General features: G+C 43.8%; 5 protein-coding genes across 57 annotated transcripts in view; 2 read left to right on the top strand and 3 right to left on the bottom strand.

Moving 5' to 3' along the window:
• The window catches only part of LOC124005220 (bromodomain and WD repeat-containing protein 3-like), a 14,877-nt gene extending 8,713 nt beyond the window's left edge, over positions 1 to 6,164 (bottom strand). Inside the window, exons 1-19 of one of the 3 annotated variants that reach the window (XM_046314258.1) lie at positions 5,841 to 6,164; positions 5,683 to 5,741; positions 5,545 to 5,574; positions 5,266 to 5,325; positions 4,258 to 4,405; positions 4,033 to 4,131; positions 3,718 to 3,878; positions 3,393 to 3,614; positions 2,965 to 3,065; positions 2,804 to 2,874; positions 2,492 to 2,592; positions 2,270 to 2,310; positions 2,071 to 2,172; positions 1,828 to 1,981; positions 1,368 to 1,502; positions 1,148 to 1,276; positions 832 to 1,057; positions 423 to 590; positions 1 to 162 (exon numbers count right to left, since the gene is read on the bottom strand). The exon at positions 1 to 162 is cut by the window's left edge and continues 28 nt beyond it. In XM_046314258.1, the coding sequence (XP_046170214.1) occupies positions 1 to 162; positions 423 to 590; positions 832 to 1,057; positions 1,148 to 1,276; positions 1,368 to 1,502; positions 1,828 to 1,981; positions 2,071 to 2,172; positions 2,270 to 2,310; positions 2,492 to 2,592; positions 2,804 to 2,874; positions 2,965 to 3,065; positions 3,393 to 3,614; positions 3,718 to 3,878; positions 4,033 to 4,131; positions 4,258 to 4,405; positions 5,266 to 5,325; positions 5,545 to 5,574; positions 5,683 to 5,741; positions 5,841 to 5,877 (2,206 nt within the window). In that variant the 5' untranslated portion in view covers positions 5,878 to 6,164. Of the gene's footprint in view, positions 163 to 422; positions 591 to 831; positions 1,058 to 1,147; positions 1,277 to 1,367; positions 1,503 to 1,827; positions 1,982 to 2,070; positions 2,173 to 2,269; positions 2,311 to 2,491; positions 2,593 to 2,803; positions 2,875 to 2,964; positions 3,066 to 3,392; positions 3,615 to 3,717; positions 3,879 to 4,032; positions 4,132 to 4,257; positions 4,848 to 5,265; positions 5,326 to 5,544; positions 5,575 to 5,682; positions 5,742 to 5,840 lie in introns of those variants that run through there. The other 2 variants (XM_046314257.1, XM_046314260.1) reach the window with 2 other exon arrangements.
• A 6,353-nt stretch (positions 6,165 to 12,517) lies between these two features.
• Positions 12,518 to 15,865, bottom strand: LOC124006064 (high mobility group nucleosome-binding domain-containing protein 3-like). Its single transcript, XM_046315782.1, has 6 exons — positions 15,664 to 15,865; positions 14,289 to 14,312; positions 14,173 to 14,202; positions 14,015 to 14,053; positions 13,768 to 13,899; positions 12,518 to 13,554 (listed from the first exon to the last, which is right to left on the bottom strand). Exons 1-6 carry the CDS (start codon positions 15,679 to 15,681, stop codon positions 13,489 to 13,491), a joined length of 309 nt encoding a protein of 102 aa, XP_046171738.1. The 5' UTR covers positions 15,682 to 15,865; the 3' UTR covers positions 12,518 to 13,488.
• A 457-nt stretch (positions 15,866 to 16,322) lies between these two features.
• Positions 16,323 to 23,603, top strand: LOC124006063 (guided entry of tail-anchored proteins factor 1-like). 2 transcript variants are annotated; one of them, XM_046315781.1, is made up of 5 exons: positions 16,323 to 16,464; positions 18,149 to 18,314; positions 22,386 to 22,453; positions 22,605 to 22,719; positions 23,026 to 23,603. In XM_046315781.1, exons 1-5 carry the CDS (start codon positions 16,375 to 16,377, stop codon positions 23,097 to 23,099), a joined length of 513 nt encoding a protein of 170 aa, XP_046171737.1. In that variant the 5' UTR covers positions 16,323 to 16,374; the 3' UTR covers positions 23,100 to 23,603. The 2 variants fall into 2 exon arrangements, with proteins under 2 accessions (XP_046171737.1, XP_046171736.1); XM_046315780.1 differs by lacking the exon at positions 16,323 to 16,464 and adding an exon at positions 17,347 to 17,721.
• Positions 23,427 to 29,589, bottom strand: LOC124006058 (lebercilin-like protein). The gene is made up of 9 exons (XM_046315725.1): positions 29,382 to 29,589; positions 28,954 to 29,270; positions 27,006 to 27,283; positions 26,571 to 26,813; positions 26,207 to 26,344; positions 25,373 to 25,442; positions 25,140 to 25,273; positions 24,874 to 24,964; positions 23,427 to 24,581 (listed from the first exon to the last, which is right to left on the bottom strand). Exons 2-9 carry the CDS (start codon positions 29,243 to 29,245, stop codon positions 23,968 to 23,970), a joined length of 1,860 nt encoding a protein of 619 aa, XP_046171681.1. The 5' UTR covers positions 29,246 to 29,270; positions 29,382 to 29,589; the 3' UTR covers positions 23,427 to 23,967.
• A 692-nt stretch (positions 29,590 to 30,281) lies between these two features.
• LOC124006059 (SH3 domain-binding glutamic acid-rich-like protein) lies at positions 30,282 to 47,857 on the top strand. Of its 50 annotated transcripts, none has more exons than XM_046315729.1 (14): positions 30,282 to 30,438; positions 33,666 to 33,851; positions 34,004 to 34,084; positions 34,464 to 34,589; positions 36,485 to 36,640; positions 37,775 to 37,804; positions 37,901 to 37,927; positions 38,880 to 38,906; positions 41,681 to 41,704; positions 42,067 to 42,093; positions 44,260 to 44,277; positions 45,495 to 45,527; positions 45,899 to 45,959; positions 46,858 to 47,857. In XM_046315729.1, exons 1-13 carry the CDS (start codon positions 30,394 to 30,396, stop codon positions 45,914 to 45,916), a joined length of 798 nt encoding a protein of 265 aa, XP_046171685.1. In that variant the 5' UTR covers positions 30,282 to 30,393; the 3' UTR covers positions 45,917 to 45,959; positions 46,858 to 47,857. The 50 variants fall into 50 exon arrangements, with proteins under 50 accessions (XP_046171685.1, XP_046171683.1, XP_046171684.1 ...); XM_046315727.1 differs by having other exon boundaries at positions 45,896 to 45,959; XM_046315728.1 differs by having other exon boundaries at positions 44,260 to 44,284.
• The last annotated feature ends 21,728 nt before the right edge of the window (positions 47,858 to 69,585 follow it).

Raw genomic sequence — 69,585 nt, 5'->3', positions numbered from 1 at the left:
CCACCACCCTGCGTCTCCAGGCCTGCAGGTCCCTCTCAGTAGCCATCTGGCTGCGAGGGGCATTTTGGTGCATCTGTCTCACCCCCTCCACCTGCCCACTGCGCCGCAGACCCACGTTAGGGGACGACTGCACCTCAGCTGCACCTCGCTCATTCACAGATGCTGGGAACAGAGTGGGAGAGAAGGGAACACAACATCACTGCTTGTCCAGGACCCAATCATTCATTCAACCATAATGGATGAGAAATGATTTTCCATTTCCAATAGAGTCCTCGACCATTAACATGTAGGAATACAAAGTTTTTGAGCATGCCCCAGAGCAATGGTAGCTTATAGAAAGTAAAAGAGCTAGGAATATGTTATGTTGCATGCCACCACACAATACTGCTAGGAGAACTGACAGTATGGGTGTGTTCCGGTACCTCTGCGTGGGGTGCTGGGGGCTGGGGCCAGTGTCCCTGGTCTGGTCTGCCTGTCCTGCTGCTCCTGCAGCTGCCTGATGGTGTCGTCCAGAATGCTGCGTCTGGCCGTTGCCTCCTCGTGGTCTGTGGTCAGCTGACTGATCACCTGCTCCATCACCTCGCCATCACCTGAGGGGGACAACATGGACAGTCTTAAGTAACAGGGTCTTAAGTAACAACCACTTTCTCAAACAGATTAACACATCCACCCACTCACAAACTCTCAGAGAAACAGATGGTAGCTGCACTGGTCAAACAAAATCCACCCATCCACACGTGCCCAACTGCTATTTTAGTGTGGTTGTACTGGTCCAATAAACAAAAGGATCATATTGCCTTACAACTGTCTCGTAAATGTTAGTTTACATACTTGTGGCAACATATCCCAGCTGAGGCACCAGGTGTTTGTCTGCAATGTTCTCCCTCCCAGGGACCAGCCGCTGGTATCTAGGGGGGTGGGGGTTCCCATCCACATCCACCAGGAAGGGAGGGGGCATGAGGTGGGGTGCCTGCTGGGTCTGCTCATCCAAAACAAAGCCGTTGGCGTCCCGGATCAGTGGCCGATAGTCGGTGTGGAAAAACACCTGATCTGGAAGCTGGACAAAGACAGACAGGCAGTCAACCTCAAACCATTGAATAAAAGGACTATTTCCTATGCATAGATATAGTATGAGCTCCAGCCTTACCTTCTCGTATGGCTTGGAGCTCCCAAAGCCGAAAATGACCAGATGACCGTGGGAGTCTGTGCAGGCAAAGCGCTGGCCGTCGGGAGTGAATTTGCAGTCAAAGACAGCACCATGACCCTGGCCCTCAATCTGTAGGGCAGACAAAGCAACCAAAATGGAGTCAGTCATAGTTGGAGAGAATGGATGTTACTGTCTTCTGTGGTGCGTGGCTCCTCCTCACCATGTTGAAGTAGTGCTGTGTCTTTGTGCCCCGGACGATGTCCCAGATGAAGACGTTTCCGTCGTGGCCAGCAGAAAGCATGATCCTGGGATCTGAGGGGTGTGGCTCCAGGACAAACACCTCAGCCTCATGGCCCTGCACAGAGCATCACACAGCTGTCAGGTCAAATCACTGTCTGATGCCATTTTGCCAAGTCACTGGACAAAATGTTTTGAGGAAATACTCCTGAAAAGCATGCTTACAGTGACAAGCAGTTGCAAGGGGAAAAACAGTAGAACTATAATGTTCTCCTGACTAAAGAATCTAGGACTATCCCTCAACAGTTATTTATATACAAATAGTTGAAGGATGGAAATTAATCTACACTGCTAGTAGTCATAGATACAACATGTCCTCAGCTATCTTTGTGAGACAGCACTGTTCATGAAAATAGAATGTAAGACAATGCAGTTGCTCCTACTTTAAGGATATGTAGCAGCTGGCCTGTATAGGAGTTCCACACTTTGAGGATATGGTTGTTGACCGCTGTGATTACTGAGTTGTCATGGCGATCCCACGCTACCATGGTGACCTTGGGCTTGAAAAAGCTTTCCTCACAGGTCGCGTGTTCTGAGCTGTGGAGAAAGTTGATATGAAAGGATAAAAACAGATACAAGCATGTGTAGGTGTATGTAATGGTGCCGGCAAGCTGTTCATTCCTTACCCTGGTAGAGTGGCATTCATGTTGAGAAGAAGGCTCCTCCACTGCTGACGCTGAGTCAGCCTCCAGATGCGTGCTGTGCCATCTCGACTGCCACTCGCAAACCTACGAGACAAGAAAAACCAAGACAATGGATTCTAGGCAATCCTCATGAAAACGGTTGGGCTTAGGTGAGTGCTTCAACTAATCACATTGATCATACCTTTCTCCTGAGTGGCAAAATTGGATGCTGTCGACCTTGTCCTAAAAATTAGAACATATATTGACAACAATGATGATTAGAATATTACATCAACATTGTTTGTATTCGTTGTAAATTAAAGCTTCAATGGATTTAATGATCATTTGTTTTAGGAACTCATTTTCTTGTGTTCAGCTTAATGCTGCTATGTGATGGTTTATCTGCTCTTCAAAAGGATCTTACCGTGTGTTCATGAAGCTCTGATATTTTTTCAGGGTTCCCACCTCCCAGGTAATATATTCTGATGACATCGTCAGTACTTCCCGTCGCTAAGAACATACCACCTAAAATGTTTTATAAAACAAAAAAACTACTATCAATTTATCCCAGTTTGGTTAAGCCTTTATATACCCATGTTAGAATAACTTGTAACAGTTGGTGAGGTAAAAAGTTGAATCAATACTTTGTTAAAATCGTATCAGCTATGGTTAGTGTAATAGTATGATCAATTTGTAGAATTGATTTTACACAAAACTGCTATCTTGACATCGTTACCTGGACTGAATGATGAGCACACCATCTGAACTCCCGGCCTGGGTCGCTCTGTAAACTTCTGCGGGCGATCACTTTATAAACAGAGTTTAAATGTTTCAGATTTATGTAATTTTCAGGATGCAATTACTATCTAAATCAAATTACCAGTAGTTGAAACTCACCTGAAATTGATGTTATTGACATCCCACTGCCAAAAGCAGATTGTTGCATCAGTTCCAGTGGACACCAGGTATCTCTTTGAGCCCTTGGCAAACGGTGAGAACTGAGACAGATGTAATTCAAAGTTAAATGCTGTTCCAGATATACTTATGTAGTTATATACTTATGTAGACATCCCCTATACTGCGGGATGTCTACGGTACAGACAGCAAATCACACTAGAAGTCCAATGTGAGCTGCTGAAGCAATCAGGTTTAGTATGTACATTATGAGTTAAAATGTGCTGTGTGCAGTTAACGCATTGCACTTTTGCATGGTGTCCTACATTTGCAAAACTGTGGACAGCATTAGCTTACATACTATTTGCCCGGCTAACATTACAGTCGATCGAAACATAATAAGGGTGTTGGAGGAATATGGAAGCTCCTACCTGTAGGGAGGTAATGGATCCACTGTGCCCCTGTAGGACAGCCATAGGGGCACAGGTACGAAGGCACCACACTCGGATGGTTTTGTCACAGCTGCCAGCTGCCATCAAGGTATTCTCAAAGCTGACAGCCAGGTCTGAGATCTCAGCAGAATGTCCTCGCAGGGTGGAGTGAAGCCTCCCGTCAAACGAAGACCATATCTTCACCAAGCAGTCGTCCGAGCCCTTGAAAGTAGGGTTTGATAAGGTAGATAAAGTGATGAGCCTCGGGTATACCACCTAACATGATTTCCCCCAAGAACTTGATCTTTATGATGACAAAACTCACGGTGAAAATCCTGAGACCGGTCCGATCAAAAGCAATGCAGTAGACTGCAGACAGATGACCCAGAATCCTCCTGTGCATCCGCATGTGCTGATAATTGCTCACAGGGTTCACATTGCTGAACCGTTGAGTACCTGTTAGTTCCCTTCCTCTGTACACCTCCACTGTGAAGGACAAAACACTGATTCAGAGTCCAAACATGATAACAGAATAATTTTAACAGAAAACAACACAGAATGCGTTAAGTTGAATTTACAGCACCGGCATGAATAGAAAATAATTTGTGAACGTGTCAATCCTGTGTCAGGGAATACCCACCTAGATTTGGAGGATCCTTGCAGGTCAAAGGCATCTCTGGTGGTCTCCCTCTGTGCAGGGCAGCAAATGATGAGCCTTTCCTCCGAACATTGCCGTAACCTGGAAGAGATGGAAAGAAATAAGTAATTGAATCATTTCATTTTACAATTCAATTTCAGAACAAATAGTTGCTGATGTATACATTTAGAATGCACGGTCAATCAAGATGCATGTAAAGCTTTGTACCTTTTGAAGTTCTGAGTAAGGACTGCATCCCAGTTCCCAGTAGGGAATGTACACCTGGAACACATGGCACTTCTTTGTCCAGAATCGGCCCAATCTTCTTACAGATCTGCAGCAAATGATCAGGTGCAATGTGTCCGTTGGCTGCAACCTATGGGATCAGAAATAGTGTTGATGATGAGCAGAATGACTAATCCAGCTTTCATTGTTAAACCATTATGCATGCTTTGTTCTTTCTTCAATCAAGCCATCACAACATTTGTATATTTATATTTGGGTAGCTGTTAAGTGCGTTGGGCCAGTAACCGAAATGGTCGCTGTTTCAAATCCACGAGCCGAATAGGTTAAGTCGTTCTGGAGCGTCTGCTAAATGAAAAAATACAAATACAAATGACACCAGGAATCGTGAAACTACAGTACTGCAACCACACTGTCTATATATTATTATTTAGATCTTCATAGTCTTTCTGTCTAATAGACTGTCAGCCAGTGGTACTGTAAGAAAATTGAATTTATTTTTCTAGGGGGTAAAAAAAGAATCACTGACATAACTTGGGTTCTTCATGTACATCGGATCTCATTCCACCAGTGTGCTGTATTTGTGGGCAGAACGTTTTATGTAAAACACATTCATCAACCGACGAATCACAACACAGGTCACAAGGAAAATAACGCAACTACAGCCTTTCTAGGACGTGGATTGGTCAACAGTGGTGTCCTGACGTAGCCAGAACCCAAAGAGTCCCCACCCTATCTGCAGTACAACAGATATAGAAACACATTTAAATGTGTTAAATGTACTACAGTGTTAAGCTTTCGAAACATACAAAAATAAGTGATCCTTACATACCGGTAAAAGTTTAAATCAGGTTATTATGTAACAAGAATGTAACAACGAATAAAGCTGAATAGAACAAAGAGTAAATGGCCTATGCATGGACACAACGTGGCTGTCATTCAACAATAACATATATTCGACATTTAATTTACATCTATAGATTATAGACTTACCAAATCTTCGTAAGATCTTGGATGTTCATTTCCTTGCCAGTCTAATCTGCAAGGCAAAAGCTATCCAAAAAGGTGCCTGTTAGTGTAAATCACAACACTCAAGATGCTAGAAATACTGCCAGAAATTAAGTTAGTAAAAACATGTGATGTCAAACGAGTGAGGCGGTCAGAGAAGCATTAAAACTCGTGAGTGAGACAAGTTCTACGTTCCAGTCCAATCGGGATAGCTTGTAGCTACATACACCGACGGCAGAACGCCGCTGCTACCGGAATACACACCTGATATTCTTCTAGTTCGCTCGCTAGAACCTGCAATAGATACAAAAATAGGTTTTTCGAATGTGTTGCTTTCATGAACTTTTCGCCAACAATTTTGAATAGTAAGAAAAATGATGTCAATAAGGCACGCCAATTTACCTCAGCCGCGCTCTGACATGGACCCGTTGTTAGAAAACGTGAAATTAGGTAATATAGCTCTGTAAGTGAATATAAAATAGTGAGCACACATGGATATCAATTAAATCAAGATTTACATATAATTTAAGCAATGAATTAGGCAACTATATTCGCCTTACCTGATTCAAGGAGCGAAATATTCCGACTTTTGGCCATTGAATCGGCCGTGATTTGGTGGGTCTACAATTTTAAACTAACTTTATGACTAGTGAGAGTATGATATATTTATTTAATTTCGGTAACACTGCTCTGACCCCCTCCACAGTTGCTCCCGCTTTTTAATCAGCCTGTTTTCAGTCGCCATTGGAAGGATGAGGCCTCAGCAATACGAGTTACTTCCGCCACAGCAGAGGAAATAGGGGGTGGGGAACAACTCTTTATTTTTTGTTCGACTACAACAAAGACAAAGCGAAGCTCGCCCTCTAAATGAACTGATATTCTATTTGAAGACATTAGAAAGCTTTGGGTCAATGTAACGAAATAAAGCTATTTATATATGCGAAACTATAGTATAAAGACGCATTGTTGTTGTCTTCGACAAGGTCGAGTGTCTTGTTGATGACGTCATATGTGATGGCAAAACAAAAATGTCAATCTGTCACATTTTATTTTACCCGATGCAATTTGTCTTTGATACACTCACTTAGCTACACTATTTAGGCTTTGTTTCAATAACTCAACTAAATAAAGACAAATATCCATGCATCCATTTGTATAGACAAGTAGGCTATGCAATGCTGATGAGAACAATGCAGTATTATCCTGTGCAGTGCACGATAGGCTTCAATTGCGTTGGCGAAATATTAGTGCTATGACAATAATAGGAATATTATATTTTTATTTTTAGACATTTGTCTGGAGTTTGTCTATCATGGCATGATAGACCCACATTTCTTACATCAAACATCTCAATCTGAAATCATGGGCATTAATATGGAGTTGGTCCCCCCTTTGTTGCTGTAACAGCCTCCACTCTTCTGGGAAGGCTTTCCACTAGGTTTTGGAACATTGCTGTGTGCTTCCATTCAGCCACTAGGGCATTAGTGAGGTCGGGCTCTGATGTTCGCAGTCAGGGTTCCAATTCATCCCAGAGGTGTTTGTTGGGTTTGAGGTCAGTGCTCTGTGCAGGCCAGTCAAGTTCTTCCACACCGATCTCAACAAACCATTTCTGTATGTGCCTCGCTTTGTGCACGGGGGAATTGTCACGCTGAAACATAAACGGGCCTTCCCCAAACTGTTGCCACAAAGTTGGAAGCACAGAATCGTCTAGAATGTCATTGTATGCTGTAGCGTTACGATTTCGCTTCACTGGAAATAAGGGTCTAGCCTGAACCATGAAAAACAGCCACAGACCATTATTACTCCTCCACCAAACGTTACAGTTGGCACTATGCATTCTGTCAGGAAGCGTTCTCCTAGGCTTCAATTTAATTGACAAGTAGGCAAAATATTAGTGCTATGACAATTTCAGGAATACTTATTTTTAAACATTTGTCTGGAGACATGACATGATATACCCACATTTCTTACATCATGTAAATACTGTATATTGTTTTCTAGTCTCCATGTGGTGTCTATCCTGCACTTGCATTTGAGTGATCTTGACTAGATGGGATATGCAGCTAATGTCAGAAGTGACTTTTCGTAGCAGGTCAGGAGAATTTACGCTCAGGTTTGGAGAATTATGTTGAAGGTGTCACTTCCTGACCATAGAGAGCTTTTATTCTCTATGTTGGTTAGGTTGGGTGTGATTTAAGGGTGGGTTATCTAGGTTAATTATATTTCTATGTTGGCCTAGTATGGTTCCCAATCACAGGCAGCTGTTTATCAATGTCTCTGATTGGGGATCATATTTAGGTAGCCTGTCACGTGGGTGAGGAAGGAGTTCCACTGGGAAAAAAGTGCTCTTTAATAAGGCACACAAAATTAGACAAGCCCAACAACACAGGGCGTAGACAGTAAAAGTGACTACCCAAGACACAGGGTGCCAAGTCCAGAAAATACACACCTATACCTAAAACGCACACACGTAACATAAAGACAATCTCGCACAAAACAAGGGCGGGTACACATACTTTAAATAAGGAAGCTCATTAAGCACATACAGAACACAGGTGAAACTAATAAGACAAAACAAACAGACAAATGAAAAAGGGATCAGTGGCGGCTAGTAGGCCGGTGATGACCGCCGAGTGTAACGGGTGTGAAACGGCTAGCTTAGTTAGCGGTGGTGCGCGCTAAATAGCGTTTCAATCGGTGACGTCACTTGCTCTTGTGGAGCGATGGGTAACGATGCTTCGTGGGTGTCAGTTGTTGATGTGTGCAGAGGGTCCCTGGTTCGCACCCGGGTATGGGCGAGGGGACGGTCTAAAGTTATACTATTACACGAGCACCGCCAGCCGAAGTCGTGACAGCCATTTTCCCATTGTGCTTTGTGGGATCTTGATTTTGTATAGTTACTGTTTAGCGTGCAGAACGTTACAGTCATTCATAGTTTGTTGTTTTTTGGGTGTTCATCAAATAAAGAAAGATGTATATCATCAAATAAAGAAAGACGTGTTGTGCCAGCTCTACGCTCCAGACCTCCAGTGCGCCTCCAACGCCCAGTATAATCTGCGCAGGCCATACCTACTGTGTCTCTAGTGCGCCTCCACAGTCCAGTACGTCCTGTGCCTCCTCACCACACTCAAATCAAATGTATTTATGTAATGTATTTATATAGCCCTTCATACATCAGCTGATATCTCAAAGTGCTGTACAGAAACCCAGCCTAAAACAGCAAGCAATGCAGAAGCACGGTGGCTGGGTGTTAATGCAATTTCATAATTGCAATATGTTTTCATTAATTGAATTAACTTAGTCTATTTTATGAGAATATGTAAGATTCTTATTTGCATAAAATAGACAGAGACCAGTCTTATCAAAATTAGATAATAGTATTTATTTTCAGAGCGCGCTCCAATTTAACAACGAACAACAGTTTATATACAAAATATGATGTCATAGGTTATAAAATGTTCTTCCTCCTATCAACCAGGACCCAACAAAAGTTTAAAGTTTATTCCCACCCCTTCGCTCTCTCACTCCAGACACACAGTTAAATCAAGATAAAACTTCTGAAGTTTTCATCCATCACCATACAGCATACAGTTCCAGCTAATGGAAAACCTAAGAAAACACACACTGCCTTAACTAAACATCCCAGAGTTAAGTTGAGTCGATTCAACCATAGGTTAACGACCCTTTCTGCTTACTTAAAACCCACAATTCCAGTCTTCTCCAACCTGGCTGGAATGGTATTTATTTTGTTTAATTACCCCGTCTCATGCTCCACAATCCCTCCCTTATGAATTAATATTATTAATCAACTATAATAAAACAGAGTATAAGTTTCATTAGTTATAGTTCTATTTAAAATGTAGATATTGTTTAGTCATTATTCATAAAATTCCTAACACTGGGAAAAATTCCCCAGAAAGGCCAAAACCTAGGAAGAAACCTAGAGAGGAACCAGGCTATGAGGGGTGGCCAGTCCTCTTCTGGCTGTGCCAGGTGGGGATTATAACAGAACATGGCCAAGATGTTCAAATGTTCATAAATGACCAGCATGGTCAAATAATAATAATCACATTAGTTGTCGAGGGTGCAGCAAGTCAGCACCTCAGGAGTAAATGTCAGTTGGCTTTTCATAGCCAATCATTAGGAGTATCACTACCGCTCCTGCTGTCTCTAGAGAGTTGAAAACAGCAGGTCTGGGACAGGTTCACGTCGGGTGAACAGGTCAGGGTTCCATAGCCGCAGGCAGAACAGTTGAAACTGGAGCAGCAGCACGGCCAGGTGGACTGGGGACAGCAAGGAGTCATCATGCCAGCTAGTCCTGAGGCATGGTCCTATAGCTCAGGTCCTCCAAGAGAGAGAAAGAAAGAGAGAATTAGAGAGAGCATACTTACATTCACACAGGACACCAGATAAGACAGGATAAGTACTCCAGATATAACAAACTGACCCTAGCCCCCCAACACATCAACTACTGTACTGCAGCCTAAATACTGGAGGCTGAGACAGGAGGGGTCAGGAGAAACTGTGGCCCCATCCGATGATACCCCCGGACAGGGCCAAAAAGGAAGGATATAACCCCACCCACTTTGCCAAAGCACAGCCCCCACACCACTAGAGGGATATCTCCAAGCACCAACTTACCATCCTGAGACAAGGCTGAGTATAGCCCACAAAGATCTCCGCCATGGTACAACCAAAGGGGGGACGTCAATCCAGACAGGAAGATCACGTCAGTGACTCAACCCACTCAAGTGACGCACCCCTCCTAGGGATTGCATGAAAGAGCACCAGTAAGCCAGTGACTCATTCCCTGTAATAGGGTTAGAGGCAGAGAATCCCAGTGGAGAGGGGGGAACCGGCCAGGCAGAGACAACAAGGACAGTTCGTTGCTCCAGAGCCTTTCCGTTCACCTTCACACTCCTGGGCCAGACTACACTCAATCATATGACCCACTGAAGAGATGAGTCTTCAGTAAAGACTTAAAGGTTGAGACCGAGTCTGCGTCTCTCACATGGGTAGGCAGACCATTCCATAAAAATGGAGCTTTATAGGAGAAAGCCCTGCCTCCAGCTGTTTGCTTCGAAATTCTAGGGACAATTAGGAGGCCTGCATCTTGTGACCGTAGCGTACGTATAGGTATGTACGTCAGGACTAAATCAGAGAGATAGGTAGAAACAAGCCCATGTAATGCTTTGTAGGTTAGCAGTAAAATCTTTTGAAAAATCAGCCCTTGCCTTAACAGGAAGCCAGTGTAGGGAGGCTAGCACTGGAGTAATATGATCAACATTTTTGGTTCTAGTCAGGATTCTAGCAGCCGTCTTTAGCACTAACTGAAGTTTATTTAGTGCTTTATCCAGATAGCCGGAAAGCAAAGCATTGCGGTCGTCTAACCTAGAAGTAACAAAAGCATGGATTAATTTTTCTGCATCATCTTTGGACAGAAAGTTTCAGATTTTTGCAATGTTACGTAGATTGAAAAAAGCTGTCCTTGAAACAGTCTTGATATGTTCGTCAAAAGAGAGATTATTAAGGTCCAGAGTAATGCCGAGGTCCTTCACAGTTTTACAGTGGGGCAAAAAAGTATTTAGTCAACCACCAATTGTCTGTCAAAGTTGAAGTGTACCTATGATGAAAATTACATCCCTCTCTCATCTTTTTAAGTGGGAGAACTTGCACAATTGGTGGCTGACTAAATACTTTCTTGTCCCACTGTATTTGAGACCACTTCACAGAGACAAGATAAGATCTAAACCAGGCCAGAACTTGTCCGTGTAGACCAATTTGGGTTTCCAAAATTCGCCCTGAAGTGCGTGTCATCAGCCCGGTGCCACCTGTACCGGTCCCACGCATCAGGCCTCCAGTGCGCCTCCACAGTCCAGAGCTTCCAGCGACATGTCCCAGTCCAGAGCTTCCAGCGACGTTTCACAGTCCGGAACCTCTGACGACAGTCGTCGGCGGTCCGGAGCCTCTGGCGACGGTCGGCGGTCTGGAGCATCTGGCGACGGTCGGCGGTCTGGAGCATCTGGCGACGGTCGGCGGTCTGGAGCCTCTGGCGGCAGTCCGGAGCCTCCTGCAGCGACCCGCGGCCCGGTTCCTCCGGCGACGACCCACGGTCCGGTTCCTCCGGCGATGTCCCGTGGTCCGGTACTCCCAGCGACGTGTCCACTAGCGGAGTGGGTACTTCGCCCCGCACCGGAGCCGCCCCCGATGGTAGATACCCATTCGGACCATCCCCTATTGAGTCAGGTTTTGCGGCCGGAGTCCGCACCTTTGGGAAAGCTTTTATTCTCTATGTTGGTTAGGTCGGGGTGTGATTTAAGGGTGGGTTATCTAGGTGAATTATATTTCTATGTTGGCCTGTTATGGTTCCCAATCAGAGGCAGCTCTTTATCGTTGTCTCTGATTGGGGATTATATTTAGGTAGCCATTTCCCATTGTGCTTTGTGGGATCTTGTCTATGTATAGTTGCCTGTGAGCATTATAGTAGCTTCACGTTTCGTTTGTTCGTTTTGTTGTTTAAAGTTTTCTATTCCAAAATAAAGGATTGAAACATACCACGCTGCATATTGGTTCACTCCTGTTGACGATCATGTCATAAGGTTAGTTAAAACGCAAAAATCCTCCCCGATGCTATTCAAATATGAAAGTTGAGGTCAGTTATTAGCGGCATCCCTTCAAGACACGACTCATTCTAGGCTATGTATTTACGGTACAACAAATGTCATTTGTGTTTAAAAAAAGTAATATTGAAAAATGAATGACATATGCAACAGATATGAAAGTTTCATAAGTAGGTACAACTGAGTAGTTACAACTGTTATTAATAGGTAGCCAATTGGTTGAAATAGTTAATTAACTAGATTCAGCTCATTTTTTTTTCCTGAGCAGATGGGGACCGGAACATAAATATAAATAATGTGCACTCTGCAAATTTACACAAGAAGCCCAACGGATCATTGTAGGCTATGAGAATTTATTCCGAAAACATGGGGGCGGGGATAAAATCAATAACGGGACTAATTCAAGCCACAAGTTGACAATCCTTGAAATATTGTGATTGTCATGCAGCTACTTGTCGAATAGCCTGAGGTGGTGTATGGCTACACTGGCCTAATAGAATTAGACATATGCTCAATATCTGGCAAGCACCAAAAAACAATCACACAATTTCAATCAATATGGTATAAGAGATATTACAGAGTATTTAATCAATGCATACATAGTAAGTGTCAGAATCTCACACGTATACAGGTTTTATTTCACTTGTGATCAATAAGAGAACAGAGAAAACAGAAATTACAACCATTTAATTCAATTGACACGCTTATATCAATCATAACACAGATACAGCTACAAAAAAAGGAGAAACACTGTACATAAAATCCTAAAACCACATGTAAATCTTGCTACAGCTGCTATGTTCACTTGAAAGATTAAGTGAAATTACAGTCATGTTTATCAGTATCCCCAAAAGGATAAGCAACAACCAGTATGTTTAACACTGTAATGCATTTCATGTTACTAGCTTGGCTAAAAACACATGAACCATCCCCATTCCTCACAACGTACCATTACATACTGCATAGAAATTATGAAAAAAAACCTTATTTAGCTGCAGCAATATCAAATGTTATTGCAATGCCATCACCGAACAGAGTCAAACAACATTTAACATAATGCACAGGCCTGATGAAAAATCCAGTACATGTACCAGGGAGGATGATGATGAATCATAACTGTGGATTCATAAAACAGTTAATATTCATAGAGCACAGCTTAAACAGTCACCACATTCCTACCCATTATAAACAAAAACGAAACAAGTATTATTGTGTATAAACCCCCCCCCCAACCCTTCCCCATACAATACAGGTGAAATAAACTGTCCCTCATAAAGCCTATGGAATGTTATTGTCAGACAAGCTCTCCCAGTTGAATAACAAATTCCTGATATAGAGATGATTGCATGTCATTGCTGCAAACCTGCCCCCCTCCCTCTGACAACTGCCCCAGACTACAAAAGAAAAGGGAAACACACAATGACCATAACTTTTCTTCCAGAGGTGTAAAAAAAAGGGGGGAAATAAGTGTTTCTACAATCTTACTACTACACAACCTGCCTTTTCTTAAGAAAATAGTTGATAAAAATATTCCTCTGCATTGTACAAGAAAGGAGGTACGGGGAGCACTGGCAAAAGTGTAAGCTTATTATTCTGCCTCATCCTCCTCTTTCTCAGGCTCATCTGCATCAGCATCTGCCTCTTCTGCTGCCTCCTGGAGGATGAAAAAATAATAATCTCATATTATAGGATAGTTATTTTAGGTCTTGTTGGTTACACAATATTTTTGTGTGTGGGGGACAAACAGCTGTCAATGCCAATTATAATAGTTGGCCTGTTTGTAATACCTAATACTCCTGATTTTGAATGCTATATATATCAGTGGCATGGCATATCGTATCATTTAAACTAAACCAACAAGTCTTGCCTCCTCATTTTTGGTCTCTCCGTTTTCTGCCGGTGCTGTTTTTTCCTCAGAAGCTTCTTTCTTTTCCTCAGGCTTGACCTTCTCTACTACCTCCTTTACTTTTTTGGGTTTGGCTGCTGCCTTGACTGGTGTCTACAAAAAACAGACAAACATGAGATACATGTCAATGTAAAAATGCACAGTACGCATAATAATTGGGTGCTTTTTGGTTTTAGCAAAAGCCGACAACTACAACATTTGTTTTTACCTTTGTCTTAGGCTCTGGTTTAGCCGGAGTAGTGGGTTTCTGCAAAATAATTCATATTTGATAATTAGTCCAATTACAAATAGACAACAGCATCTATTAACCGAATAGATCATAAATAGGCTATACAACATAAATATTATGATATATAGTCAACTTACTGATGACAACCTCGTGGATCGCCTTTTTGGCTGGTGAGAAAAACAAAAAGCTTATCAGTTATTGCAGAAAATGTATTTATTTATAATGAACAAATATAACAGCATGAAATACTAACCTCGACTTCAGTGTCATTACTTGCCTGTGGGGGTGGGGAGAGAGAGAAAATAAAATGTTAGCAAAAACCAAGAACAACAATCCCACATTCATGGATCGGGAGCTGCCAGGAGAAGTGGGTGTGTAATGCTTGGGGTGGGCTCACGTGCTGTACCCCCGCCGCTCCACCCCCAAATTAACGAGGATTATGTAATCCGAAACTGGGTGGGGGAGGGTAGGCTAACATATTTACATTACTATGCCATTTGACTTTTCCCATTGTCATGATGCAAAAACAGAGCCTTTGTGGTACCAGTTACCGGGAGAGCGACAAGTAAAAACAGTATGTTATGGTCATGCTTTAGTAGCCTGTAAACATAAAGGTCAAATAGCAGCCCCTTCAATCCACCAGCAACACACGGAGGCATCCATCCACCCGCCATGTCAACCAGTCTACTGTATGTCCCCGCCATTAGTAATATATATAATTCCCTGAACCACCCCCATACGATCCCGTATGCGCTTTCGTACATGTCCAGAGAAATTCAATGTTGCATTATGCAACATTGTTAGGGAAGCAAAGACAGGAAATACGCACGAACAAATAGCAAAACATTTTTTTTATTACCGTGACTACCTATAATTCAGGTGGTATTTTTCTTAAAATAAAATTATATGACCCCATTTAAGTGATACATAACGATGAGTTGTCGATGCCTTTCGTATTTGCAAGGGCTGCCATGACACTCCAAAGACTGTACCTTTCCATGCCATAGGGTGTCGCGCATTACACTACGCTTTACTGCACACAGGACACAAAGTGATAATATAGGATGCCACAAGCGTCTGTTTTTTTAGGATTAAAACGGGGCTACTAAAAGTATTTGAATACAAACGTGAACGTACTATGTTGGCAATTTAAAGCACTTCCAATATTCACAAAATATCCTATAATTCATGCACGCATTTCTGCAATGGCAACATGTAGCTTACTTACATCGCTGGTGGGTTTACACCCCTTTGTCTGATCTCATTGCTGAGAAGGCTTTTAAGCTACTTTACATTAATGAAATACCCAATATATGCGTCAAATTAAATTAGATGATTACGTTACTTATATAAAAAAAACATAAACTGTGATAGTTTATCATGTACGGATTATTAACAGGAGAAAGTGAGATCGAATGGAAAATGCTACCACACTAAGTAAAAAGGCGCCACTTCCATATCAACAAGACAGACACACAAAGACACATTCAGACTTTAGAGCAAAAGTGTTACATTGTATCAAGTATATTTTAGCGTACATGCAATTGTTGCAGGTATTTATAAAACACTTCATGTGTTAAATTGTATTGTAAAATAAGGTTTAAATTAAGGCACACAATCCAACTTACTTTGCTTCTTTTCGGCATGGCTGCTTTACTTGTATTGTCTAGATAACAAATTAGCCTTCTCAGTTACTGAAAATTCAGTGCAGGGTTCTGAAAGTGTTCGATGTAACTCAGTCAGTACCTTCAGAACACACTGTAACTAAACATAAATGTTCCAGCAGTAGGCCTACGTACAGAAACGAGCTGAAACCGGATTGGATCCCCCTCTCTATATTATATTCCTTATCCTACCAACCTGACGGCCAACGCATTCTCCGCCCCTTGTTGCCATTGATTGGCTTTAAGGTCCAGGCAACATATTTTTAAACCATAGCAAGTTACCTGTGTGGGTATGTCTGTATGCCAATCAGTCGTTCCAACTTTCGATTTTTATTAAAGGGGTGGGAATAGCTCGATTCAAAATTGTGTTATTTTCGTTGATATTATATTAGAATAATGTATACATACTGTAAATGACCCTTATAGAATTGTCAATATTTTTTTATTGAATAAAGTAATTTTGTACATTAACCCTACGTGGATAATTAATTAATTAATATATTACATCTCCTTATGCATATATTTAGCACATTCTCATAATGATTTGAAGTTAATAAAATATATGCTGTATTTGAATAAATAAGAGTTTCTAATGTAAAAATCAGCCCGTGGTTCAGACTGGATGTGTCTTCCATTTATGATAAGCGCAGCAGCAACAAAGGTTGATAAGAAGAAATGGCTGACGGGTGCGCTTGGTTCCTGGTGCTGGGATCTGTCTTTTTGTGCAATCTCTTCAAAATACTGTTGCCGACCATTTCCTCTTTCGTAAGTAGGGGTTATTTAGGCATTGGTCGTGTGAGAAATGCAGGGTTGGCTTGTAAATCATGTAATGTTTTGGCAGATTTGCCCAGGTTAAATTAGCTAGCTTGCTATTTCACCTCTCGCGCCCCTCAAACAACGAAGCTAACCAACCATTCCATCCTTTTGGCAAATTGTTACATTGGATCATGGAAGGTGTGTTAGGCTGATAATATTGCCGGGTAGATCATGCCGTGTAGTTATCTATTGGCTACAGATTCAAATAGCAACCATAACATGTCAATACATCTGAGGTCTTATGGTATTTCTAGCCTATAGGCATAGAATACTGGTTGTTATAAACTGGGTGAGTCGAGCCCTGAATGCTGATTGGCTGAAAGCCATGGTATATAAGATGACAAAACATTTCTTTTTACTGTTCTAATTAATTTTGTAACCAGTTTATAATAGCAATAACGCACCTGTGGGGTTTGTGGTATATGATACATATACCATGGCTAAAAGCTGTATCCAGGCACTCCACATTGCATCGTGGGTAAGAACAGCTCGTAGATGTGATGATTTGGCCATATACCACACCTCCTTGTGAACAGCTCGTAGATGTGATGTTTTGGCCATATACCACACCTCCTTGTAACTTATTAAGCAATATATTCCTAAACCATGTGTTGCATGTTCTCATGCAATAAACCACAAATGGCCCATGGCCAATTGCCAAGGCAATTTCATTACAAAGAAAATATAATTTTAAATGAATCCAACATTTGGTATCCTACATGTGAATGCAATTCATGAACGTCATTGACTATCAGACAACACATTTAACAGGATGACATACAGTGTTTATCGGACATAATACAACTTTCCAATACTTTTGCACTTTTGTTGCAGTAACATACTGGTAACTAGCTCTCAAACTCTAGGTGGCATTCTTCCTTCTTCCTGCTGTGTTTTAATGTTTAGGAACATCAATAATCATCACTTGCGATTCGGCTTTCGAAACATATGGCCCTTATCTTTCACCAGGGAGAAAAAATGTTGCAAAAAATCTACACTCACTGTAGCAGTTTTGCATAGATCCATACAGCTATGGGGGCCTCCATCCGAAGAAACTACACTTCCGCCACACTTCCCGACTTACACTTACACACAGGTGTTCGGAGCATGCTAATTAGCACTGGTGGCCGCCTCTTGGCTGCCATAAACAAGCGCTGTAATGTGGAGATATGGCCGCATGGGAACACTAACCCTAAACCGATCAAGGTGTGTTTAAATTTACCTTTATTTGTCGCTGATATAAAATATAAGGTCCTTTCTTATGCACCCAAAACCCTACGTCAAGCGATGCGTGTTAATGTTCAGATTGAGCGTCGGGGCTCTTAACAAAGTTCCACAGTATAGAAGACGCCTTCGTCCAATGAATTATGTGTAATGAAACTGAGTCATCATCAAGGGAAAACTGGTAACCACCCCAAAGTTATCTCCTATCAGAAACCAGACTAAACCTGTAGTGTATTAGCCCTGCTGCAGCAGATGATGCTTTTATTCCTTACGTATTTTGTAATTTCCCATTGAAAATGACAAAACATATGGAATAATAGCGCCATCTGTTGGCAGTAGGCCTAGTAGTGTGTGTTTGCTATGTTCTAGCAAAATATAAAATTAAATGTTTGTCTGTTGGGATGCGAAGCTGTCGAAGGTCCTTCAGAACGATGTTGAGCAGGAGAGGGATATGAGGGCTGAGATCCAGGAGATGAAGAAGGAGCACAACTCCGTTAGCATGATGGATGAGTTTGCCAGATACGCCAGACTAGAGCGCAAAATCAACAAGATGACTGACAAGCTGAAGACACATGGTAAGAGAGACACACAATTTAAAGTTGGTTTAGGTGGTCGGTGTGGAAGAGGGCGTGGCAATGGGTGAGGTCGGGCCAGTTGGCTCTGCTGAATTTCTCTACACCCCTATCTTGGCCATGTAGAGACATTTCCTGCAGTTCTACACATTTTCTCCATGGAGCGGAGATACATTTTTGCAGTTTTAAAGTTAATTTCATGCAATTCCACATTCTGTAATAGAGCTAAGATAATTGTTTTAAAGCTTATTTCTTCTTATTTCTTGCAATTCGTCATTGCTAATACTGCTAAATTCATTGCTTTTGGAATTTTCAATTCTCCCTGATATTCTAGCTTTTATAAAGGTTATTTAATTAAAAAAGATATGTCTTCAACATTTTCTACATACTTTATAGCTGGTTTTAGTTGTTTTAAGTTTACACTGAAAGGGTTTTTCCACCCCAAAAATGTATTGTATTATTATAATTGTTTAAATTTAACACTGTTTGGAATTAGGTGGCCTGAAAAAATGCTTAGGCTGCCCACCCAGAGATTGCAATGGGAGAAAAATCCCTTATAGTGAGTAGGGTTGCACATTTTGGGGAATATTCAGAGGTGGAAACTTTCCATGGGAATATATGGAAATTAATGGAAATACATGCAAATTAATATAATTTAAATGTAGATGTTTTTTGCATTGGATATATTTACCATATCATATGGAGACAGAAACATAAACATTTTACCTTATTATAAGTAGACATAATTGCAAATTATGACATCCTTCCAATATAAATAACAAAAACTATTTAGTTAAGAATGTAACTAATTAAATGAGTTGACTCTTCACATGGGATGATTTCACTGAACAACAAAAGAAAGGTAATATTGAACGATCCCCAATGATCCATCGCATCACCCAAAATTGTTTTCAACATAAATCTGTAAAATGATAACCAAAGCTTTAGCTTCTAGACTCTTCTTCTCAGGCTTCCATGTCTTCTCCCTGGACCTCCTTAATGTCCACCTCTTGAACATCAGACTCTGAGGCCTCCTCTTCACTGTCACTTTCCAACCTTGTTGAGGATGGCTCGTTGTCAGGCTCAAAAAGCCTCAAATTTTACAGAATGGCCACCAATTTTTCAACCTTTGTATTGGTCAGCCTGTTGAATGCTTTGGTGTGTGTGTTCTCAAACAAGGCCCAGTTGCGCTCTGAGGTGGCTGATGTTGGTGGGATTTGAAGGATGATGGAGGCAACAAGGGAAAGCTGAGGTGGCTGATGAGATATGTTGGCATGACTGCCATATTGCATCTCCATCCCAAAGCCCTTGCTTGGAAGTGTACTTTGCCAAACTGTCAAAAACCTTGCCCTCATCCAGGCCAAGGTGGTGAGACACGGTAGTGATGACACCATAGGCCTGGTTGATCTCTGCATCATACAGGATGCTCTTGCCAGCATACTTGGGGTCCAACATGTACGCTGCGGCGTGTATGGGCTTCAGGCAGAAGTCTTCACGCTTTTTTATGTATTTCAGGACTGCAGTTTCCTCTGCATGGAGCAACAGTGAAATGGGCAGGGCAGTATGGATTTCTTATCTTACATCTGCAAGCAGAGTCAACATCAGACAGGATGGCATTGGCTCCCTCAATCCGTGCAATGGCTACAGGTTTCAGGAGTTTCAGGCTGTTTACCACTCTCTCCCAAAATACATAATCTAGGAGGATCCTCTTGATGGGGCTGTCCATATCGGCAGACTGTGATATGGTTTGTTTTGTATGTTTCAAGTCAACCAGTGTGTTTTTCCTGTGCGCCTGCCTCTTCTATTCTCTTTTACTAGTCCTCCTGGTTTTGACCCTTTCCTGTTTTCTGGATGTTACCTGCCTGCCTGACAATTCTGCCTGCCCTGACCTTGAGCTTGCCTGCCACACTGTACCTCTTGGACTCTGAATTGGTTTTGACTTTTTGCCTGTCCACGACCATTCTCTTGCCTACCCCTTTTGGATATAATAAATATCAAAGACTCAAACCATCTGCCTCCCGTGTCTGCATCTGAGTCTAGCCTTGTGCTTTTATAGTACGAACTGGCCATGACAGACCCAGCAGACTTGGACCAGCTCCGCCATGCTATCTCCTTGCAGGGAGCCACCATTGGGCGGCATGAGGATCTAATGCTGGACCTTTTGGAAGGGCTTCGTTCCGTGACAGAATGTCACGACCAAGGGTTCAAGGCTATCATGGTGCGAATCAGTGAGTTAGCTCTTATAGGCAACCTGCCACCTCAGACCTCCCAACCACCCAGTAACCTGTCTACTATCAGTGGTGGGTTTGTACAGCCTACCCCGTCTCCCCGAGAACCCCCGCTTACCACCTCCGGAGTGATATTCTGGGGATCCTGGAACCTGCCGGGGTTATCTTTCTCAATGCTCCCTTATTTTTTAGTTGTTTTGGGGGGTGGATATCTCCGTACAGTCAAGTGCCTTAACTCCAGGTAGGCTGGGTGGGCTCTCTTGTTTACTGGATTCAACTTCACCGTTTCCTACTGCCCAGGGTCCAAAAAATGTTAAGCCTGACGCTCTCTCCCGCCTATACAGTTCCTCTGCCACACCCTTGTTCTCCGAAACCATTATCCCTACCTCATGCCTTGCAGCCACAGTTGGTTGGGGTATTGAGACGGCAAGTAATGTAGATGCAGATGCTATAGCTCCCTCATTTACCTTCTATTTAATATGATAAGGGGCAAAAAGGCGGGAAACCAAATTATCCATACCTCTAGGTTTTTCAAACTGCTCTCTGCTGCCTATAGGGGACTTGCATGTTAATGCACCATGTGTGGGAGGTGGGGTTTAGATAACAGACTGAGTGTGTACTGGGGGGCCTGTTGTTGCAGTTGCTGCCTGTTGCTCTCCTTCATGTCCAGGCCATAGCTCTGAACTATACAGAGGCAGGAAGCATAGTATAGAGCTCCATTCCGACTGTCATACAGACACACACTCCATTGACTATCAGACAACAACCACATGTCTCCAACAGCCATTTGACGAGTTAGTGTCATATGAATGACAGCCTTTGCATTACACTATGGCGCCTGCCCTGTAACTGTAAGGGCTATGACCGAGCCAACAAGGAAATACTATACTCAGATGGATTTTGTTTTTTTGTTAGGAAAAACTATTATGGACAAATTCTCAGGAATGAGAATGGTTTGTTTGGAAAACATTTCTCAGTGGCTTTTGTTACACCATTTTTTGTTTTCTACACTGGCAAATACAGGTTGTGACAAAAACCCAAAGGCTATTTTTGGGGGTTTTGTTTGAAGAGATCTAGTTTTGAATTTGTCAAAATGGCCAAAAAAGTCCACACGTTCACTCTTTACCACATTGTTCAAATGAGTCACAACGCAGGTGACCTTGATATATGGTGTTTTATATGTTGTCTCAGTTCAGGGCCACTGCCTATCAACCAACATGCCTTCATGTTCAAATCCTGTTGTTCAATGACAGGAATATTTCACTATTTTGGAATCAAAAGCATTTTCACATTGAAATGCACCACATGTATTTCTCCAGTCATACCCGAGTGGCGCAGCGGTCTAAGACACTGCATCTCAGTGCTAGAGGCGTCACTACAGAGCCTGGTTCAATTCTAGGCTGTATCACAACTGGCTGTGATTGGGAGTTCCATAGGGTGGCGCACAATTGGTCCAACGCCGCCTGGGTAAGGGTTTGGCCCGGGGTAGGCTGTCATTGTAAATAAGAATTTGTTCTTAAATGACTTGCCTAGTTAAATAAAGATATACTTTTTAAAATTTAAATGCACTGTATACACTGGTCACACATCAGTCTTATTTGTCCCTGCCAACCCCTCCCTTACGCCATACCATAAAAAGCAGGTTCTATTCCAATGCATGTTGAGTAGTATACACTGAAATTAATTGTTAAGAACACACAAAAGGCAAGTGTTATTATATCTGCCAAAATTCCTAACATTTAATGTATGTCTGTAGGCATTTTAGTGGATATTTAGAGAATGGATGCCAATAATTTATTTTGATGGTTCCTGTGCAGATTGGTCATTTAGTTTTTTCTTCTTACAGTCAAGTCAAGAACTGCTCAACAAGCCAAAATGAAATGGATGGTGAATATTGGTTTTTATATCCTGCAGGTAAGTTAAACATTTAAGTGAGAAATATGTCCTATATTCTTTAATAGGTACAAAATACACATACCTTTTTTTAAATGTCAGTTGTCACCACCAGAAGACGCACAAGTAATTCTGATACACTGAATCAGGCTGTTTTCTCTTGTCTCTCTAGGCTGCTCTGATGATCTCACTGATTTGGAAGTATTATGCTGACCCAGTGACTGTTGTACCCAGTAAGTGGATTGCCCCCCTGGAGCAGATGGTGGCTTTCCCATCTAGAGTAGCAGGTAAATTGTGTGATTTCAACACCTGAGAATTGAGGCCCACACTCTCTTTCAAAGTGGGTCAATTCATTGTAATCAAGTTTAATGTGTAAAATACTTAATTATAGACGACTACTGAATATCCCTTTTATTCGGTCTCTTTAAATACTGAAGATAGAATCACATGACCCTTTTCCATCTTAACATGGAATTCAAAACTCTGTGTTGTCTCCAAATTCAACTTTATTTTCTTTTGAAAACTGTCATCAAATACTGCTAACCGACAACTCTGACGAAACCTATTTGAAACCAGTCTTTTTATCCTTTCAGGTGGTGTTGGAATCACATGCTGGCTGGTGGTGTGCAACAAAGTGGTGTCTATTGGTCTACATGCTGTTAGCTAAGGAATGGTATCTTCTCATGTCTTATTTATTCCCCAAATGTTCTGAGAATGAAGTCAGGTAGTGTTACTCAGCGCTTTGATATTAAAGTTTAAACCGGTACTGTTGGTATGCACCTTTTTACAAAGCACCCCATATTGAAACGTTGCCTTACATTGCCAGTGTTATTTCACATATTTGACTGTTTCTCATGTTGGCTTTGGAATTGTATGTTGTTCACAGGTTGCTACTCTGCGAAATGATTGTATGAGCATGTTTTAATGAGCATGTATTTAAATCTCATTCCAACTTATTGAGATGAGTTGAGCAAGAAGTGTTAAAATTGTTTAATTGTTATGTCATTTTGTTCATTTGTTATTCATGTTAATTGTAGGCCTGGTCTGTGGCAACATATTCAATTTGCTGAACTAATATCACAAAGTTTACTGTTTGGGTTTTGGAAGTGTTGAAGTGTGCATAAGAAAATATGCGTACTTCAACACAATAAAGAATTTGAAATCCGAAGGCCTCAAGTGTTGGTTGTTCTTAGCATCTTGGGTATTTTACAGAAGCTGTTACAAAATTGTACAATGTACCATTGTGGCATAGGGATGGTCTTCATTGAATGTTGCTTTCATTACAATCTGATTTCAAGGGAGTTGTCATGAGCAATAGTTTCAGAGAATGTTTGATGCTCTAATCACAAACAGATAGCTTAATATTACCTCTGTAACAAATAGTTAAACAATACTTTCCAGGTATATAACTCACTATAAATATCACGTATACAAATACTCCATTTAGTAATGCGTTGAGTTGCCATGGCAGATGAAATATTTATTAAAAATAATCAACTTGTGAAAATAGATTAGCATTTTGTATTGTTCTTGGGTCAATCAAAAATGATCTTGGTCTCTCTCCCAGGTGAGACTGGGCTAGCATCTCCTGTATGGTGAGATGACATTCTGTCCAGGTCTGTACTTTGAACTCTGGATCTGCCTGTCTGCATGGCAATTGGATCAGTGATTGGGGCCTGGCCGAAAAGCTCTTTCATCAAGCTGCTCTTCTTGCTGCGGACTACACCATCCTCCGGTTGAGGGCCCCTGGTATCACGCCTTTGCAACTTCTCTGCTGGTAGAGTGACAAAAGAGGGCTCATATGCCCCAGACCCAAGGTTCTCCACCCTGGCCTGGCTCTTGATGTATCTAGGAGGGCTCTTTCTCAGGCTGTGGGTATGGCTGGTATAGGCAGGCTTTCCACTGTGTAGGTTCTGGATGGTTTCTTTGAATTTGTAGAGGCGTTTGGTCCTGGGAGAGGATTCAAGGGCCTTGTTGGCACGTTCTGTATTCAGAAAATCCTCCAGAGTGTACCGGACCTGGCTTTCAAACGGTTCTGTTTGCTCTCCTGAAGCATTCGGGGAACTCGCTGCCTTCTCTGCAAGGCAATCCTCCTCACCCTGAAGCTGAGGATTCTCCTTGTCAGAATCACCATCCAACTCTCCATCCTCTGTGGATAAATATGATAGTTGCTTGCATTTGCGGTTGTCATTCCCTCAGATTTTTTGGGGATATAACATGACACAGGAAAGATCATTTCAGTCCTGTTAATTACTATGACACGTGAGCTTTAATTATTCCCAATATTGGAGTTTTTTGTGTTTGCATATACTGTGACTGGAGAGTACATACAAGCCTCTTCAGAATGTAATTTAACCATTTATTTCCTCAATATTCCCTTTGCTTTGCAGCGGTTCACTGGTTCTCCCAATAGTCTGTAGTAAAGTTTTTTAAATCCTTACCCGCAAAGTCTTCATTATTGTTTGATCCTCTGTCATCCACCAACGTGTCTGCTGCGTCACTTCTGTCTGTGAAGTCGATGGCAAAGGACTCCTGAAAAAAAACAACCAGATATCAACTTTACACTGGAACTCACTACACAAACTTTTATCAAAGAGTTACACTCTTGCTTTTATCGGTCAATATTGAATAAATGTTTTATTGACCATTACCCATTTAAACAGCTTTCTGCACAGAATGTGAGAGAGAACGAAATCCATTTACGTACCCAGCTCAAGCTCTTCTGCTTCTCCAACTCCAGATGCTGGAGTGAACAGGCATATTCTAGTTCAAGTTGGCACGGAGCCTCAATGGGGAGAGAGGACAAGTCATCTGTTTGAACAGATTTAGTTTCTCTTGCCCCTGTAAATGTGAAAAGATATTCAGCCTCAAGTAAAAACAAATAGTCTGATCTGGATCATGGGTTGAACATGTTAAAAGTAGCTCATAATGTCTTTGTACCTTTTCCGTTCCAGCCATTTGGAAATCTATGTGAGTAGATATTGTGGATCTCCAATTCTCTCTCTTTTTCCTATATTTCATGTGAAATGCATCAGTAATCATTTCTCAAGAATGCAATATGTACAATAAATGTTACTTTCTCAAATGTAGTGTAATCATCCTGATATCTATTACCAGGCTGGTTTGTTGCCAGTTGCTTGACGACTCAAACTGAATTAGTCCGCTTCTCTGATTACTTTGTTTTGTTGAACAAAACAAAGTAATCAGCGATTGGATCATTTCTAACCAATTAGATTAGAGTATCAAAGCCAATGACACATTTTCAAAACGCTGCCTTACCCATGTGTGTTCTGGTTCTGGCCCAACCCATCGGTTTCTGGGACCAATCAGAAGGGTTAGAATGTATTTGCGTTCTAGAAATCGTCTGGGAGGTACTCAGATCCAGGTTCATTGTGGAGAAGAAACTAACGTCTGTGGGCGTGGCATAGCGTTTGGGTAGCCAGGCAAGTTTACGAGAGGGAAATGGGTATTTCGCTTCATTCAATTATGGCTTTTGAAATACAGCTGTATTAGACACCCTCTTGTGTTTACATTGCAGTACTTCAAGTTAAATGACTCACTCTTTCAAACAATAGTACTGTTCCAAATCTACTCAGATGTGGAACAGTTTACCTACACTGATTGTACAAAACATTATGAACACCTGCTCTTTCCATGATATAGACGGACCAGGTTGAGGGTGGGGTGTGGTAGGGTGCAACTCAATATTAGGAAGGTGTTCCAAAAGTGTTTTACACTCTGTATGTTGCTGCTCTCAAGTACTTATAAACTTACTTTGATTTTTTGGGTCAACAGACTGATCTGTGCCTGGAGGTAATCAGACATCTCTCTGGCCTCATTGGTCTTCCTTGTTTCTGTGGCAAGATGGCGATTGAAGGATATCTGGCTCAGCTCAAAATTTCTTTCCAAGTCCTGCAACATACAATATATGTAAGTTTCACTACAGATATAACATTGTGATACTATGTGTCCAGTATCAATCTAGCATAACTGTGTTGATCCTGTCCACCTATATTGGTCTCCCAGTAGAAGACCAATACAGATGGACAGATTTGAAAACCCAATCAATTTCAATACAGACATCCACCTGGCCTGTGAACATGGAGTCAGCCCTGCCTTGTGAGTGCATGTACTGTACCTGTATCCTCTTGTTCTTCCTGTTCAGGTCCACACTGATCAGGGCCAGCCTATGGCTAAGCTCTTCCCTCTCTTTCAGGCTGCGGTCCTCGCTGAGCAGCTGCAGCCTGTGCAGAACGTCCTTGGTACGCAGCAGCTCCTCCTCCGTTCCACGCAGACGCCTGGACAGACTGTTGCGGCGGATGCGGGCTTTGCGCAGGAGCTCCTGCAGACCACGCACCTCATTGCCGTGCTTGGCCAGGACCTGAGGGTGTGGGTGGGTGCAAAACATTATGATCTTAGCCAATGCTACAAGATCAGATTATTGTTGTTAGCTGATGAGTTTGTTATAGCTGTGTTACAGATCAGAGTTTGTTATAGCTGTGTTACAGATTAGAATTTCTTATAGCTGTGTTACAGATCAGTTATTAAAGCCCCCAGAAAAACTGCAGCGTACCTGGGGAAGGCCACTCTGTGAGTCTTGGAAGCGCTGTAGCGCCACTGTGTGGCGGACCTGGAGCTGCTTTAGCAGTTTGTTCTCTGTGGCGACACCACTCAGCTGCTGCTGTAGCTCCCACACTTGGCTGTTGAGCTCCTTGATGCGGTGCCTGTGGGCAGACCTAATGCGCTGGTTTGGGCCCTCCAGGGGCTTGATAGGAGGGACGAGAGAGGCCTTGCGGTTCCTTAAATTAGTGTTTTTCTTCTTTTTGCACCACTGCCCTCCCTTGTTTTGCGCTGAGAGGAAAAATGTGCCTAAGTGTGATGTGTACATGGGAATATGCTGCAAACCATCTCTGCCTATAGGCCTACACTTACGGTACATTCGGAAAGTATTCAGACCCCATGACTTTTTCCACATTTTGTTACGTTACAGCCTTATTCTAAAATGGATTAAATGGTTTTTCCCCCTCATCAATCTAAACACAACACCACAAAATGACAAAGCGAAAATAGTTTTTAAAAAATGTTTGTATTATGTATTAGAAATAAAAACTGAAAAACCTTATTTACATAAGTATAAAGACCATTTGCTATGAGACTCGAATTGAGCTCAGGTGCATCCTGTTTCCATTGATCATTCTTGAGATGTTTCTATAAATTGATTGGAGTTCACCTGTAGTAAAGTCAATTGATTGGACATCATTTGAAAAGGCACACACATATCTATATAAGGTCCCACAGTTGATAGTGCATGTCAGAACAAAAGCCATGAGGTTGAAGGAATTGTCCGTAGTTCTCCGAGGCAGGATTATATCGAGGCACAGATCTGGGGAAGGGTACCAAAAAATGTCTGCAGCATTAAAGGTCCCCAAGATCACAGTGGCCTCCATCATTTTTAAATGTAAGAAGTTTGGAACCACCAAGACTCTTTCTAGAGCTGGCCGCATGGCCAGCAGTCGGAGGAGAAGGGCCTTGGTCAGGGAGGTGACCAAGAGCTCCAGAGTTCCTCTGTGGAGATGGGAGAAACTTCCAGAAGGTCAACCATCTCTGCAGCACTCCACCAATCAGGCCTTTATGGTAGAGTGGCCAGACGGAAGCCACTCCTCAGTAAAAGGCACATGACGGCCCGCTTGGAGTTTTACAAAAGGCACCTAAAGGACTCTCAGGCCATGAGAAACAATATTCTCTGGTCTGATGAAACCAAGATTGAACTCATTGGCCTGAATGCCAAGCGTCACGTCTGGAGAAAACCTGGCACCATCCCTAAGGCAAAGCATGGTGGTGGCAGCATCATGCTGTGGGGATGTTTTTCAGCGGCAGGGACTAGGAGACCAGTCAGGATCGAGGGAAAGATGAACGGAGCAAAGTACAGAGAGATCCTTGATGAAAACCTGCTCCAGAGCACTTAGGACCTCAGACTGGGGCGAAGATTCACCTTCCAACAGGACAACGACCCTGAGCACATAGCCAAGACAGCTCAGGAGTGGCTTCGGGACAAGTCTCTGAATGTCCTTGAGTGGCCTAGCCAGAGCCCGGACTTGAACCCAATTGAACATCTCTGGAGAGACCTGATAATAGCTGTGCAGCAACGCTCCCCATCCAACCTGACAGAGCTTGAGAGGATCTGCAGATAATGGGAGAAACTCCCCAAATACAGGTGTGCCAAGCTTGTAGGCTGTAATCGCTGCCAAAGGTGCTTCAACAAAGTACTGAGTAAAGGTTCCGAAAACGTATGTACATTTTTTCCCACATTTTTTATTTTGAATACATTTGCAAAAAATCTGTTTTCGCTTTGTCATTGTGGGGTATTGTGTGTAGATTTAATCCATTTTAGAATAAGGCTGTAACGTAACAAAATGTGGAAAAGGTCAAGGGATCTGAATACTTTCCGAATGCACTGCGTGTCATTAAAGCTAGGCTGTCCTGTAGTAATGAGAAGATATGAAATATCAGATATCACATACTTCGTGTTTTAGCTGTCTTCGTGCCTAGACCTGGCTTCTTGTTTGTCGAGAGGGCAAAGGTCCTATTTGCAGTAGTGTCAGCCTCCTCCTCGTAGTCTGACTGGGTGCATGACCCCTGAGAGTCTACCCTGCTGCCTGTCGTACTGCTGTATCCCCTGCTTGACCTGGAGGGGGTGGACTGGCCTGAGGAGCAGCTTGAGTCTACATCCCCTGCTCCAACTTCATAGTTAGCATTGTCCTGCTGCACTATGCCTCTGGTGTGGTGTCTCAGACTCAGAGACATGTCTCCCATGCAAAAGATGAGCCTGCACCAGTTTCTGTAATATAGCAGAAAGATATCCAATTAGTTGAAGTAGTTCATCTAGCCACACTGTATGTTAAATTATAAGAATCAAAGCAATCTATACTTCCAACTATAGCGTACTTACATGATTTAATAGTATAATCCGTTTAGCTATCTATCTAACGTTATCTAGCTAGGTCTAGCCAATTGAAGACAGAGTGATTAAAGACAATCATTAGCTCGATTGAAAACCTTTCCTGACCTCAACTATTCTACATAACTAACAACCAAGCCTAATTATTCCCCATGCCAAGGCTATCCCTACATTCAATTATTAAAATATCTCAATGTTTTTTTCCCCCCTACTCGCATTCAGTTGAGTTATTATTTATCTTCAATAGCAAGAGACAATCATTGACGATTATGTTGCTGGCTGGCTGTCTCTGAAAATGTATTTTTGGTTGCCCTAGAAACCAGCGTTCTCATAGAATAGGACAATGGGAAATGTAGTTTTCAGTCTACTGAACCTCTTTGGAATACGTTCTAATTATATGGTTAAATCACAGCTCATATGACATTTATTTGAACTGACAGCTTTTGGGAGAATTAAAAAACACACCATCCTAATTTGTAAATAAACTCAAACTGTTTTCAACTAAACCAATTATATTAGACTTAGTACAAGTTAGTACATAGTACAATTGTTGTTTTGATCAACTTTCAGGATATTATACAATAAAAAAACGATACATTAGCCTAAAATAAACATGCACAATGTAGATCTACAAAAATGACTGTTAAGCTTATAGATAATCATGGTCCAACAGCATACATTTCACCTGCCGCTTTAACTCTTGGTTTTGTTTCACTAGTTGCTCTATTGGGCAGTGGCTATTTCTGTCCATATATGCACTATGCATGTAGCTGCGAACTAACTTTGTGGTCCCCATGCCGACAGACAGCTGAAGTTGCCAATCACTCGGTCAGCGCTGCACCCCTAAAACCTGGCCCACCAATCCTGCGGTGATGGAGAGTTTGGGGACAAAAATAGCCTCAGTGGTGTGTGTGGCTTGGGTGTGCTCTACTATTAGGGGAGGCAGCCTTTATTTTTACTAACCTACGTTAGTACCTCATTCTACAGAACACATTGTAACAAAATGGTTATAAAAGTATTTCTAGCTTCTTCATCAGGATCGACAGCGGTAAGCACTTACCCGAGTCTTTGTTTTTAAATGCTATTAACTTTGTGGCCGGTTTACCACGACTATTGTTCAGCTCTTAATTAATGCGTTTATGTGACTGGCAAACAGATTAAAATCGCTTGAAGTTATTATAGGCCTAGGCAATTTAGCGGTTTGTCAACTTTTAGTACCGTTATTTGCGTCTAACTTCTCATTTTAGGAGCACTAGGACTACCCGAGTTCCATATATATCTCTACCGTCGCTGAGATCATATTCCTAACCTGCAACAGCAATCTGTTGAAGATGAATCACCATGCACTCACTTGCAGAACCTTCTGGAATATATTTGGATTACCTCAAACCTAATCTACAATATCAAAGGAAATGTACACTACATGACCAAACGTGTGTGGACACCTGCTTGTCGAACATCTCATTCCAAAATCATGGGCATTAACATAGCGTTGGTCCCCCCTTTGTTTCTATAACAGCCTTCACTTTTCTGGGAAGGCTTTCCACTAGATGTTGGAACATTGCAACTGGGACTTGCTTCCATTCAGCCACAAGAGCATTAGTGAGGGGTCTGTGCAGGCCAGTCAAGTTCTTCTGCACGGATTTCGACAAACCTTTTCTGTATGGACCTTGCTTTGTGTACGAGGGTATTGTCATGCTAAAACAGGAATGGGCCTTCCTCAAACTGTTACCACAAAATTGGAAGCACAGAATCATCCAGAATGTCATTGTATGGTGTAGCGTTACGATTTACCTTCACAGCCCCAGACCATTATTCCTCCTCCATCAAACGTTACAGTTGGCACTATGCATTGGGGCAGGTAGTGTTCTCCTGGCATCTGCCAAACCCAGATTCATCCCTAGGACTGTCAGATGGTGAAGCGTAATTCATCACTCCATAGAATGTGTTCCCAAATCCAATGGCGGCGAGCTTTACACCACTCCAGCCGATGCTTGACATTGCACATGATGATCTTAGGCTTGTGTGCAGCTGCTCAGCCACGGAAACCCATTTAATGAAGTTCCCGACTAAACAGTTATTGTGCTGACGCTGCTTGCAGAGACAGTTTGGAACTCGGTAGTGAGTGTTGCAACCGAGGACAGGCCATTTTGTGAGCTTTTGTGGCCTACCACTTCGCTGCAGAGCCCTTGTTGCTCCTAGATGTTTCCACTTCACAATGACAGCACTTACAGTAAACCTGGGCAGCTCTATCACAGCAGAAATTTGACAAACTAACTTGTTGGAAAGGTGGCATCCTATGACGGTGACACATTAGAAGTCACTGAGCTCTTCAGTAAGGCCATTCTACTGCTAATGTTTGTCTATGGAGATTGCATGGCGGTGTGCTCGATTTTATACACCTGTCAACAACAGGTGTGGCTAAAATGGCCAAATTCACTAATTTGAAGGGGGTGTACACATACATTTGTATACAGTTGAAGTCGGACATTTACATACAGCATAGCCAAGTTCATTTAAACTCAGTTTTGCACAATTCCTTACATTTAATCCAAGTACAAATTCCCTGTCTTAGGTCAGTTAGGGTCACCTCTTTATTTTAAGAATGTGAAATATCAGAATAATAGTAGAGAGTATGATTTGTTTCAGCTTTTATTTCATCACATTCTCAGTGGGTCAGAAGTTTACATACACTCAATTAGTATTTGGTAGCATTGCCTTTAAATTGTTTAACTTAGGTCAAATATTTTGGGTAGCCTTCCACAAGCTTCCCACAATAAGTTGGGTGAATTCCAGTCCATTCCTCCTGACAGAGCTGGTGTAACTGAGTCAAGTTTGTAGGCCTCCTTGCTCGCACCCACTTTTTCAGTTCTGCCCCCAAAATGTCTATAGCATTGAGGTCAGGGCTTTGTGATGGCCACTCCAATACCTTGACTTTGTTGTCCTTAAGCCATTTTGCCACAACTTTGAAAGTATGCTTGGGGTCATTGTCCATTTGGAAGACCCATTTGCGACCAAGCTTTAACTTCCTGACTGATGTCTTGAGATGTTGCTTCAATATATCCACATCATTTTCCTCCCTCATAATGCCATCTATTTTGTGAAGTGCACCAGTCCCTCCTGCCGTAAAGCACCCCCACAACATGATGTTGCCACCCCCGTGCTTCACAGTTGGGATGGTGTTCTTCAGCTTGCAAGCTTCCCCCTTTTTTCTCCAAACATAACGATGGTCATTATGGCCAAACAGTTCCATTTTTGTTTCATCAGACCAGAGGACATTTCTCCAAAAAGTACAATGTTTGTCCTCATGTGCAGTTGCAAACCGTAGTCTGGCTTTTTATGGTGGTTGTGGAGCAGTGGCTTCTTCCTTGCTGAGTGGCCTTTCAGGTTATGTCAATATAGGACTCATTTTACTGTGGATATAGATACTTTTGTACCTGTTTCCTCCTCCAAGTCCTTTGCTGTTGTTCTGGTATTGATTTGCACTTTTTGCACCAAAGTACGTTCATCTCTAGGAGACAGAACGCACCTCCTTCCTGAGCGGTATGGCGGTTGCATGGTCCCATGGTGTTTATACTTGCGTACTATGGTTTGTACAGATGAACGTGGTCTTTCAGGCATTTGGAAATTGCTCCCAAGGATGAACCAGACTTATGGTCTACAATTTTTTTTCTGAGGTCTTGGCTGAGTTCTTTTGATTTTCCCATGATGTCAAGCAAAGAGGCATGAGTTTGAAGGTAGGCCATGAAATACATCCACAGCTCCAATAGACTAATTGACATAATTTGAGTCAATCAGAAGCTTCTAAAGCCATGACATAATTTTTTGGAATTTTCCAAGCTGTTTAAAAGCACAGTCAACTTAGTGTATGTAAACTTCTGACCCACTGGAATTGTGATACAGTGAAATAATCTGTCTGTAAACAATTGTTGGAAAAATGACATGTCATGCGCGAAGTAGATGTCCTAACCGACTTGCCGAAACTATAGTTCAAGAACAATACATTTGTGGAGTGGTTGAAAAACAAGTTTTAATGACTCCAACCTAAGTGTATGTAAACTTCCGTCGTCAGCTGCATATAGTGTATGATATGTGAATAGATTCTTTGTCAAACTATAAAACAAAAAGTTAAAAGCTTTCATTAATGTATTAGCCTTCTACTCTGCTCTCCCCAACTTAGTGATAGAAAAAAAATCTGCCAAACATGATCTCATGAAGAAGAAGCCTATCTATACTGTGTTTGTTGTCTGTCTGTACACCTGTGTGATGGTCCAGATCAAAAAGAAGCAACAGGATGTGCTTGGGTTCCTGGAGGCCCTGAAAGTGGACTACGCTCCATTGGACATTGCCTGCAATGAGGACAACCGCATGTGGATGAGGGAAAATGTCCCTGTGGAGAAAAAGCCCACCAACGGGATCCCTCTACCCCCTCAGATCTTCAACGAAGAGAGCTACTGTGGGGTGAGCAGAACAAGATCATGTAGAAGGTGTGGTGACCAATAAGCCTACTCCCTACTGAATGGTTCAGGTAAAGGTGGGGAAAAGTGTCCATTCAAATGCTGAGGGAACGATTGGAGACTAAACAGAAATGTCTAATTTGCCTTTTACCATAGGACTACGAGACATTCTTTGACGCCAAAGAAGACAATGCGGTATATGCCTTCCTGGGTCTGCCACCTCCTCCAGGTTCCAAGGTTGGAATTTCACTTTCACTTAATTTTCTAAAATATAAATTGTGTTTATATAGCTTTTTAGCTATAGAATTCAAACACAAAATGTGTTTTCCACTCCAGGGATTTTATAATGAAAATAAACTCGCCCCAATATTGTTGCTGTCAGAGACAGGCTGTTTTAATGTTTGTTTATCTGAAATGCTCAGGCTCTTGTCCTCCTAATTTGTTTTCGCTCAGGTTGAGACGTGCCTGAGTGCACGCCACATAACATATTTCTTTGAAGGGCAAATAGGAGTTAGTGAGATTAATTGTGTGAGAGGGATACGATGTGACATGTAGGCTAACGTAGTTGAGCATGTTGCAAATTTGTTAAACAACCTGCCAATTTTCCTTGGTGCAGGAAGCGAAAGAGGCATATCTTGAAAATGGGCCTGTTGAGAATGGAACCATTGTAAATGGAACTGATGATGCTGAGGATGAAGAGAACCTTGAAGCTGAGGAGGAGAACATTGATGATGACACACTAGTAATGTCTTTCTCTTATCCCTCAGTCCCTGTCTCACCTTTACCATTCTCCCTTGGTTTCCTCCCATCCAGCATAACTTGAACCATTTCTCCCCTGGTTTCCTCCCATCCAGCATAACCTTAACCGTTTCTCCCTTGGTTTCCTCCCATCCAGCATAACCTTAACCATTTCTCCCCTGGTTTCCTCCCATCCAGCATAACCTTAACCATTTCTCCCCTGGTTTCCTCCCATCCAGCATAACCTTAACCATTTCTCCCCTGGTTTCCTCCCATCCAGCATAACCTTAACCATTTCTCCCCTGGTTTCGTCCCATCCAGCATAACCTTAACCATTTCTCCCCTGGTTTCCTCCCATCCAGCATAACCTTAACCATTTCTCCCCTGGTTTCGTCCCATCCAGCATAACCTTAACCATTTCTCCCCTGGTTTCCTCCCATCCAGCATAACCTTAACCATTTCACCCCTAGTTTCCTCCCATCCAGCATAACCTTAACCATTTCTCCCCTGGTTTCCTCCCATCCAGCATAACCTTAACCATTTCTCCCCTGGTTTCCTCCCATCCAGCATAACCTTAACCATTTCTCCAGTTAACTCCTGTTGGATTAATTTTCCAGTTACACAGTTAAATCTTGTTGGTTTAATTTTCCATGGATGATTAGGCAAGCCAGTTAAGAACAAATTCTTATTTACAATGACGGCCTAGGAACAGTGGGTTAACTGCCTTGTTCAGGGGCAGAACGACAGATTTTTTTTACCTTGTCATCTCTGGGATTCGATCTAGTAACCTTTTGGTTACTGGCCCAACGCTCTAACCACTAACTAGGCTACCTGCCGCCCCAACTAATCAGTAATGTTGCTAATTCACTCATTGCATGGATGAGTGGTAATTTAGAGTTGGTTTAAAAACAGTGTACCTGTCTCTCATTAATTAACATGTGTTCATTTCTCAGTTTTTAGTGTTTCATTGTGTTTATATTGCATCTGTAGTTTTTGCAAAGCATATAAAGTTTTTATAATAATTATATGATATTATATAGGATTTATACTCAATAGAAAGCAGATGATTGGGAATCAGTTAATTATTTTCCTAATTCATTATTTGTATAATAGGACTATTCTTATAGAAGAACATGCTGATGCTGTTGTAAAAAAGTATCTGAACATTTATACGTAGATATATTAAGAAAAATCTTTAACTTCTCAACTCACTTTGGGATGCTGCCAAACCGTAGAGATTGACCTGATGCATGAGCATCACAGAGAAATGATTTGTATATTTTTTCCAAAAAGGTGGCAAGGGACAGCAGAGAAATTATTGCCCAGCTGAACCTGTGATCGTCTTATAACAAATCCCACAGGCTTTTAGAGGATGCTGTTTCCAGAAGGGTGCAAATTGAGTTAATTTTACTGGACCAGCTTCATGGGTATTTCTGGGAAAAGAGTTCAGACGCCCTCTGTTTTCGCTGCTCTCCAGAGTACCAGGCTGGTTTATTTTCCATTTAAGTTGCAATGTTGGAATGACATTTTTTTTCATTGATACTGTTGACTGGACTCCTGTCCTGTTGGCTGGCTCCCGGCAGTGTGATAATATGCAGTCTTTTTCGCTACAGCATACATCATTGAAAACCTCTAATTTATCTCCGCAGCACCACTATGCTGCTATTCATCACCTTGCAACCATATGTAATTGCCCTTAATTTATTCATGCATTTTCCTTTACTCAGAGGAGCTGCTGATGCTGAGGCCTTACTCTGTGATGTCTTTGAACATGTGACTCCAGCAGTAGGGCTGCCCCCCTCCTGGTGTTTGATGTGTGCCCATGACAGCTGCTGTGTCATTATTATTCTAACACATTGTTTTTTCCCCCTTGATGGCACATTGTTGTTTTCACTCTAGAAAAGAGAGGTTCCGATGGAGGAGTGCAATGGAGATGAACACACAGAGGAGGTGGAAGCAGAGGTGGGAGGAGAAACAGGAGAGGAAGCAGCAGAAGAGAAGGTGGCAGAGGAGAAGGAGGCAGTCGAAGACACAGAGGAATCCTTAGAGAACACTGTAATTGTCTCCCAGAATCCCATGCTGTGTCCTCCCGTGATGTCTCCTGTCTCCATCTCTTTAACGTTGTCTTTTTCTCGACCTCAGGGTTTTGTTTCCCTCGAGCTACTGTTGTTCTCATCTCCTCCTCAACTCTGGACCTTACTAACCCACCTGTATTCTGTTATATTGACTGTCCCATAACTGTTTCGATTGACTGTTCTATAACTGTTTCTATTGACTGTTGACTGTTCTGTTTGTTCCTTAGATCTGTTGGATGTTCAACCACTTCTCTGTTCTGTAGCAGTTAACTGTAATGTCGTCTCAATGACTACATAATCGTTGGTCTTGATTTTCTTTGATATGTACTATGTCCTTTGTTCTACAACTATGTCTAGGTGTGTATGTGTCGTTCCGCTGTCCATCCATGTCTAGGTGTGTATGTGTCGTTCCGCTGTCCATCCATGTCTAGGTGTGTGTGTGTCGTTCCGCTGTCCATCCATGTCTAGGAGTGTGTGTCGTTCCGCAGTCCATCCATGTCGAGGTGTGTGTGTGTCGTTCCGCTGTCCATCCATGTCGAGGTGTGTGTGTTGTTCCGCTGTCCATCCATGTCGAGGTGTGTGTGTGTCGTTCCGCTGTCCATCCATGTCGAGGTGTGTGTGTGTCGTTCCGCTGTCCATCCATGTCTAGGTGTGTATGTGTCGTTCCGCTGTCCATCCATGTCTAGGTGTGTATGTGTCGTTCCGCTGTCCATCCATGTCGAGGTGTGTGTGTGTCGTTCCACTGTCCATCCATGTCGAGGTGTGTGTGTGTCGTTCCACTGTCCATCCATGTCGAGGTGTGTGTGTGTCGTTCCACTGTCCATCCATGTCGAGGTGTGTGTGTGTCGTTCCACTGTCCATCCATGTCGAGGTGTGTGTGTGTCGTTCCACTGTCCATCCATGTCGAGGTGTGTGTGTTGGTGGGGGTCCTCTGGAAATCCCACCATGTTGTTCAATGTGCGTGATCTGTTCAAGTTGCATGACCACCAATGTAAAAGTGTCTCATTCATGTTTGAGGAGAGGTTCTCTATTTCCTATATGCCTCCTTGAGGTCATGCTATCATTCTAATAATCCTGACACACAATCTTTTCTACTTTCTCCTTTTTCTGCCAGAAGGCCCCCGTGAAGGAGGAAGAAGCCCAGGTAAATTGCTTTTACATTTCTGAAAAGTATTGAAATCAAATAGAAATTTGGGAGTCATGTCCCAGTCTCACTGTTTGTCTCTCTTATTCTAAACAGGAGGAAGCAGAGGATGAAGAGGCTAAGGTAACAGGCGACACTGTGTCCACCGGAGTAATTCCTGATATGAAGGGCATTGTCATTAATAACAACAGCCACTGCTCTCTGCATTGTGCCATCTGCCCCGCTAAGAAACGATCTTAACCTGGATCTCATAGACCTGACACACGGTTCCATACTACATTGTGCCTTTATTGAGCTCTCTAATATTCTGGAATGAAGAAAACGATTAACTTGTAGATATTTTAGTCATCCAACTATTCTAAACAAAGCATATACATGTACGTCTAAAAGGGACATACAGATCTTATCTTAGGTCTATGTTTTCCTGGCCATAGTCACTGATTATCAGTACTATGACTTTTCTCTTCCAATGCCCAGGCACAGCTATGTCTGCTAGCCATTGTATCAAAATATGATTACATCATACATGCTTATTAACATGCTATATACATTTGCAAAGTTTCACAACTCACCAGTAGCTTAATTCATTAATAATATTAATATTTATTGTGACTTGAAAGCTGTATTGAGAATGGTAAAGGTTAAAGGAAGGCAAAAGCCTGACTGATCAGCAAAGGTCAAATATCACATTGTTTTAATGTCTCATTCCACTCTTGTGTTCTGTTGGGCTCAGAAGTGCACAGAAGCTAGCTAATGCTGGTGTTGAATACAAAATGCTGTGGTACAAACAAACAAACGCAGAGTAAACCGAGACGTGTTAGTGTTACCCAGGGCACTGTTGTTCATTACAGAGTGAATCAACTCTTTATTGATGAGATATAAAGTTATAAACTTCTGTTCAACTGAATATATCCATCAGACTTATGTGCAATGTGTCAATAGATATCAAAGCACTTGTGATGTTATTGGAATGTAGTAATAGTCAATTTGTTAAAATCTCTATTTCTTAGTTACAGTAACCTGGTGAAAGCTAGTGAGTTGATCCGAAGCTAATCATTGCTATTCGTTGTTTTAGGGAGAAGATGATCAGCCGGTTTCTGAGGTAGATCTACTTATTTTTGAATGTTGTTTTTTTTTACCCCTTTTTCTCCCCAACTTCGTGATATTAAATTGGTAGTTACAGTCTTGTCCCATCGCATCGCTGCAACTCCATAGCGGACTCTGGAGAGGCGAAGGTCAATAGGCATGCGTCCTCCGAAACAAGACCCCGCCAAGCTGCACTGCTTCTTGACATGCTGCTCATTCAACCCAGAAGCCAGCCGCACCAATGTGTCGGAGGAATCACCATACAGCTGGCGACCGAAGCCAGTGTGCATGCCCCTGGCCGCCACAAGGAGTCGCTAGAGCGCAATGGGACAAGGTCATCCCAGCCGGCCAAACCCTCCCCTAACCTGGACGACGCTGAGCCAATTATTAGCCGCCTTATGGGTCTCCCGGTCGCGGTCGGATGCAACACAACCCGGGATAGAATCCGGATCTGTAGTGACATTCTCGAGAACTGATCATTGCCTTAGACCACTGCGCCACTCGGGAGGCCGAGGTAGATCTACTTTGAATTGTGTTCCATGTTCTATAGCTGTAGTGTTCAGTCCTTAAATCGAATGCATTATATAATGTTTTCTCAATTTCTGTGCTAAGGGCCTTGGGTGTTCAGTTTTAATGTGTGGTTTGTTTGCATCCTTGTGATTGTGGTCTGTGTCTGATTGTCCAAACTACTAACCTCACATATTCGTCTTTGTTGTAGCTTTTCTTGTGCAGTATTGAATGCTTGAAACCCCTCTTCCTTCGTAATACCATGACTTGCAACTCAGAACCACTTTTGTCGTTTTTTGCCCCCTTCTCATTTTCCTCAGGTCTCCTATGGAGGGATTTCTGAATGTTTGGATGCATTTCATCTTAATCCTTGACACAGTTTTAGAACACTACTGATCTCTTCTATGGCATGCCACCTTAGAGATATAATCATTAGATACCCTAGTCATCCACATTCATACAGTGCCTTCAGAAAGTATTTAGACCCCTTGACTGTTTTCACATTTTGTTACGTTACAGCCTTATTTTAAAGTGGATTACATTAAAAACACATCTAAAATCTACACACAATACCCCATAATGGCAAATTGAAAACAGGTTTTTAGAAATGTTTGCGAATGTATTAAAAATACAAAAACTTAAATATCTTATTTACATAACTATTCACACTCTTTGCTATGAGACTCGAAATTGAGCTCAGGTGCATCCTGTTTCCATTGATCATCCTTGAGATGTTTCTACAACTTGGAGTCCACCTGTGGTAAATTCAATTGATTGGACATGATTTGGAAAGGCACACACCTGTCTAATATATGGTCGCACAGTTGACACAGCATGTCAGAGCAAAAACCAAGCCATGAGGTTGAAGGAATTGTCCGTACAGCACCGAGACAGGATTGTGTCGTGGCACAGATCTGGGGAAGGGTGCAAAAAAACGTCTGCAGCAATGAAGGTCCCCAAGAACACAGTGGCCTCCATCATTCTTAAGTGGAAGAAGTTTGGAACCACCAAGACTCTTCCTAGAGCTGGCCAACCGGCCAACTGAGCAATCGGGGGAGAAGGGCCTTGGTCAGGGAGGTGACCAAGAACCCAATGGTAACTCTGACAGAGCTCTGGAGTTCCTCTGTGGAGATGGGAGAACCTTCCAGTAGGACAACCATCTCAGAAGCACTCCACCAATCAGGCACCTAAAGACTCTCAGGCCATGAGAAACTAGATTCTCTGGTCTGATGAAACCAAGATTAAACTCTTTGGCCTGAATGGCAAGCGTCACATCTGGAGGAAACCTGGCACTATTGCTACGGTGAAGCATGGTGGTGGCAGCATCATGCTGTGGGGGATGTTTTTCAGCGACAAGGACTGAAAGACTACTCATGATCGAGACAAAGAAGAAAAGAGCAAAGTACAGAGAGATCCTTGATGAAAATTTGCTACAGAGTGCTCCGGACCTCAGACTGGGGCAAAGGTTCACCTTCCAACAGCACAACAACCCTAAGCACACAGCCAAGACAATGCAAGAGTGGCTTCAGGAAAAGTCTGAATGTCTTTGAGTAGCCCAGCCAGAGCCCGGACTTGAACCTGATCGAAACATCTCTGGAGAGACCTGAAAATAGCTGTACAGCCATGCTCCCCATCCAACCTGACAGAGCTTGAGAGGATCTGCAGAGAAGAATGGGAGAAACTCCCCAAATACAGGTGTGCCAAGCTTGTAGTGTCATACCCAAGAAGACTCAAGGCTGTAATCGCTGCCAAAGGTACTTCAACAAAGTACTGAGTAAAGGGTTTGAATACATATGTAAATGTGATATTTCAGTGCTTTGTTTTTTATAAATTAGCAGGAACCTGTTTTTGCTTTGTCATTATGGGGTATTGTGAGGGGAAAAAAACATTTAATCCATTTTAGAATAAGGCTGTAACCTAACAAAATGTGGAAAAAGTCAAGTGAGCTGAATGCTTTCCGAAGGCGCTGTATCTGTCATTTGATAAGATAGTTTGATAATTTGATTTTGAAAAATGGCTTGCTCCTTTAGCTGCTACTGTGTCTACATTGAAATATATATTGTATAAGTAGTTAACACCAGACACAGTAAAAATATTGCAAGTCTAAATAAATCCAATAAAGATAATTAAGTTTAACAAAATATTTTAGGGCTCCATGTTGAATCATGCATGAAAAGCTATCTGCAAGAGGGTCTCCTCTGCCAGCAACTCCTTGTACCTTCTCCTCACATTGACCTCTCTCACCTTTGCCCTTTTCCCCCATCTCTTGGTTTGGTTTTCCAGGGAAAAGAGGATTTGGTGTCGGAGGTAACTGGGCGTCTGCGGCTGTGAATTTCTGTGGTTGTTCCCTTAGTCACGAGCTGTGTGCGTTTGTCTGGCAGAGATCAGAAGGCTTTGTGTTGTAGGACGGAAGAGCTTGTCTTGTGATCTATCTGCCGTTCGTTCCCTCATCAGTAGTCCATGTTCACTCCCTCTGAACCTCTCTTTCTCCCCTCTCTCTTAGCCTTCCTCCTCCTCATTTCTTCCTTAGTCCGGTAGCTGCTTCCTTTCTGTCAGCCTGAACTATCCCTGTAGATAAAATGTTTAAGCCTTTTCCTATCGCTCATGCTTCTGGTGTCACCTCTGACCAGACCATCCACACCACTGACACTCAATCTCATCCTATCTAGGAGGAAGAAGAGCTGCGACAGCTTGAGGTAGATTGATAAGTGTTTTTTTCCAACTACACTCGTCCCCCCTCTACCTCTTCACCATTCTATCAATGCTGCTTTTCTTGATTCCACATCTTGCAGTTTATTCAGCATTCCTTCAATTTCCTCCTTCACTACTTTTTGTGTAGATGGAACAGACCCTATCTCACCGATGGCATCTGAACAGACTATATCCCTTTACTATATTTCTTTAGCCCTCTGTCTCATGCCAGATAATGATATCTCAATCACATAATTGGATGAGCAACATGGTAACTCTGGTAGCCATCAGAACACAGACCATGATAGAGAAACCCAGCACTGTCACTCATCCTTATTTTAGAATTTCACTTTCACTTACACTCACTCACTCACTCACTCACTCACTCACTCACTCACTCACTCACTCACTCACTCACTCACTCACTCACTCACTCACTCACTCACACAGAGCCTCTCCAACATCCCTTACTGCCCCTGCCTGCCCTCTCTTCTCTTCCACACAAGCTTCACTGCTTTTGCTCTCTGCTCTTATTCTTTCTCCCATTTCTTGCTCTCCTCCACCTCCTCCTATAGTTTCCTTCTCTCCTCTACCTCCTCCTATACTTTCTTTCTCTACTACCTCCTCCTATACTTTCTTTCTCTACTACCTCCTCCTATACTTTCTTTCTCTACTACCTCCTCCTATACGTTCTTTCTCTCCTACCTCCTCCTATATTTTCTTTCTCTACTACCTCCTCCTATACCTTCTTGCTCTCCTCCACCCCCTCCTATACCTTCTTGCTCTCCTCCACCCCCTCCTATACCTTCTTGCTCTCTTCCACCTCCTCCTATACTTTATTGCTCTCTTCCACCTCCTCCTATACTTTATTGCTCTCCTCCACCTCCTCCTATACTTTCTTGCTCTCCTCCACCACCTCCTATACTTTCTTGCTCTCCTCCACCACCTCCTATACTTTCTCTCTCCTCCACCTCCTCCTATACTTTCTTTCTCTCCTCTACCTCCTCCTATACTTTCTTGCTCTCCTCCACCTCCTCCTATACCTTCTTGCTCTCCTCCTATACCTTCTTGCTCTCCTCCTATACCTTCTTGCTCTCCTCCTATACCTTCTTGCTCTCCTCCTATACCTTCTTGCTCTCCTCCTATACCTTCTTGCTCTCCTCCTATACCTTCTTGCTCTCCTCTACCTCCTATACTTTCTTGCTCTCTTCTACCTCCTATACTTTCTTGCTCTCCACCTCCTATACCTTCTTGCTCTCCACCTCCTATACTTTCTTGCTCTCCACCTCCTATACCTTCTTGCTCTCCTCCTATACTTTCTTGCTCTCCACCTCCTATACCTTCTTGCTCTCCACCTCCTATACCTTCTTGCTCTCCACCTCCTATACCTTCTTGCTCTCCTCCTCCTATACCTTCTTGCTCTCCACCTCCTATACCTTCTTGCTCTCCACCTCCTATACCTTCTTGCTCTCCTCCTCCTATACCTTCTTGCTCTCCACCTCCTATACCTTCTTGCTCTCCACCTCCTATACCTTCTTGCTCTCCTCCTCCTATACCTTCTTGCTCTCCTCCTCCTATACTTTCTTGCTCTCCACCTCCTATACCTTCTTGCTCTCCACCTCCTATACTTTCTTGCTCTCCACCTCCTATACCTTCTTGCTCTCCACCTCCTATACCTTCTTGCTCTCCACCTCCTATACCTTCTTGCTCTCCACCTCCTATACTTTCTTGCTCTCCACCTCCTATACCTTCTTGCTCTCCTCCTCCTATACCTTCTTGCTCTCCTCCTCCTATACTTTCATTGCAGGAGCAAGAAGAGTCAGTCAGTGATGATGAAATAGTTTCCTCTGGTTGTAATTTGTGGTGTCTTCTGTGGATCTTAGATTAGAAAGACACTCTCTCTGTCTCTCTCTCTGCTGCATGAGTGGTGGTGTCTGGTACAGATAACTGATGGTGTGCAGCATGGCAGACACAACATCGCCCACACCATCATTCGGTTCACTTATGGTAATAATAATGGGAACATTAAGTAACACAGGGTTTTCCTCCCTCTTGTAGTCTCCTTAGTGACATGCAGATTCGCTTATCTCAAATATAGGCTGTTGTATCTCTTGCGTTCGTTTCCTCTTTGACATTGAAATGCTCAAAACCCCTGATATCCCCTACCTTAGGAAGAAGAGGCCCCAGAGGTAAGAGGTATATTCTGGCTGTGCTCCAAGCCCATTGCATGGTGTGGCCCCTGACGTGGAGTTAATGGATCTTATGCATGACCCTACTCCTTCATATGTGGATTTAGTGTGTGTTGGTTTGTGAAGAGCTCTCTACCCTCTTATTCTTCAAGGCTGCCAGCATCCCTCCTGTGGTATGCTGTCTTTAATTTGAGGAAATTATTGAGCTCTCTCTGGACTCTGGTTGTGGTTTTGATGCTGTGTGACTGGGATGAGGTCATTACCCGTTGGTTTACCTGGAGGCTTGAGGATTCTGCAGCATTGTGCCAGTGGATGTTTCATAACGGGTGACATTCATCGTTTGGTGTCCAGATCTGCCCCTGCGCACACGAGTACAAGTCTGACACATAGACATGCTTGTGAATTGGATCTTGCAGTGTTGCATAGGGATCCCTAGTGACTTGACCAGAACTCCATGACAACCAGGATGTTTAAATAGCCATTGGCATGGCTTCACTTTGCGAGGAGAGTCTTGAGACTGAGTGTGGACAGGACAAGCGCAGCAGAAGATTAATGGACTGTTTGTTATTGTTCAATGCTCCCCCACAACAAGATCTTGGCAGTGTCCGATACGTTGCACCAAACTACACTGCTTTAAATAATGTGTTACTGTGGACATCATTCATCAAATCTTGAATACACAGCTAACACTATATCCACAAGCAAGTTTTCTGTAAAACTTAGTCATTAAAAACAGTGACTGAATTGGTCACAGGACCAATTAATTGCACTTCACCCCCTGTTTTAAGTGTAGCATATAGGGTAAAGGCTTTTGTACATTTGTAGAAATGTAGTTAATTGCAACACCATGCTCAACCCAACAGATGCACCTCGGAGTGAATGTGGTCTGATGATTTGTGAAGTATGCAGTGCCTTGCAGTTTCACGTCATATGATACCACCTCATAGAGGGCCTTGCTTAAAGGCCCACACTAATCTTACTACTTCACTAGCAGTTAAGGGAATGGTGCACTATTCCTGTGGCTAACTTGTTCCATTGGCCTAAGTAATGGTGATATTCCTAGTGTCTTCCCAGTCTTATCTCTGCTACCTGTTTTATTGATGCCTCCCCTGGATGGTTTAACTCTCTTTTAACCCAACTATACACTCTACTTTTTCCTTTTCCCCTATGGTGGACTCATCCCTTCACAAAAAAATCTATTTTTTTTCTATGCCAAGGAGGAAGAAGAAGAAGTGACAGAGGAAGCAGAGGTAGTATATCAACCAGCAAACACACGGATGTTCTCACCAGTGTTCTTTGATGCAAAGACAAATTGCCTTATCTGAATGAAATCAGTTTCTCCACTCAGTAATCTTGTTCAGCTGTAATCAAGCACAGCTGAGAGAACACTTAACTGAAGAGGAAAGCTTTGTTCTGGCTGCTCTCTTTATTAAACTAGCACTATAAGATGAGTCATCTGTGCTCTTTTTTTAAAAGAAACTAATATGGATTTAGACTACGGTCTGCTCTTATATTCTTATATTGATAGGACTGAGTGGGAAGTCTTGGTTCTCCTCTCTTCTGTTGTCTTGCTTTACTTTGTCATCAACGTTGTCATTACTCAGTTTTATTTTCTCAGCAGGAAGAAGAGGATGAGTAGTTACAGCCAAGAAAGGTTTAGGATGTGATTTACTACTGCCCAGGTAAAATACACTATATTACACTATACACTCTATTACTTCATCAGCATTCTCTTCTCTGCCACTGAGTGGCAGTATTAGAGCATTTCATTTGCCATGAACTGATGGCTGCATCGTAAAACTTGTTAACATGTCGTCTTGTTACTGAATATCTTTCTAGAGTCTTTTAAAAATAAAACTATTCAGTACATGTATTACTTTGTGCCTTTTTGACCCCTTTATCAAATGTCTCCTCATACTGGCATTATTAAACCATTGTATTGTTTAGTGCCCTACATGTACCCAGATTACAGATAGAAATCCTAAAGAACACATAACCCAACCAGTGTAAAGTGAGGATATAATCCCTGTATTTAATGTACACTGTGTTGCTGTTCTGTATTGGTAGCTGTGTGTTTTATCAGAGAAGCTAGAGAGAACAGAGCATTGGGCTATTTAACAGGGACTGTCACCAGTCTCTTTATACCGAAAGCTTCAGTGAGCACAAAATGCCTGAAGGATCAAGTGACCAGCCATATAAAACGATATCTCATGGATTGTCTTTTATTTTCCTGCGGCAGTGATGATGATGATGATGATAATAACCGTAATCTTCAAAGCTGCACTCATCGCCCCTCTCCAGTAGTGTAGGAAAAGGCTCTGCTCGCTGCAGGAGATATTTGGGTTGAGGAGAGGGAACAGCCTGAGACTTTGATCGGATGGCACAGCCCCCCCAAATAAAATTTAAAAAAAGCCTGTCACGCCCAGTTAGAGAAAGCAGCTAAGTGAGCTACTGAAGGGCCTCAAGAGGGACTTGCACTCAGGATGGCATGGGCAGTTTGGGCACAGTGGTGACTAGAAGCTTAAGACCCACAGCCACTAACAGAGGCGCATTGGTGACTTTTTTGTTGTTGTCTTCCAGCCTAGAGAGACCCCTTGTTCCGGCCCTGCCTGACCCCTCTGATCCCTCAGACCATCCCCCACTGGACTACCCACATTGCCCCCAACTGCTCACTGGGAACGCACATGTCCCCCTGCTGGAACCTGCTGGCTGAAACCTGCCAATCACACACTGTCTGTACGGCCCACCCATACTCCAGAGATAACCCCCTGTTTTATCAGATGTTTATATTGCATTCAGTGTGTAGCTCAATTAAATAGTGTTATCAGTTTGTAGTTTTTAGCAGCTTTTCTAATTGTACATACACAGTCATATGTTAAGCATTTAAATATTTCAGACATACTTCTTATGTTTCAAATTGAGAAGGTTAGTTTTATACCACAGTTTGTATAGGATGATGAGCATCTTACCACCAACACCTTAGCAGTCAATGACCGACAGCTTTAACCCTGTGAGTATCTGAGTGAAGATCACTCTACTGTGAACTGCAACCAGTGAATGGACTCTCGGACTGAAACCGATCTATCAATGCAGTGCCTCTCACTCGATGCCGGCAAAGATGTTAGATCTATATGTGTGAATGCAACCCAGTGACTCTCAATGCCTCAGTCCAACATGAGAAAGACCCTCATGTAGGGTTTCCACTAGCTTCCTTAGCCACAAAGTCAGATTCCACAGCCACAAAGTCACATATGACAAAATAAAATAGCCTTTTGGTCTTACTTTAAGGTTAGGGTGAAGGATAAGGTTAGCAGTGTGATTAGGGTTAGGTTTAAAATAAAATGTTAAGAAATTGTAGAAATGGGTGGGGTTTAGCCATAATTATGACTTTGTGGCTATGGATACTAGTGACAACCCTCATTGTAGCATGCCTTATGACAGCTACTGGACACCATTCACTGAACATTACTGTTTGCTGATTTACTCTGCAGTTTGTTGAATGTAAAAAGAAGTGGATGACTAAGAGATCCTCCCTAGATGTAAGAGAGGTGAAATGCCAATAAAGTTACATGGCCTATTATGTTCTATTTTCAATTCATTGGGTTTTGTTTATAGATCAGTGTGCAATTTTAGGGTTGGGCAGAGCAGGGTCAAGTCAACAGGATGTAGCTCAGTGTAAAGCCTTTCTCTGGGGGACTCCAGAAAGAGGTACGGAGAAGGGTATTGCACAGTGAAAATATATAGGTGAAAAAGTAAATTTATGTGTACATTTTGATAGAGTATTATTAGTTTTGAAAATTTGTCCTGAAATGTGATATTTGGTGTTCTCATTTGAAAACATACCTATATTGAAAGATATATGCATTTGAATGGAAGAGACCTGAGAAATCAATATCGTCTGTGGTTTCTCCCTTGGAACACAGCATACTTTTGGTCGGTTGGCATTACAGTAATCAATGCTGTCCCTCTAAATTCACACACAGGTCACCATGTCTGTCCAGACCCATTCTGAAGAGGGAGGGGGGAGCTGCCATGAAGCCCCTGTAGACTGGGGGATTTTCAATGGCATTGTTCTCTCTGGGACTGTGGGAGTGAATCATGATGTACAGTTTAAGTCGGAAATGTACATACACCTTAGCCAAATACATTTAAACTCAGTTTTTCACAATTCCTGACAAATTCTCTGGTTTTAGGTCAGTTAGGAGCACCACTTTATTTTAAGAATGTGAAATGTCAGAATAATAGTTTAGAGAATTATTTTTTCAGCTTTTATTTCTTTCATCACATTCCCAGTGGGTCAGAAGTTTACATACACTCAAATAGTATTTGGTTGCATTGCCTTTAAATTGTTTAACTTAGGTTAATGTTTTGGGTAGCCTTCCACAAGCTTCCCACAATAAGTGGGTGAATTCCAGTCCATTCCTCCTGACAGAGCTGGTGTAACTGAGTCAGGTTATTATGCTCACACCCACTTTTTCAGTTCTTCCCACAAAATGTCTATAGGATTGAGGTCAGGGCTTTGTGATGGTCACTCCAATACCTTGACTTTGTTGTCCTTAAGCCAATTTGCCACAACTTTGGAAGTATGCTTGGGGTCATTGTCCATTTGGAAGACCCATTTGCGACCAAGCTTTAACTTCCTGACTGATGTCTTGAGATGTTGCTTCAATATATCCACATCATTTTCCTTCCTCATAATGCCATCTATTTTGTGAAGTGCACCAGTCCCTCCTGCAGCAAAGCCCCCCCACAACATGATGCGGCCCCCCCCTGTGCTTCACGGTTGGGGTGGTGTTCTTCGGTTTGCAAGCCTCCCCCTTTTTCCTCCAAACACAATGATGATCATTATGGCCAAACAGTTCTATTTTTGTTTCATCAGACCAGACATTTCTCCAAGAAGTACAATCTTTGTCCCCATGTGCAGTTGCAAACCGTAGTCTGGCTTTTGGAGCAGTGGCTATTTCCTTGCTGAGTGTCCTTTCAGGTTATGTTGATATAGGACTTGTTTTACTGCGGATATAGATACTTTTGTACCTCTTTCCTCCAGCATCTTCACAGGGTCCTTTGCTGTTGTTCTGGGATTGATTTGCACTTTCCGCACCAAATTGCGTTCATCTCTAGGAGACAGAACGCGTCTTCTTCCTGAGCGGTATGACGGCAGCGTGGTCCCATGGTGTTTATACTTGCGTACTATTGTTTGTACAGATGAACGTGGTACCTTCAGGTGTTTGGAAATTGCTCCCAAGGATGAACCAGACTTTTTTTCAGAGGTATTGGCTGATTTCTTTTGATTTTCCCATGATGTCAAGCAAAGAGGCATTGAATTTGAAGGTAGGCCTTGAAATACATCCACAGGTACAGTACACCTCCAATTGACTCAAATGATGTCAATTGGCCTATCAGAAGCTTCTAAAGCCATGACATCATTTTCTGGAATTTTCCAAGCTGTTTAAATGTACAGTCAACTTAGTGTAGGTAAACTTCTGACCCACTGGAATTGTGATATAGTGAATTATAAGTTAAATAATCTGTATGTCAACAATTTTTGGAGAAATTACTTGTGTCATACACAAAGTAGATGTTCTAACCGACTTGCCAAAACTATAGGTTGTTAACAAGAAATTTGTGGAGTGGTTGAAAAACGAGTTTTAATGACTCCAACCTAAGTGTATGTAAACTTCCGACTTCAACTGTATGTTTGTCGCCATTTGTTTGAGGCAGGGAGCAAATTTGCCACTTGTCTGTGGTAATGTTTAACAGGCTGGTTTTGGGTGATATGGTAGCCACAGTACACAACCGCCACACTAGAGGAAATAGCAGCAGCGTCAATAGTGTTCCTCAGCTGACAGCCTGTGGTGCAGTACCTGTCAGAAATCCCCAAAGGCACCCTGAGGTAAGTGAAATAGATACTGTAAAAAAAATAGCTGTATTTTGTTCAACAATAAATTCACCCAGTCAACATATTGCTGTGGTATCTACCATATACAGTACAATAGGAGGACAAACATAGCATATTACCATAAAGATCCTGTAATTAATGAATAGTAGGATATTTATGATTAAAACAAAAAATCAGTTTGAGAAGTTGCATCGAGATTACATTTTTAAAATGTTATAGTACCAGTGGTGTAAAGTACTTAAGAAAAAATACTTTAAAGTACTACTTAAGTAGTTTTTTGGGGTGTCTGTACCTCACTAAGTATATTTTTACTCTTTTACTTCACTATATTTCTAAAGAAAATATTGTACTTTTTCCTCCATACATTTCCCCTGACACCCAAAACTACTTTTGAATGCTTAGCAGGACAGGAAAATGGTCCAATTCACTCACTAATGCCTGGTCATTCTGACTGCCTCTTATCTGTGGTGCCGTCTGGTTTGCTTAATATAAGGAATTTGAAATTATTTATACTTTAACGTTAAGTCTTGATACTTAAGTATACAATCCAACTACTTTTCGACTTTTACTCAAGTAGTATTTTACTGGATGACTTTCACTTTTACTTGAGTCATTTTCTATTAAGGAATCTTTACATTTACTCAAATACTAGAATTGGATACTTTTTCCACCACTGTATGGGATATATTGGTGTGTATCTCTTGGGACTTACTGTACCTATTTTACTAAGATTGTTTCTTCTCGAGCTATACCATAGGGAAATGTTTGTTTAATCCTTGTCAGTGCACTTAAATTCAGGTTGGTTGAAATATAACTATTCAAAGGAACTGTCATGTTTTGTCATTTATTATCATGTCTTGTCCCTGTGCTTCCCATTCTATTCGTTTCCCTCTGCTGGTCTTATTAGGTTCTTTCCCTCTTTCTAGCCCTCTCTCTCCCCCTCCCTCTCTCACTCTCTCGCTCTCTCTTCTCTCTATCGTTCCGTTCCTGCTCCCAGCTGTTCCTATTCCCCTAATCATCATTTAGTCTTCCCACACCTGTTCCCGATCCTTTTCCCTGATTAGAGTCCCTATTTCTCTCCTTGTTTCCCGTACCTGCCCTGTCGGATCCTCATTTATAATTCACCGTGCTGTGTCTATGTTTTGCCCTGTCGTGTCGTGTTTCCCTCAGATGCTGCGTGGTGAGCAGGTGTCTGAGTCTGCTAGGTTCAAGTGCCTTCCCGAGGCAACCTGCAGTTCTCGATCAAGTCTCCAGTCTGTTCTCGTCTTTACGTGTAGTATTATGCTTTTGTTTTGTAAAGTTTATTCTAGATTAAATACTCTGTTTTCGCCAAGTCGCTTTTGGGTCCTCATTCACCAGCATGACAGAAGGATCCGACCGAGGAATGGACCCAGCGACTACAGACGCTCGTAACACTGCCGTCGAGATCCAAGGAGCCATGCTCGGCAGACACGAGCAGGAATTGTCTGCTGCTCGCCATGCCGTGGAGAACCTGGCCGCTCAGGTTTCCGACCTCTCTGGACAGTTCCAGAGTCTTCGTCTCGTGCCACCTGTTACTTCCTGGCCTGCCGAGCCTCCAGAACCTAGGGTTAATAACCCACCTTGCTACTCCGGGCAGCCCACTGAGTGCCGCTCCTTTCTCACCCAGTGTGAGATTGTGTTCTCTCTCCAACCCAACACATACTCTAGAGAGAGAGCTCGGGTTGCTTACGTCATTTCACTCCTTACTGGCCGGGCCCGAGAGTGGGGCACAGCTATCTGGGAGGCAAGGGCTGATTGTTCTAACAATTACCAGAACTTTAAAGAGGAGATGATTCGGGTTTTTGACCGTTCAGTTTTTGGTGGGGAGGCTTCTAGGGTCCTGGCTTCCCTATGCCAAGGTGATCGATCCATAACGGATTACTCTATAGAGTTTCGTACTCTTGCTGCCTCTAGTGACTGGAACGAGCCGGCGCTGCTCGCTCGTTTTCTGGAGGGACTCCACACAGTGGTCAAAGATGAGATTCTCTCTCGGGAGGTTCCTTCCAGTGTGGACTCTTTGATTGCTCTCGCCATCCGCATAGAACGACGGGTAGATCTTCGTCACCAGGCTCGTGGAAGAGAGCTCGCATCAACGGTGTTTCCCTGCTCCGCATCGCAACCATCTCCCTCCTCTGGCTCTGAGACTGAGCCCATGCAGCTGGGAGGGATTCGCATCTCGACTAAGGAGAGGGAACGGAGGATCACCAACCGCCTGTGCCTCTATTGCGGATTTGATGGACATTTTGTTAATTCATGTCCAGTAAGAGGCCAGAGCCCATCAGTAAGCGGAGGGCTACTGGTGAGCGCTACTACTCAGGTCTCTTCATCTAGATCTTGTACTACTATGTCGGTCCATCTACGCTGGACCGGTTCGGGTGCTACATGCAGTGCCTTGATTGACTCTGGGGCTGAGGGTTGTTTCATGGACGAAGCATGGGTTCGGAAACATAACATTCCTTTCAGACAGTTAGACAAGCCTACGCCCATGTTTGCCTTAGATGGTAGTCATCTTCCCAGTATCAAATTTGAGACACTACCTTTAACTCTCACAGTATCTGGTAACCACAGTGATACTATTTCTTTTTTGATTTTTCGTTCACCTTTCACACCTGTTGTTTTGGGTCATCCCTGGCTAGTATGTCATAATCCTTCTATTAATTGGTCTTGTAATTCTATCCTATCCTGGAACGTATCTTGTCATGTGAAGTGCTTAATGTCTGCCATCCCTCCCATTTCTTCTGTCCCCACTTCTCAGGAGGAACCTGGCGATTTGACAGGAGTGCCGGAGGAATATCATGATCTGCGCACGGTCTTCAGTCGGTCCCGAGCCAACTCCCTTCCTCCTCACCGGTCGTATGATTGTAGTATTGATCTCCTTCCGGGGACCACTCCTCCTCGGGGTAGACTATACTCTCTGTCGGCTCCCGAACGTAAGGCTCTCGAGGATTATTTATCTGTGTCTCTTGACGCCGGTACCATAGTGCCTTCTTCCTCTCCGGCCGGGGCGGGGTTCTTTTTGTTAAGAAGAAGGACGGTACTCTGCGCCCCTGCGTGGATTATCGAGGGCTGAATGACATAACGGTTAAGAATCGTTATCCGCTTCCCCTTATGTCATCAGCCTTCGAGATTCTGCAGGGAGCCAGGTGCTTTACTAAGTTGGACCTTCGTAACGCTTACCATCTCGTGCGCATCAGAGAGGGGGACGAGTGGAAAACGGCGTTTAACACTCCGTTAGGGCATTTTGAGTACCGGGTTCTGCCGTTTGGTCTCGCCAATGCGCCAGCTGTTTTTCAGGCATTAGTTAATGATGTTCTGAGAGACATGCTGAACATCTTTGTTTTTGTCTATCTTGACGATATCCTGATTTTTTCACCGTCACTCGAGATTCATGTTCAGCACGTTCGACGTGTTCTACAGCGCCTTTTAGAGAATTGTCTCTACGTAAAGGCTGAGAAGTGCTCTTTTCATGTCTCCTCCGTTACTTTTCTCGGTTCCGTTATTTCCGCTGAAGGCATTCAGATGGATTCCGCTAAGGTCCAAGCTGTCAGTGATTGGCCCGTTCCAAGGTCACGTGTCGAGTTGCAGCGCTTTTTAGGTTTCGCTAATTTCTATCGGCGTTTCATTCGTAATTTCGGTCAAGTTGCTGCCCCTCTCACAGCTCTTACTTCTGTCAAGACGTGTTTTAAGTGGTCCGGTTCCGCCCAGGGAGCTTTTGATCTTCTAAAAGAACGTTTTACGTCCGCTCCTATCCTCGTTACTCCTGACGTCACTAGACAATTCATTGTCGAGGTTGACGCTTCAGAGGTAGGCGTGGGAGCCATTCTATCCCAGCGCTTCCAGTCTGACGATAAGGTTCATCCTTGCGCTTATTTTTCTCATCGCCTGTCGCCATCTGAGCGCAACTATGATGTGGGTAACCGTGAACTGCTCGCCATCCGCTTAGCCCTAGGCGAATGGCGACAGTGGTTGGAGGGGCGACCGTTCCTTTTGTCGTTTGGACAGACCATAAGAACCTTGAGTACATCCGTTCTGCCAAACGACTTAATGCCCGTCAAGCTCGTTGGGCGTTGTTTTTAGCTCGTTTCGAGTTTGTGATTTCTTACCGTCCGGGTAGCAAGAACACCAAGCCTGATGCCTTATCCCGTCTGTTTAGTTCTTCTGTGGCTTCTACTGATCCCGAGGGGATTCTTCCTTATGGGCGTGTTGTCGGGTTGACAGTCTGGGGAATTGAAAGACAGGTTAAGCAAGCACTCACGCACACTGCGTCGCCGCGCGCTTGTCCTAGTAACCTCCTTTTCGTTCCTGTTTCCACTCGTCTGGCTGTTCTTCAGTGGGCTCACTCTGCCAAGTTAGCTGGTCATCCCGGTGTTTGAGGCACTCTTGCGTCTATTCGCCAGCGATTTTGGTGGCCGACTCAGGAGCGTGACACGCGCCGTTTCGTGGCTGCTTGTTCGGACTGCGCGCAGACTAAGTCGGGTAACTCTCCTCCTGCCGGTCGTCTCAGACCGCTCCCCATTCCTTCTCGACCATGGTCTCACATCGCCCTAGACTTCATTACCGGTCTGCCTTTGTCTGCGGGGAAGACTGTGATTCTTACGGTTGTCGATAGGTTCTCTAAGGCGGCACATTTCATTCCCCTCGCTAAACTTCCTTCCGCTAAGGAGACGGCACAAATCATTATCGAGAATGTGTTCAGAATTCATGGCCTCCCGTTAGATGCCGTTTCAGACAGAGGCCCGCAATTCACGTCACAATTTTGGAGGGAGTTCTGTCGTTTGATTGGTGCGTCCGTCAGTCTCTCTTCCGGGTTTCATCCCCAGTCTAACGGTCAAGCAGAGAGGGCCAATCAGACGATTGGTCGCATACTACGCAGCCTTTCTTTCAGAAACCCTGCGTCTTGGGCAGAACAGCTCCCCTGGGCAGAATACGCTCACAACTCGCTTCCTTCGTCTGCTACCGGGTTATCTCCGTTTCAGAGTAGTCTGGGTTACCAGCCTCCTCTATTCTCTTCCCAGCTTGCCGAGTCCAGCGTTCCCTCCGCTCAAGCGTTTGTCCAACGTTGTGAGCGCACCTGGAGGAGGGTGAGGTCTGCACTTTGCCGCTACAGGGCACAGACTGTGAGAGCCGCCAATAAACGCAGGATTAAGAGTCCTAGGTATTGTTGCGGCCAGAGAGTGTGGCTTTCCACTCGCAACCTTCCTCTTACGACAGCTTCTCGTAAGTTGACTCCGCGGTTCATTGGTCCGTTCCGTGTCTCCCAGGTCGTCAATCCTGTCGCTGTGCGACTGCTTCTTCCGCGACATCTTCGTCGCGTCCATCCTGTCTTCCATGTCTCCTGTGTTAAGCCCTTTCTTCGCACCCCCGTTCGTCTTCCCTCCCCCTCCCGTCCTTGTCGAGAGCGCACCTATTTACAAGGTACATAAGATCATGGACATGCGTTCTCGGGACGGGGTCACCAATACTTAGTGGATTGGGAGGGTTACGGTCCTGAGGAGAGGAGTTGGGTTCCGTCTCGGGACGTGCTGGACCGTTCACTCATTGATGATTTCCTCCGTTGCCGCCAGGATTCCTCCTCGAGTGCGCCAGGAGGCGCTCGGTGAGTGGGGGTACTGTCATGTTTTGTCATTTATTATCATGTCTTGTCCCTGTGCTTCCCATTCTATTCGTTTCCCTCTGCTGGTCTTATTAGGTTCTTTCCCTCTTTCTAGCCCTCTCTCTCCCCCCCCTCCCTCTCTCACTCTCTCGCTCTCTCTTCTCTCTATCGTTCCGTTCCTGCTCCCAGCTGTTCCTATTCCCCTAATCATCATTTAGTCTTCCCACACCTGTTCCCGATCCTTTTCCCTGATTAGAGTCCCTATTTCTCTCCTTGTTTCCCGTACCTGCCCTGTCGGATCCTCATTTATAATTCACCGTGCTGTGTCTATGTTTTGCCCTGTCGTGTCGTGTTTCCCTCAGATGCTGCGTGGTGAGCAGGTGTCTGAGTCTGCTAGGTTCAAGTGCCTTCCCGAGGCAACCTGCAGTTCTCGATCAAGTCTCCAGTCTGTTCTCGTCTTTACGTGTAGTATTATGCTTTTTGTTTTGTAAAGTTTATTCTGGATTAAATACTCTGTTTTCGCCAAGTTGCTTTTGGGTCCTCATTCACCAGCATGACAGGAACAATTAGAAAACAACATTTTGCGATCTGTTTTTCTTATTTGAGATAATTAAGTCAATTTAATTAATATGCAATGAATATACTCTGAAGTGGAAAAACTGTTTGGATTACCTTGAATTATTTCTTGGTACATTTAATCAAGGTAGTAGGTGTTTACATTTGAATAACATTCATTACACAAAAATAATTATGTTTTACCTGCCGATTTAGAAAAGAAAGCAATCAAGATTACTGCCAAAATGGTGGGCATAAGTGTAAATGTAACACACTCCTACATTCCTGTAATGAGTGAGGGTTTACCATCAACACACATTGAAGGTTACCATCAACACACCCACCCACCACCACCACCACAATGTGCTTGTTCATTGTACCCCTTGGTATTAAACCCACAGCCACACTAATTATGTCATGTTTGTCATTTATTGTCATGTCTTGTCCCTGTGCTCCCCATGCTATTCGTTTCCCTCTGCTGGTCTTGTTTGGTTCTATCCCTCTCTCTCCCCCTCCCTCTCTCCCTCTCTCACTCTCTCGCTCTCTCTTCTCTCTGTCGTTCCGTTCCTGCTCCCAGCTGTTCCTATTCCCCTAATCATCATTTAGTCTTCCCACACCTGTTCCCGATCCTTTCCCCTGATTAGACTCCCTATTTATTCCTTTGTGATCCGTTCCTGTTCCATCGGTTCCTTGTTTTGTATTCCATGCTGTGATTGCGTTTCGCCCTGTCCTGTCGTGTTTTTTGCCGTGATTGTGTATCACCCTGTCCTGTCGTGTTTTGTGCCTTCTTCAGACGCTGCGTGTGAGCAGGTGTCTCAGTCGACACGGCCTGCGCCTAATAAGCGACCTGCAGTCTGTGGCCGCTTCTCCAGTTGTTTTCCCCTCTACAAATCTAGAGGATTTCAGTTATTCCGTTTTGAACATTAATAAACTCTGTTTCTGTTAAGTCGCGTTTGGGCTGCATGACAGAAGGAACCGATCAAAGAATGGACCCATCTTCGTTACACTGCCGTCGAGATCCAGGAGCCATGCTCGGCAGACACGAGCAGGAATTGTCCGCTTCGCCAGGCCGTGGAAGACCTGGCTGCTCAGGTTTCCGACCTCTCTGGACAGTTCCAGAGACGTCTCGTGCCACCTGTTACTTCCTGGCCTGCCGAGCCTCCAGAACCTAGGGTTAATAACCCACCTTGCTACTCCGGACAGCCCACTGAGTGCCGCTCCTTTCTCACGCAGTGTGAGATTGTGTTCTCTCTCCAACCCAACACATACTCAGAGAGCTGTTTTACGTCATTTCACTCCTCACTGGCCGGGCTCGAGAATGGGGCACAGCTATCTGGGAGGCAAGGGCTGTTTGCTCTAACGATTTCCAGAACTTTAAAGAGGAGATGATTCGGGTTTTTGACCGTTCAGTTTTTGGTGGGGGAGGCTTCAGGGCCCTGGCTTCCTTATCAAGGTGAACGGTCCATAACGGATTATTCCATTGAGTTTCGCACTCTTGCTGCCTCTAGTGAGTGGAACGAGCCGGCGCTGCTCGCTCGTTTTCTGGAGGACTCCACGCTGTGGTTAAGGATGAGATTCTCTCCCGGGAGGTTCCTTCAGATGTGGACTCTTTGATTGCTCTCGCCATCCGCATAGAACGACGGGTAGATCTTCGTCACCGGGCTCGTGGAAGAGAGCTCGCATCAACGGTGTTTCCCTGCTCCGCATCGCAACCATCTCCCCCTCTGGCTTTGAGACTGAGCCCATGCAGCTGGGAGGGATTCGCATCTCGAATAAGGAGAGGGAACGGAGGATCACCAACCGCCTGTGCCTCTATTGTGGAGTTGCTGGACATTTTGTTAATTCATGTCCAGTAAAAGCCAGAGCTCATCTTAAGCGGAGGGCTCAGGTGAGCGCAACTACTCAAGTCTCTCCATCAAAGTCCTGTACTACTTTGTCGGTCCACCTACGCTGGACCGGTTCGGGCGCTCATGAGTGCCTTGATAGACTCTGGGGCCATGGAAAGCATGGGTTCGGAAACATGACATTCCTTTCAGAGAGTTAGATAAGCCTACGCCCATGTTCGCCTAGATGGTAGTCATCTTCCCAGTATCAGATTTGAGACACTACCTTTAACCCTCACAGTATCTGGTAACCACAGTGAGACTATTTCTTTTTTGATTTTCCGTTCACCGTTTACACCTGTTGTTTTGGGTCATCCCTGGCTAGTATGTCATAATCCTTCTATTAATTGGTTAGTAATTCTATTCCTGGAACGTTTCTTGTCATGTGAAGTGTTTAATGTCTGCCATCCCTCCCGTTTCTTCTGTCCCTACTTCTCAGGAGGAACCTGGCGATTTTGCCGGAGGAATATCATGATCTGCGCACGGTCTTCAGTTCCCGAGCCAACTCCCTTCCTCCTCACCGGTCGTATGATTGTAGTATTGATCTCCTTCCGGGGACCACTCCTCCTCGAGGTAGACTATACTCTCTGTCGGCTTAAGGCTCTCTTGACGCCGGTACCATAGTGCCTTCTTCCTCTCGGCCGGGGCGGGGTTCTTTTGTTAAGAAGAAGGACGGTACTCTGCTCCCCCTCGTGGATTATCGAGGGCTGAATGACATCTCGTTATCCGCTTCTTATGTCATCCTGCTCCCAGCTGGTTCCTATTCCCCTAATCATCATTTAGTCTTCCCAGCTGTTTTTCAGGCTGTTCTTGCCATTTTTGTTTTTGATGACGATATCCTGATTTTTTCTCGTCCTCGAGATTCAGAGTTTTATTTCTCTCTGAGAAGTGCTCTTTTCATGTCTCCTCCGTTCGGTTCCGTTATTTCCGCTGAAGGCATTCAGATGGATTCCGCTAAGGTCCCCTGTTCCGGTCATCTCAGGTTTTATAATTCACGGTCGTGCTGTGCTCTTACTTCTATGTTTTGCCCTGATCTTCTCGTTTTGTCGCTCCTATCCTGTTTCCCTCACAGATTGCTGCGTGGTGAGCAGGTGTCTGACGATAAGGTTCATCCTGCTTATTTTTCTCAGGCCATTCTATGATGTGGGTAAGTGCTGCTTGAGGCAATTGCAGTTCCTTTTGTCGTTGGACAGACCATAAGAACCTTGAGTACATCCGTTCTGCCAAACGACTTTCAAGCTCGTTGGGCGTTGTTTTTCGCTCGTTTCGAGTTTGTATTTCTTACCGTCAGGTAGCAAGAACACCAAGCCTGATGCCTTATCCCGTCTGTTTATGGCTTCTACTGATCCCGAGGGGATTTTGTTTTGCAAAGTTTATTCTGGATTAAATACTCTCTTCAGTTCTGCCAAGTTCGGGTCATTGTTCGAGGGTCTATTCGCCAGCGCTTTTGGTGGCCGACTCAGCGTGACACGCGCCGTTTCGTGGCTGCCTGTTCGGACTGCGCGCAGACTAAGTCGGGTAACTCTCCTCCTGCCGTCGTCTCAGACCGCTCCCCATTCCTTCTCGACCATGGTCTCACATTGCCTTAGACTTCATTACCGGTCTGCCTTTGTCTGCGGGGAAGACTGTGATTCTGACGGTTGTCGATAGGTTCTCTAAGGCGGCACATTTCATTCCCCTCGCTAAACTTCCTTCCGCTTTGAGATACAAATCATCATTGAGAATGTATTCAATTTAGAGACAGAATTACAGTTTTGGAGGGAGTTCTGTCAATGAAGTTCTTCCGGGTTTCATCAAGGGCCAATCAGAATTGGTTAAGCCTTTCTTTGGATTACGTCTTGGGCAGAACAGCTCCCCTATTTCTGAATCGCTTCCTTCGTCTGCTACCGGGTTATCTCCGTTTCAGAGTTAATTACCAGCCTCCTCTGTTCTCATCCCAGCTTGCCGAGTCCAGCGTTCCCTCCGCTCAAGCGTTTGTCCAACGTTGTGAGCGCACCTGGAGGAGGGTGAGGACACTTTGCCGTTACAGGGCACAGACGGTAATAAACGCAGGATTAAGAGTCCAAGGTATTGGCCAGAGAGTGTGGTTTACATTTGAATAACATTCATTTCACAAAAATCGCGTCCATCCTTATGTTTTAGCCCCTGTCTTCCCTCCCCCCTCCCGTCCTTGTCGAGAGCGCACCTATTTACAAGGTACATAAAAAGGACATGCGTTCTCGGGGATCGGGGTTAATACCAAGTGGATTGGGAGGGTTACGGTCCTGAGGAGAGGACACTCATCGATGATTTCCTCCGTTAAGTGCGCCAGGAGGCGCTCGGTGAGTGGGGGTACTGTCATGTTTGTCATTTATTGTCATGTCTTGTCCTGTGCTCCCCATGCATTGAAGTTTCCCTCTGCTGGTCTTGTTTGGTTCTATCCCTCTCTCTCCCCCTCCCTCTCTCCCTCTCTCACTCTCTCGCTCTCTCTTCTCTCTGTCGTTCCGTTCCTGCTCCCAGCTGTTCCTATTCCCCTAATCCACCTGTTCCCATCCTTTCCCCTGATTAGACTCCCTATTTATTCCTTTGTGATCCGTTCCTGTTCCATCGGTTCCTTGTTTTGTATTCCATGCTGTGATTGCGTTTCGCCCTGTCCTGTCGTGTTTTTTGCCGTGATTGTGTATCACCCTGTCCTGTCGTGTTTTGTGCCTTCTTCAGACGCTGCGTTGAGCAGGTGTCTCAGTCGACCACGGCCTGCGCCTACCCACCTGCAGTCTGTGGCCGCTTCTCCAGTTGTTTTCCCCTCTACAAATCTAGAGGATTTCAGTTATTCCGTTTTGAACATTAATAAACTCTGTTTCTGTTAAGTCGCGTTTGGGTCCTCTTTCACCTGCATGACAAATTAACTTCCTAGTGATCTATATGCTCTGCATAATTAATTTCCTCAAATTCCTCAAATTAGTGGGAGGATATAGTGGTCAGGAACAAGAGTGTCACTGAATCCCATCTCAAATTAGAGCATGAACATGTTCATTACTTCATTCATTCTCCCATTTGGAGGAAAAGTATGAGCTACATAAGCTGCCCTAGATATTTCTCAGACCTAATTTCCTAAACGGATACATCATTTACGACTCCACACAGGCCATATCGGCTAACACAGTTAGCGCTGCACAAACAATTTATAGATCACCCAGATTACTTGGAAATGACCATATTACTATATTATATTCCAAAGTCGCACCTGACCCACAAATATTCTCCCCTTTCACCTCCATCTATCAATGGAATTAAGCTCTGCGAAGCGCCACTGAAATTCAATTGGGGACTCTGTAAGTCCTGGATCCCGAGCCAGATCCTGCTTGCCATCTGGACAGCTCAGCATAGATTTATAGTTGCTCTCCTCATTTGGACCCACTGGTTTAACATGTGTTTGTCTCACTGGTTTAACATGTGTTTGTCTCACTGGTTTAACATGTGTTTGTCTGGAGCTGACAGGCACGTGACTCATGTTTCACCTCTGTCGGCAATCAAAACAGATTTATACACAGATTTGGGGTAAGACGGAGAGAGAGAAGCTTGAGTAGGTCACATTTCAAAAGCCTTCTCGACTCAGTTTTATGTATTGTTTTTTAGAGGGTGAATCTTACAGTCAGATCGTACATGTTTCTTACAGCTTCCCAATCAACAAAGACGGTCACAGCTCTTGTACCATTCAGTGGAATTCAAACACTTTACTACTCCTTTAGGTTAAATGGAAATGTGTCATTGGTTTCCATTATAACTCAATCACGATTGTATCACAACACCCCAATGTCACACACATTCCCCGACCGCCATGCTTCTGACGCCCATGTCTCTATGTCTGTCCTTGTCAGTGCTGGAGGCCTGGGTGCAGCTGGAGCCCAGAACCATCACGGTGCTGCGAGGTTTGGATCCTCAATAGTGGCTCTGTGTTGACCATTTCAGCCCAGTACGGTATTCTCTCAAACAACCCCAATGCGACTGCCATAAACCGCTCCACCAATCAAGTCTTTAGCTGGGAATTTGTCCTGAGGAGAGTCCAGCACAGCCACCAGGGACAGGTGACCTGTGACCTCCAAAACATCCAGAGGCAAACTGCCGATATGTTTGTTCAAGTTTTGTGTGCTTTTCTCATTTGGCTGTCCTTGAGCTGGCTGCCTACTGGCAGGCTGACAGTGTTCAGTATGGCAGAGAAACAAAGGATAACAGAAAGGAAAACGCGACACTGCTGCTCATGGTCCCAGGTGATATTTATTTATAACGGTCTTCATCAGGCATCCATATCCCAGGTGGGGGTGGAAGGTCCTATATATAGGGGCAGTACTTAGTGACAAAATTTTAAGATTATTGTGTGCCCTAATTGAATATTGTTTGTGTATATACAGTATATATTAGTGTAAATATGGATCACATTCATTGTGTATGATCATATATTTTGATGAATTAAATGTTATTAATATGAACCTAAGTTAGATCTTGTTTACCTCCTGTTTCAGGAAGTGATGTCACTAAGTACTGCCCTTATATATAGGACCTTCCATCCCATTACATTACATTACATTACATTTAAGTCATTTAGCAGACGCTCTTATCCAGAGCGACTTACAAATTGGTGCGTTCACCTTATGACATCACCTTATGACATGCGTTCACCTTTCCCATCCCCACCTGCGATATGGATGCCTGCTGAAGACCTAAATATCACCTGGGAGCACGAGCAGCATGAGTTTGCCTACAACTCCAGCACCTGCAGACAGTACCTGGATATGCGTGTGGTTCAGCTTTTGTAGAGAAACAAAAGAGCCACAGTTACAGTACTGCAGAGGTTTTTCAAGAGAGGATTTCAAAGGCCAGCTGGGAAGTGGGATTTTTGTTTTCTTATGGGCTCTCTCTCTCTCTCTCTCTCTCTCTCTCTCTCTCTCACACATGTATGCACACTCACATGTACACGTGCATACACACACAAAGAAAACAAAACAGGTGGAACCCCTTTTGAAAACAATGGCAGAATTGAAAGAAGACAAAAAGGGGGAATTTAACCTTGACTAGGAGAAGAAAAGCAGAATAAACAAAAGTTGAACCTAATCCTTGATGATGCCACCCACACACTCCCCGACACTAGAGACAAAAACTCAATGTTTTCTTAAGCCATATTGGCTTGTTGCTTTAATTGAAAACCTTTGTTTAAATTTGTTTGAGGTTTCATGCATGCAGCAGATCTTCTCAAATTTTTCTCAAAGCAGCTGATTTAGATGTTGGGCATCGATCCAGGTGTATATCAAAGAGGAGGACTGCTGCAGTGGATATTTTGATGGACTGTATGACATTGTTGATGCCAGGGTTGAAGGGTGTGGGATGGGAATCGATTGGGCCAGGTATTAATACAAGGTGGAGGGAACTCTCCTGAGCACCAATCATACACCACCCGGGATTTAGAGTCTGTGATCCCTCACCTGATATGCCCTCCCTCTATCCCTGTATTCCTCTATTGCTCTATCCCTGCTTCCCTTTCCCCCCTCTAAATCTTCGACTTGGATGCCGATTAAGGCAGCCCCCCGCACCTCTCTGATTCAGAGGGGTTTGGGTTAAATGCGGAAGACACATTTTGATTGAATGCATTCAGTTGTACAACTGACTTTCCCTTTTCCCCTCTATCCCTCTGTCCATGTTTCCCTTTTCCCCTCTGTCCCTCTGTCCATGTTTCCCTTTTCCCCTCGATCCCTCTGTCCATGTTTCCCTTTTCCCCTCTATCCCTCTGTCCATGTTTCCCTTTTCCCCTCTATCCCTCTGTCCATGTTTCCCTTTTCCCCTCTATCCCTCTGTCCATGTTTCCCTTTTCCCCTCTATCCCTCTGTCCATGTTTCCCTTTTCCCCTCTATCCCTCTGTCCATGTTTCCCTTTTCCCCTCTATCCCTCTGTCCATGTTTCCCTTTGACCCTGTTTCCAGTATGCAGATAAACTCTGTTCCACAGGGGATAAAGGTGTGGAGAGATTCAGTGTCAAAATAGTTAACAATTTCAGATATCTCTATCCCAGTGAATCATCTCCGAGAGTTTGCTGGGGATACCCTGCATGCCACAAAGAATACTCAACTAGAAATGAAGAAAGATGAAGAATGATAAGCTGTTATGGACAGTAGCAATGCTAGGAGGTATTGCTCATATCTCTTCTACATTTTTCATATAATCTTATTATAAACTCCACTCATATTGGAAAGTTGGACCGAAGACAAATGGGTTGTAAACAACACAAGCTGAGAAATGTATAATTCATTTTTTGATAAAAAACATAAGTATTGTATTAATGATGTTTACTCTGGAATGTTTTAGCATAAAAATGAATGAGATGGTTATGATGATGATGTGTAAAAAAAATAGCATGATGATGACATATCGGGTGATGAATCTTTATTACACCATAGAGGATATTCATGTATTCCCCTTTCCTCTCTCATTATTCAGCTAATTTCACCCTGCTGCAAATTGAGAGCTCAGCTAAAAGCCTGAGCAATGTCCTCCATGCAAAAAGGAAGGAACAAAGCAATGACCCATTGCCTTCAATATATTACAGGAGGAGTCCTCCTGTATTGCCAGAGCTACACATTATCACTGACGTACACTGAGTATACCAAACATTAGGAACATCTTCCTAATATTGAGTTGTGCCCATTTTTCCATCAGAACAGCCTCAATTTGTCTATGCATGGACTCTACAAGGTATCGAAAGCGTTCCACAGGGATTCTGGCCCATATTGACTCCAATGCTTCACACAGTTGTGTCAAGATGGCTCAATGTCCTTTGGCTGGTGAAGCATTCTTGGTACACATAGGAAACGGTTGAGCGTCAAAAACACAGCGGCATTGCAGTTCTTGACACAAACCGTTGTGCCTGGCACCTATTACCATACCCCTTTCAAAGGCATGAAAACACGCCCACACAGAACATACATACTGCTGGCAGACACACAAACACACACATACATGTATGAACATAGTGTACACACGCACACTTTTTTTACATGAAGAAATCAATATGCCTGTATGGGGTTGTTGAATATGAACAGAATGTGCTGTAAGGGCTAGAGCCGAGGATGTGGCCACTTTGATGTAAATCAGAGACGAGTGAGCGTGCCTTTGGTGATTGGGCTGGAGAGGCAGGCAGGCAGGCAGGCAGGCAGGCAGGCAGGCAGGCAGGCAGGCAGGCAGGCAGGCAGGCAGGCAGGCAGGCAGGCAGGCAGGCAGGCAGGCAGGCAGGCAGGCAGGCAGGCAGGCAGGCAGGCAGGCAGGCAGGCAGGCAGGCAGGCAGGCAGGCAGGCAGGCAGGCAGGCAGGCAGGCAGGCAGGCAGGCAGGCAGGCAGGCAGGCAGGCAGGCAGGCAGGCAGGCAGGCAGGCAGGCAGGCAGGCAGGCAGGCAGGCAGGCAGGCAGGCAGGCAGGCAGGCAGGCAGGCAGGCAGGCAGGCAGGCAGGCAGGCAGGCAGGCAGGCAGGCAGGCAGGCAGGCAGGCAGGCAGGCAGGCAGGCAGGCAGGCAGGCAGGCAGGCAGGCAGGCAGGCAGGCAGGCAGGCAGGCAGGCAGGCAGGCAGGCAGGCAGGCAGGCAGGCAGGCAGGCAGGCAGGCAGGCAGGCAGGCAGGCAGGCAGGCAGGCAGGCAGGCAGGCAGGCAGGCAGGCAGGCAGGCAGGCAGGCAGGCAGGCAGGCAGGCAGGCAGGCAGGCAGGCAGGCAGGCAGGCAGGCAGGCAGGCAGGCAGGGCTACTAGTGCTGTTGGAGAGAGACAATACTACTCATCCGAGCAGAAGGCGCCCATACTTCTTCCAGATTAAAGGCTGTCCCTCAGAGTGGCAATTTCACTGCCAAGGGCCCTGTTGAAAAATCACAGGAATTAAAAAGAGTTGTACTCCTCACCAGCATCATCTCAGGGAACAGTCACAAAGCCTGTCTTAGATGGCTAGGCTTACTGTGATTAATGAACCTTATAAAACGTTATTTCAGAGATCACTTAGAATGGAATGATGGGGGAGGAGCCTCACATTGTAAGGGACTGACTATCTTTCCTCAAATGTATCAATCTTCCATCCATAATTAGTTGCAGTAGTTTATTAGTCCATGGAAGTGAGACACTGTTTTCTTCTTCTGATCCTCTTTATTTTATTGCACTGCTGAGATTTTCAATGGGGTGACAGCATAATGCAAGTTATATATCAACTCATATGATACCAAATCAAATATCAAGACGCAGCCTATAAGGAACAGGGGAAGCCATCATTGTGCACAGAACATTGAGAGCATTGATCGTGAATCAACATAGACATGTAATTCAGTTAGACAAAGTGACAAAGCTTCAGTAATTATCAGTCTTTCTATAGCAATTCTCTGCTGCACCCTCTGCCTTTCACTCTGCCAAACAATAGACTTCACAGAAGATAACGCCCAGTCTAAGTGGCTTATTTGGCTGCCAGTGTATGAGATAGGGGGAAGGAGGCATTCTCCCATCAGTCTTTTGAGACCTCGAGGCACACGATTGGTCATTTAGGAAGAGTAAGAAGCCTCTAAGTGAGCAGGTCAATTGCGATCAGAGAATCCCTATCCATTTCAGGATACACTTGGCATGCATATGGCGTACTACACACAGCGCCTTTCTCTAATCCAGAAACACACAGTTATGCATGTGACCGAACCAGCTAAATACTACACACACTCTTGCAAAATAGCACAATGGACTAGAATGATCTGGCAAACTGTAAGAAATACATACAGTACCCCAAAACGCTTGATCTTTTATTTCCAGAGAAGGGTAACGTGACCATCATGGGGGGAACGTGACTGTGCTGAAGGGGAAGAGGTCCTGTTCCAGTACCTGACTGTAGGCTGGTACCCAGAGCTCAGTCTGACTTGTGGACTTGCTGGTGAATGGCAGAGAAGTGGACCAGGGTCAGTACAACATCAGCACTGAAGGGACTGTTGATGTGGAGTGCCTCCACAACCTGACCAGTAACTTCAGTGTCCAGGCAGCAGAGAGCTCTCATGTGGAGTGCCTAGCCTCTGTGTCTGCCCTCCCCATGCCTCAGGCCAGCAATGTGCATCTGACCGTGGGTGAGAAACACAAAATCACTCGCCCTCTTTCCCTCTACTCAGAGCTGAGATTAGTCTACATCCTCATATTCATCAGTGAAAGCAGACTGTGGGGGTTTGTTATTGTTGATGAGAGGAATGACAAGAAAGGCATTGCAGGACAGACACATATTTTATCACCATTGAAGTCATCCTACATAAATAGAGACTTGGGAGCTACAGGATTTGGTACGCTCACTGTGTTATGTTGCATACTGAGTTTCCCCTCTGTGGTTTAGGTAATCTTGAATTACATTCAATAGTGTAAACAAAAGACAAGACACTCTCCCTTCCACAATCACAGCAAATGCTGATAATAGATTGCATCAATTAAAATATTAAATGAAGAATTACATTTCTCGGCTTCTTTGGGACTAAACCTCATAAATTACCTTCTTAGTTTAGTTGCAGAGATGCTGGTGGAGAATGTATGCGACGACTGCACTGTTCTAATTGCGGATGACAAAGGAGATGATTGTGGACTCCAGGAAAAAGAGGACTGAGCACACCCCCATTCTCATCGATGGGGCTGCAGTGAAGCAGGTTGAGAGCTTCAAGTTCCTTGGTGTCCACATCACCAATGAACTATCATGGTCAAAGCGCACCAAGACAGTCGTGAAGAGGGCACGACAAAACCTATTCCCCCTCAGGAGACTGAAAAGACTTGGCATGGGTCCTCAGATCCTCAAAAGGTTCTACACCTGCACCATCGAGAGCATCCTGGTATGGCAACTGCTCGGGTAGGGTAGTGCAAACAGCCCAGTACGTCACTGGGGCTAAGCTGCCATCCAGGACCTCTATACCAGACGGTGTCAGAGGAAGGCCCTAAAAATTGTCAAAGACTCCAGCCACTCTAGTCATAGACTGTTCTCTCTGCTACCGTATGGCAAACGATACCGGAGCGCAAAGTCTAGGTCCAAGAGGCTTCTAAGCAGCTTTTACCCTCAAGCCATAAGAGTCCTGACTATCCAGACTATTTTCATTTACCCCCCCCCTTTTACACTGCTGCTACTCTCTGTTGTTATCATCTATGCATAGTCACTTCAATAATTCTACTTGCATATACATAATACCTCAACTAACCGGTGCCCCTGCACATTGACTCTGTACTGGTACCCGCCTGTATATAGTCTCGCTATTGTTGTTTAACTGCTCTTTAATTACTTGTTACTTTTATCTCTTATTCTTATCCATATTTTTTAAAAACTGCATTGTTGGTTGGGAGCTCGTAAGTAAGCATTTCACTGTAAGGTCTACAGCGGTTGTATTCGGTGCATGTGACTAATAAAATGTGATTTGATTTGAGTAGCCTCAGTGTCCGCCGTCCTCCTGCTCCTGTGGATGAGCATCTGCACTGTCCTCTGTTACAGACGGAAGAGAAGAGCAAGTAAGCGCCTTTCTTTTCTTTTTGTATTGCTCGGTGAAAAATGTCCACCCACCCTCACGGGAACAATGATTAAAGTATAACGAAGGAGTTAGGCGGTCACGAGCAGTGATTCTGCAATGTGTTCCACGCCTGCATCGGCAAGGACATAGGGTTTTTGAACGTATACAGAACTTCCGCTGTCAGCAGAATGCTCCAGTTCTAAAGTGCAGGCTTTGGCTATGTCTTGGCCTAACCTCCCACCTGTCCACAAAACACAGGAGCACCACCATGGAGAGACAGTTGTCCAGGAGAGACACACACCTGGTGGTCACTATGTGGAAATGCAGTTATTCTGTCACTAAGTAACACAGGAAAACATACTCGTGAATATGGGCGAGAATGTCATTAGGCAAGAATTAGCATATTCTGAGAGTTATGTCAATCATCAAACAGTCTTATGATCTGGTGTTACAAATACCAAGACAGATTCATAATGACTCTAATAGGGGCCACAACCCACAAACATGTCTCTGAAGTGACCCCAAAAAATCTTAAACCGGGAACCTCTGGGATTAATGTCTTACTGGGTTACCGGCTTCCAGAGTAGAGACGGATGGTGAGGAGGTTCGGGAGAGCCATCTCAGAGGGGATCGTTGTTGTGTGCGACGAGGCGTCCATCTGGCTGTTTGTGTACGATAACAAAACCTGCCCCTGAGTCATGCATTAGACTCTAATCCCTGTGACTGATTTCAGACCAGTGCAAACCAGGGCCATGATTTGGGAGGAGTAGGATTATCTTAATAAAGCAGGTGTGCCCTCCTTAGTACATTTACAGTATTCACCCAATAGTCTGATATCTTTTTCACTGTCCTTGATTTGGTC

This window comes from Oncorhynchus gorbuscha, linkage group LG19 (assembly GCF_021184085.1).
Source record: "Oncorhynchus gorbuscha isolate QuinsamMale2020 ecotype Even-year linkage group LG19, OgorEven_v1.0, whole genome shotgun sequence".
In the NCBI taxonomy this organism is placed as follows: Eukaryota; Metazoa; Chordata; class Actinopteri; order Salmoniformes; family Salmonidae; genus Oncorhynchus; species Oncorhynchus gorbuscha.
The sequence above is the reverse complement of the archived record's forward strand: the minus strand, read 5'-3'. Positions and strand labels throughout refer to the sequence as shown.

Bases quoted from the DNA above. Each gene is read 5' to 3' on its own strand.
- LOC124006064 (XM_046315782.1), bottom strand. The intron at 14,054-14,172 runs GTAAGTTGACTA...ATTATTTTGCAG, and splicing joins GATCCACGAGGTTGTCATCA to AAACCCACTACTCCGGCTAA. The intron at 13,900-14,014 runs GTAAAAACAAAT...TGTTTTTTGTAG, and splicing joins AACCAGAGCCTAAGACAAAG to ACACCAGTCAAGGCAGCAGC.
- LOC124006063 (XM_046315780.1), top strand. From the start codon at position 17,548: ATGGGGGCCTCCATCCGAAGAAACTACACTTCCGCCACACTTCCCGAC. The intron at 18,315-22,385 runs GTAAGAGAGACA...TTCTTCTTACAG, and splicing joins TGACAAGCTGAAGACACATG to TCAAGTCAAGAACTGCTCAA. The intron at 22,454-22,604 runs GTAAGTTAAACA...TTGTCTCTCTAG, and splicing joins TTGGTTTTTATATCCTGCAG to GCTGCTCTGATGATCTCACT.
- LOC124006058 (XM_046315725.1), bottom strand. From the start codon at position 29,245: ATGGGAGACATGTCTCTGAGTCTGAGACACCACACCAGAGGCATAGTG. The intron at 26,345-26,570 runs GTACAGTACATG...TGTATGTTGCAG, and splicing joins GGAAGAACAAGAGGATACAG to GACTTGGAAAGAAATTTTGA. The intron at 25,443-26,206 runs GTAAGTTTATAA...CATGAAATATAG, and splicing joins TGTTGACCCAAAAAATCAAA to GAAAAAGAGAGAGAATTGGA.
- LOC124006059 (XM_046315726.1), top strand. From the start codon at position 30,394: ATGGTTATAAAAGTATTTCTAGCTTCTTCATCAGGATCGACAGCG. The intron at 34,085-34,463 runs GTTGGAATTTCA...TCCTTGGTGCAG, and splicing joins CACCTCCTCCAGGTTCCAAG to GAAGCGAAAGAGGCATATCT. The intron at 44,285-45,494 runs GTATATTCTGGC...TTCTATGCCAAG, and splicing joins AGAGGCCCCAGAGGTAAGAG to GAGGAAGAAGAAGAAGTGAC.